The sequence below is a fragment of the Herpailurus yagouaroundi genome, unplaced genomic scaffold (assembly GCF_014898765.1).
Source record: "Herpailurus yagouaroundi ecotype Mexico unplaced genomic scaffold, PumYag 77, whole genome shotgun sequence".
Classification (NCBI taxonomy): Eukaryota; Metazoa; Chordata; class Mammalia; order Carnivora; family Felidae; genus Herpailurus; species Herpailurus yagouaroundi.
In genome coordinates this window covers 19,603,457-19,673,958 of record NW_024412388.1, presented here as the reverse complement: position 1 = coordinate 19,673,958, position 70,502 = coordinate 19,603,457, and the positions used below count along the sequence as shown (strand labels likewise).

The 70,502-nt window shown below is 46.3% G+C and overlaps 2 protein-coding genes and 1 long non-coding RNA gene across 9 annotated transcripts in view; 2 read left to right on the top strand and 1 right to left on the bottom strand.

The window, feature by feature from the left end:
* Positions 1–17,402: 17,402 nt before the first annotated feature.
* PDIK1L (PDLIM1 interacting kinase 1 like) lies at positions 17,403–30,368 on the bottom strand. 4 transcript variants are annotated; one of them, XM_040465655.1, is made up of 3 exons: positions 30,218–30,368; positions 27,227–27,528; positions 17,403–21,533 (listed from the first exon to the last, which is right to left on the bottom strand). In XM_040465655.1, the coding sequence occupies exons 2-3, from the start codon at positions 27,509–27,511 to the stop codon at positions 20,793–20,795; spliced, it is 1,026 nt and encodes a 341-aa protein (XP_040321589.1). In that variant the 5' UTR covers positions 27,512–27,528; positions 30,218–30,368; the 3' UTR covers positions 17,403–20,792. The 4 variants fall into 4 exon arrangements, with proteins under 4 accessions (XP_040321589.1, XP_040321573.1, XP_040321580.1 ...); XM_040465639.1 differs by lacking the exon at positions 30,218–30,368 and adding an exon at positions 29,720–29,851; XM_040465646.1 differs by lacking the exon at positions 30,218–30,368 and adding an exon at positions 28,746–28,952.
* Positions 29,425–43,314, top strand: LOC121023679 (uncharacterized). 3 transcript variants are annotated; one of them, XR_005787480.1, is made up of 5 exons: positions 29,425–29,627; positions 35,290–35,340; positions 39,911–40,080; positions 41,641–41,734; positions 43,083–43,314. It is a non-coding gene; the product is annotated as an uncharacterized LOC121023679 (long non-coding RNA). The 3 variants fall into 3 exon arrangements; XR_005787478.1 differs by having other exon boundaries at positions 41,641–43,314; XR_005787479.1 differs by lacking the exon at positions 39,911–40,080 and having other exon boundaries at positions 41,641–43,314.
* A 17,504-nt stretch (positions 43,315–60,818) lies between these two features.
* TRIM63 (tripartite motif containing 63) overlaps positions 60,819–70,502 on the top strand; it is a 12,375-nt gene continuing 2,691 nt past the window's right edge. Inside the window, exons 1-7 of one of the 2 annotated variants that reach the window (XM_040465620.1) lie at positions 60,856–61,202; positions 62,061–62,233; positions 65,019–65,187; positions 66,190–66,285; positions 67,333–67,566; positions 68,316–68,338; positions 68,691–68,815. In XM_040465620.1, the coding sequence (XP_040321554.1) occupies positions 61,044–61,202; positions 62,061–62,233; positions 65,019–65,187; positions 66,190–66,285; positions 67,333–67,566; positions 68,316–68,338; positions 68,691–68,815 (979 nt within the window). In that variant the 5' untranslated portion in view covers positions 60,856–61,043. Of the gene's footprint in view, positions 61,203–62,060; positions 62,234–65,018; positions 65,188–66,189; positions 66,286–67,332; positions 67,567–68,315; positions 68,339–68,690; positions 68,816–70,502 lie in introns of both variants that reach the window. The other variant, XM_040465627.1, reaches the window with a different exon arrangement.

The window sequence follows — 70,502 nt, the reverse complement described above, 5'->3', positions numbered from 1 at the left end:
AGGCTGGGCAGGGCCCAGCTGGGATGCTGTCAATGGCAGGAAACCTGGCCCGTGAAGGAGGGGGAGGATGGGGCTGGTGTGTCTGACAACCCCCATCCCTTTGGTCTTAAAGGAGCATCCGGGTTGGGAAGGGCAGGTGGGGTGGGGTGGGGAGTGGGCTTCTCAGCTCTTTTCTAGGACAGATGCTGGACTGCAGAATGAGAGATTCAGAGTGGAACACAGGGGCTGCCCTGGGGCAGCCCCTGGTCTGAAGAGGGTGACTAGAAGGGACTCTGCTTGTAGGAGCACTCCATCAGATGGGGGAGGCAGCCCCAGCCCTGGGAGCGCCCAGTCAGAGGGGGGAGACACAGCTCTGGAGTCCGAGGTGGGGGATGGTCAAGTAGCCTTGCTCTCACCAGCGCACAGTCTGAGGGGTGACAGTACCCTGTCCCAGGATGCCAATGGAAACAGACCCTCTACTGTGCTGGTGGAGCAGGCTCATGGAGGAGAGGTCAAACTGGATTGGCCTTCTGGGTAAGAGAGCCCTGCAAGTCAGTGAGAGAGTGAGGGGTGGGGAGATCATGAGGTGGAGCTCCAGCTGCCTGCCCCCGCCCCGTCTCTGGGTCACACTTGCCATGAACGGATCATCTGTCTTTCTGGCAATGGATCCCTAGGGACATCCTTAAAGTGGCTCCTTCCGGTGCTAGAGGCAGGACCCTGGGCCTGTGGGAGGCCAAATCTGAGAGATACTTCCTTCCTATTTCCAAGCTCATTCCCGGATCACCTTGATGATCAGTTGGAAATGGGCTGAGTCAGAACTGGCTCCTTCCGGAGAAGAGGGGCGGGGTGGGGAGGCTGGGGGAACAGCTCTGGTCAGTGTCGGGAATAATGAGAAGGCTCTGGGAGGCCTTCAGATCCAGCCTCAGGCCCCCGCCCCACACTGTCACCTCCCTTAGCAGCCAGCTACAGGCCCCTCACCACAGCCACACACACCTCAGCCCCTGCCTTTGATTCTAACCCTGGTGTAACCGCTCACTGGCTGTGTGGCCTGGAGCAAGAACTCAACCTCTCTGAGTTTCCTTCTGTGTAAAATCGGAATGAGAAGACCCAGGTCTTGAGTGGCACAAAGAAGTGGCAGCTGAGAAAGCCCCTGGTGCCTCAAGGTGCTCATAAATGTTAGATGGATCTGCCTCTTAGCCCCTGCCCTGCAATGACACCTCCGGCCTAAATTGTTTCTAACCCCACAGTCTCAGCTGCTGTCAACAAATCATTCTGAACTCTGCTCTGCGCTGTGGGGTCAGCAGCAGGGTCAGACCGGTTTCTGCCCTCAGGGAGCTCAGCCTGCTTAGGGGTGGATTGGGGGGCTGGGGCATGACAGACTGATCACAACTTCAGCCAGAGCAGCGCTTCTTTCTGTGACGGAGATGAACAAAGCAGGGGAGAGGGGAGGACGTGTGTTCTGCCAGAGAAGAGGGGGGGGGTACGTTTTTCAAAGAGGGGGTATCTGGGCCTGGAAGGGATTTCTGGCAGGGGTGGGATGTCTGGTGGGGTCTGGAGGAGGGGGGTGTTGGGGGAGGGATGGTGAAAGCTACAGGCCCCAAAACAGCAGGAGCCAGGGTGTCAGGGAGGGGACTGCAGGGGGTGTGGAGAAGGGAGGGGAGGAGAGGGAGAGAGAGGGAGGAGGGGGAGAGAGGGACAGAGGGAGGGAGAGGCTCAGGAGGGCTGAGAGACAAGATGAGGTGCCTAGAAGGGAGGAGATGCGTGAGGTGGTGGGGGGTCCTGAGAAAAGGCGGCTCAGAGGCGAGGGCTCGGGGAGGGGTCAGGAGCTGCCAGCAGGAGGGGCCCAAGGCGCCGGTGAGGCCCCAGCACCACAGGAGGGGCCCCCTGCGCCATGTGCGCCCCCACGGAGATCAGAGCAGCTATCCTGTAATTCGGGACCTTCCGTTTAGGAAAGAATCTCAGCCACAACAATAGCCTGGCTCCCGCTCTGCCTCCGAGGGGTGCGGCCTCTGGGCAGAGCCGTTGCCCAGCACCCACCGGGGGAGGGAAGGGCAGCGGGGTCGCGGAGAGGAAGGTGTCATGACACGCTGTTGGTGGAGCCCCTCCGCGTTGCCAGTGAACACAGTAAGAGAGAGGCTGTCCGCTCGCACAGCGCTTCCAGCCCAGGGTTAGAATAAGGAAACCAACTCCATTTACTGTCCGCTGTGCGCGAGGCGCCGCGCTCCTTGCGACACCTGCTTCTTCCCAAACCCTAGGGGGTGCGGGGAGGGAGCGGGCAGAGGCGGAGAAGTGACTCAGCCAGGGTCACACGGCTTGGAGGCGGCAGAGCCGGGCCTGCAGAGCGGACTCGCACCCACAGGGCAGCACCCGCGGCCCGGGCTCTTGGGCAGATCTGCTCTCCCTCGAGGTGGAGCCCGGAGTCTTCCGGACGCACGCACTCACGGGCACGAGGGCAGCCCCGGGTGGCAGCGCTTCCCCACCTGCTGGCACCTCCTCCGCCCCCACGCCTTTCTCTGGTCACCCTCACTTTCCTCCGCTGGCCTCAGCGAGGGCGCCTCTTGATCCAGTGCAAGGAACCCAAACCATCCAGTCTCCGCTTAGCCGAGTAGGGAACACACACATGGGAGAGCAGTCGGGGGCAGGGTTCGCGTGGAACGCGGCGGCAAGAAATGTATCCTCCTGCAAACATCGACAAATATGCATTCATAATGACAAGTTGAAAAATATGTCTTGGTGTTTCTTTTTAACACAGAGAAAGCCACGAAAATATCAAACATGACTGAATTTAATTATTATTGCACACGTATGGGTATTTTGGTCAAGGGCCAACAATACTGGATGAGTAAGAAAATAAACATGTGAGTAATTCACAAATTTTTCTAGCCTTATTCCGTAAAATCTATTTTTCTTGTCTTGATTTAAGCAAAGTTACTAAATATGTTACTATAGTGAAAAGCTTCAGGGGTGCCTGGCTGGTTCAGTCATTAGAGCATGTCACTCTTAATTTCAGGGTCATGAGTTCTAGACCCAGGTTGGGTGTAGAGATTGATTAAAAAAAAAAAGTTTCATATCACTCGCGTTCTACTGGCAGTAATGCCCTGCTAGCCTCTCTGCAGTTGTTTTCTTGTTAGTTTTTTTTTTTTAATTTTTTTTCAACGTTTATTTATTTTTGGGACAGAGAGAGACAGAGCATGAACGGGGGAGGGGCAGAGAGAGAGGGAGACACAGAATCAGAAACAGGCTCCAGGCTCTGAGCCATCAGCCCAGAGCCTGACGCGGGGCTCGAACTCACAGACCGCGAGATCCTGACCTGACTGAAGTCGGACGCTCAACCGACTATGCCACCCAGGCACCTCTCTTGTTAGTTTTTTTTAACATTACTATTTGGTGAAAGTTTGATCTGTTGATATAGTAGGAAATAGAATTGAACATAAAAATTTTAGTGTTTTTAATGTTTATTTATTTAAAAACATTTTTAATGTTTATTTCTTTTTGAGAGAGACAGAGGGTGGGGGGGTGAGGAGCAGAGAGAGAGAGAGAGAGAGACAGAGCGAGACTGCGCATGAGAGAGAGAGAGAGAGAGAGAGAGAGAGAGAATGAGCGGGGGAGGGACAGAGACAGAGAGAGGGAGACACAGAATCCAAAGCAGGCTCTAGGCTCTGAGCTGTCAGCACAGAGCACAACGCAGGGCTCGAACTCAGGAACTGTGAAATCATGACCTGAGCCAAAGTCAGACACTTAACCCACTGAGCCACCCAGGCACCCCTCAAGCATTTATTTATTTTTTTTCAACTTTATTTATTTTTTTTAATTTTTCTTTTTAACGCTTATTTATTTTTGAGACAGAGAGAGACAGAGCATGAACGGGGGAGGGTCAGAGAGAGAGGGAGACACAGAATCTGAAACAGGCTCCAGGCTCTGAGAGGTCAGCATAGAGCCCGACGTGGGGCTCAAACTCACGGACCGCGAGATCATGACCTGAGCCGAAGTCAGACGCTTAACCGACTGAGCCACCCAGGCGCCCCTCAACTTTATTTATTTTAAGCAATCTCTACATCCAATGTGGGGCTTGAACCCAGGTGCCCCCAACATAAAAATCTTAAAGCAACAATTAAATTTAGAGATGAACTATTGCATTTATTTTTAAGAATGTTTATTTATTTTTGAGAGTGAGAAAGCAGGGGAGGGGCAGAGAGAGAAGGAGAGAGAGAGAATCCCTAGCAGGCTCTGCACTGTTAGCACAGAGCCTGATGGGGGACTCCAACCCACGAACCATGAGATCATGACCTGAGCTGAAGTCAGATGCTTAACCCACTGAGCCACCCAGGTGCCCCAAGGTGATTTTGATATCGGGACCCCTTTGAAGAGCAGGGATCCCTCTAGTCAGTTCTAAGGGTGGCACAGAGCTGTGGGTGTGTGTCACATTGAACACACCCAATGGTGGGGACCTACCCTTCTGTATGTGAGGAGGGTAATTCCCGGAAAAGGTGGAGGTTGAGAGCTGGGCAGATACCCAAAAAAGTGAGTATTACAACCATCATCCCTAATATCATCACAGCATCGTAACTAACACGTTAATATTGTCACGGGTTTATAATCGTCACCTTCTTCACAGTCATTGCCAGCTTCTCCATCGTTTCCAGCACCATGAACCTCTGTGGTTTTGGCCACTCAGCAATTACCCTCACCCTACCCTGACCTTGGCCACCTGTGCTCTCAGAATGGAGAAACTTGACTCAGGGTGGGTTGCTTGACCTAGGCTTGGGTCAAAAAGCCTATCACATTTCTCTGGCCCCAGTTCTTCATTTAAAGATGGGCATGTAACTCAATTACAGCCAAGGGGAATTTTGCCGAGACTGTTGAGACAAATCTCTCTCCTCTTTGCTGTGCAAGAACCTGGGAAGACAGAGCCCAGAGAGTCCAGCCTGCCCGAAGACTGTGTCAGCAGAGAGGAAGCAGTATTGAGAGTCAGAGACAGTGAAAATGGACCTTGATGAGTGGGGCCTTTGTATCTAATCATGTCTGAAGCAAACCTCTACGTGGTCTTCACAGTTGGGGAAGCCAATACCTTTCCCTTTGGCTTAACCCTGCTGGGTTGATTTTTCAGTCACCTACGTCCAAAATAAACTGGAAGGAAACATCATTCTCTCCAAAACCAGGGTCATCATGAGAGTGCCTGCAGCATTGAACATGAGAAGCCTTTGTTAGCTTACCATTCTAACCCATCTCCGCACTAATTTCTCAGGAATGTTGAACAAATGCTTCCAGGTTTGTTGTGAAGCAGACTCAAGAGAACAGAAGTTGTCATTAAGGAGTCAGGAGACCAAAGTTCTGGTCCTGACTTTGACATGAACTCACTCTTGGTCTGGAGCAAGTCGCTCTCTCTTGAGCGTCAGATTCAGATCTATTAAGAGGAGGAAAGTGGATTATATCAGTGGCTCCCCAGTGCTATTCCTTGGTGGATTCCAGTCGGCTACATAAAATTTACCTGGGGAGCTTGCTAACAAGACAGATGCCAGACCTCTGTCCTTGGAGAACCTAATTTAATAGATCTGGTGGGGAGTCAAGACGGAAAGACTAGGGGTGCCTGGGTGGCTCAGTCAGTTAAGCGTCTGACTTTGGCTCCGGTCATGATCTCACAGTTCATGGGTTCAAGCCCCGCATTCGGGCTCTTTGCTGTCAGCATGGAGCCTGCTTTGGATCCTCTGTCCACTCTCTCTCTGCCCCTCCCCTGCTCACGCTGTCTTTCAAAAATAAACATTAAAAAAAAAAAAAGAAGGAAAGACTATAACAGTGGCTCAGACTGATTTTATTGATATGAAGTACCTTCCTAGAGATTCTAGATGTAACGTGTTATCTCTTGCAACTGAAAGTAGCTCTAATATTGCTTGTTCAGTTGACTGAAACATGAGGTGTACTTAGGGAGGTTGAGATGTCGGCATATCTGTGGTGAATGTGTCTCATGTCTAAGAAGATAGGAATGTTGCAGAAGATTTATCATGTGAAATTGTATAAGTTCCCTAATCCCACTGAGTACATCCCCCTACCCACCCCCCCCACAAGAGGGCTCAGAGGGTAGTTCTTCACCTCCGTGTTGAGATAAGCATAAGTGAGAACACCAGGATCCTTGGAAAATTTTATGGTGGATGTGCCCTGCAGTTGGGGTATATTAGGAGAGGAATCAGTGAGATGGGTTCCCCCTGATTTCATTAGGGGTGATGGGGTCCTGGAGGAGGAGAGGCCAAGTGGCAGGGCTGAATTGCCAGACTCAAGGTGGATGTTTTCACTGCAGGATAAAGTGATCACCAGCATGTTTTGACTTGCCGGGATCTTTGATCAGAGTGTCCTAGCAGTGAAATAGACGAGCAGCTTATTCAATTGATACCACTGATTTATATAACAGAAACACCTCCAAGTCTTATGGCCAGAAGCCAAAGGTGAATTGTCACCGTGGAGCATCTCAGCCTTGTGTCCTATGTCCAGATCCAAGCCAGTTCACAGAGCTGATGTCCTGATTGAACAGGAGGCCAGGTCCCTTAAGGGAGGACCCTGTAGCACTGCCATAGTGTATAGTGTGTGTCTTTCTCCAAGGAAGGGGGAAGGGAAAACTCAGACCTTTCAGGAATTACTAGACATTGACTTTGAATTGATGCTAACATCTGGGAACCCAGGATTGAACATGTCTAAAACTAACCTCCTGATCTATCTCTTATCACCCCAGATCGATTTCAGCATCCTTCCAATTGCTCAGGCCAAAACCTTGGAGCCCTCTTGGACACATGTCTTTCCATCACATTCCACATTTAATCCATCAGCAACATCTGTTGGCTCTATCTTCACAACACATCTGGATTTATGTCACCTCTGTCCCACTGCACTCCTACCACCCCGGTCCAAACAGTTGTCTTCTCTTGCCTGGATCGCTGCAGTGGCCTGTAAGGCTCCCGTCTAACCTCATCCCACTCAGCAGCTAGATGAGTCCTTTGCAAGTGGAAGTTAATTACCTTATAGCTTCTCTGCTCAAGTTCCTGAAAAGGACTCCTCCCTGAGTGAAAGCCAACGCCCTCAAAGGCTCACAAGGGTTTACATAAGCCCACCTTATCTCTGGCTGTCCTCCCTCTCAGCCACTTTGCCCCAGATACTTTGACCCCACGACCTTGTCTACCTTAGGGCTTTGAGCCACTACCTGGAATGCGTTCTCTTTAGATCTCCGCTTTGCTGACTCCTTCAGCTTGTTTTAAGCCTTTGTTCAGCTCTCACCCCAGTGAGATCTCCCCTGACCATTTTATTTAATAATTCTCCAGCATCTTTCTGCAAGAATTGCAAAAACATTTAATCCGCCCCTTTTTCTTTGAATCTACTTATTTTTTTTAACTTAGCACATTCTAACATACTAAATAATTTACTTATTTACGTTCATAAATATCTCCCCCACCTAGAGTGTAAGTTCAGTGAGGGAAGGGACCTTAGTTTTATTCACTGATATATCCTGAGTACCTCGAATCAGGCCTTGCACTCAGTGGGTGCTCAAAATACTTGTTTCATGGATGGATTTTGAAGAAACCCTGGAGAGACTGTGAAGGGGGCTCGAGAGGGTCCCTTGAGAGGGTAGGTCTTGGGACCGAGTGATGCAAAATTCAGGTCCCAGAAGGCCTTCTAAAACCATACAATTTCCCCTCCTGGCCAGTGAGACTCGAGGGAAAGTCTGCTGCAGGAGCCTAGGGAAGTTTTCCCGCTCTCAAGGAGACCCAGGGAGAAATGGTCTCTATCCTCCTCTAGGTGAGCTGTCTAGATGTGATTCTTATAACTATTTTGGTTGTCTGGGACCCTGAGGAGAGCAAGTCTAAGGAAAAAGCAAACAGTGGGTGTGTGTGGATAATCTGGGTCCTTTCCTCATAATGTGCCCTCAAGGAATGGCTTACTGTCCCCATCTGTGGGCTGTGCAGTCAGCCAACTGTCAGTGCTTGTCACCGCCTTCAGGGTCTGCCTCTGCTGCTGAGAGCCCCTTTACTCAAGGACAAGCCCTTCCTAGGGTGGCCCCCCAACTTGTGATTGAGGAAGGTGAGGGTATAAAGATCTGGCCTTTTGGCCCCAAGTGGCACATCAATGACACTGATGGGCAATTTTATTCCAAAGCATCAACCAACTCAAAGACTTTTACGTGACACTGTGTCCCCATAGGAAGAAAACAGGAACCAAGGGGTGAAAGCAGGAGCGATCCCATTTGCTATTATTCTAATAACCCAGTGAAGACCTTTTACGTCCCAGCCCTGCCACTCTGGGCTCTGCTGGGTGAGAGGTCCTCGCTCTCAAAAGGATTTGCACTGAATTATAAGCTCCGTCTGCCTCCTGGGTGTTCTGAGCTTCTTGTATCTAGGAACCAATGGTTAAGAAAAGGGGTCACTGTCGTGGCAGAGGTGTTTGACCCTGTTTATGAATAGGAATAAAGCTGCTGTTCCATAATTGGGATAGTTGATTCCAGGTGACCTACCTGGGTGCTTCTTGGTGGTCCCTGGCCCAGTTGTGACTATAAATGACCACGTAACGCAACCCTGGCCTGAGAAGGCCCTGGCGACCAGGGGCTCAGGCTCCTTGAGGGTGAGGGTCTGGATCATGCCACCAGGTGAGCCACTGAGGCCAGCAGAAGTGGCACCTGGGTGGGGGGGGGGGCAGTGTGGGCGGATCTAGAACGGATAGAAGAGGAGGGACATCAGGAGTCTCCATTGTGGCCCTGAGACCATCTGCAGCAGTGGGGGATCTAGTTCGTCCCACTAAAATTCCTCTTCCGAGTTTCTCCTCCTGGGACTCCCTGGCCAGTGGACTCCTGAAGGAGCTGCCTTTCGATTGTTTATGGGGAAGTGGATTCAAGCAGCTCCACGATGGTCTGTGGTAGACCCCAACTTTCTTTCTTTTTGTATTTTAAGTTTATTTTGAGAGAGACAGAGACAGCGTGAGCGGGGGAGGGCAGAGAGACAGGGTGAGAGAGAGAATCTGAAGCAGGCTCTGCACCGTCAGCACGGAGCCCGATGCTGGGCTCGAACTCATGAAACCGTGAGATGCCGACCTGAGCCGAAACCAAGAGTCAAAGCTTAACCCACTGGGCCACCCAGGCGCCCTGACAGTAACTTTCAAGAAAGGGCTTGCTGCCCATCTGTGGCAAGTGCAGTCGGCCTGAAGCTGTCGCCTCCTTTAGGGTGGGCTTCGCCTGCTGAGAGCCCCCTCACACAAGGTCATACCCTTCCCAGGGCAAACTGTGTGTGGTGACCGGAGGAGATGGGGTGTGAAGGTCTGGCCATTCCAGCCCGATGCAGGACACCGACTGGCGACGCTCACGCCAGAGCTCTGTGCCAGGACCTCAGAGCGAGGTCTCGCCAGCCTGCATCGCAGTTCAACTTCTTCCCCTGCCTGAGCCTGGTTCCTGCCCCTTCTTTCATAGGGGTTGTTGCCGAATAAACATCTTCTGCCTGAGCTCTGTCTCGAGGTCTGCTTTCAGAGAACTCAGCAATGTATTATTCTTGGAACACACCCAGCCTCCAGGAACAATTTGCTGTCTCCAGCCCCCTCCACAGACCACCTGAAGGGGGCTTCTGAGCAGCTCCCCCAACATGTCTTTCTACTCTATTTGAAATTTAGCTCTACTCTGTTTGAAATAATTAAGCACCCACTAGTTTCAGAGCCTTGATAATTTTTTAAGTGCCTTCCAGGGAGACTGGGAGTAAATATTTTCTCCATAAAGGGCCTAGACCCTGAGTGGTCGGTTCCCCCTCGGCCTCCTGAGGTTTCAGCCACAGGTAGAGTGGCCATCCTTGCCCGCCCTAGTGATCTGAAAGAGATGGCTTGTCAGGAGCCTAGGCCAAGTCCCTTCCATGACATCTGTGGTTTGTCACTTAAAAAAAAAAATTGTTTTTTAATGTGTATTTATTTCCTGAGAGACAGAAAGAGTGTGAGCAGGAGAGGGGCAGAGAGAGAGGGAGACACAGAATCTGAAGCAGACTCCAGGCTCTGAGCTGTCCGCACAGAGCCCGACGCGGGGCTCGAACTCACGGACCATGAGATCATGACCTGAGCCGAAGTCAGACGCCTGACTGACTGAGCCACCCAGGTGCCCCTGCGGTTGGTCACTTCTTAGAGACTGCCCCCAACAATACTCTGAGATTAGGTGAGCTTGGCACTGTGAGACACAGGCCACAGTGATAATTTTGTTTCCAAATTATCCCACTCTACCCTCCAATGTTTACAGGAAGCAGGTCGGTTGAGTCAAGGAGATGTAGAGGCTCAGACTGGGGAGAGGTTTCCCAGGGACACGCACAGGGCACCTTGCCTTTGAGCAAGGTATCCCAGGCTCATCCACCAGAGGGCAGGCTTCACCCTTCAAGGAGCCTTTCTGATTCGCCTTCACCTTGGGACTCTCTTTTCCAACCTCCAATCGCCCCAGGGTCCACACGGCTGCCAGGCATCTCTCTGCACATCCTGGACCTCCTTAGTGCTGCTGTTTCCCCTGGTGACCACTCTGATAGTTGTTCACCTGGACGCTTGGTGTTTTGTAATGCCAGTTAACCGGTAAGAGCAGTAATTCCTTCATTTCTATTTTTTTTTTCCTGTAGTTTATGAAATATCTTCACATACATTATCTCATTTGGTTTGCAAGGCAACTTGGAAAAATATTATATGGTCACTTAAAAAATGTTTATTTGGTTTGAGAGAGCGAGTGAGCGGGGGAGGGACAGAGAGAGAAGGAGAGAGAGAATCCCAAGCTGGGTCTATGCTGTCAGCCCAGAACCAAGGCAGGGCTCAACTGCACGTGAGATCATGACCTAAGCTGAGCTGAAATCAAGAGCTGGATGCTTAAGCGACTGAGCCACCCAGGGGCTCCTGTATATGGCCACTTTTTGGAAGAGGTAACTGAGGTTCACAGAGGTGAAGTGGCTACACTTTGTAAAGTCACGTAGTGAGTTTCTGGTGCTACTATAATTGACATCTGTTAAGCATTTGCTATGTCCCAAGAATGGTATACAAGCTGGCTTGTAATTTACTTCATGCTGCAGTAATGGGGACCGTGGAGTATTGACAGCAGGGATAGACAAATAGATGACTGGAACTTACAGAACTTATTAATTAAATGGTTAAAATCTCCTATGTTCTTACTGGGTATTTGTTTCCTTGATCTATCAGTTTCTAAGAGGGCTTAGATCTGCCTTTTGTAAACAGAACATCATTGGATTTTGCTCTTTTATTTGGTCTGACATCCTTTATCTCTAAATTCATTCATTGAGATTAATGTATCTTTATTTACTTTTCTCATCTTCTAATGGGCATTGTATTTTTGTACTCCCCCCCCTCTTTTTTTTTTTAATTTTTTTTTTTCAACGTTTATTTATTTTTGGGACAGAGAGAGACAGAGCATGAACGGGGAAGGGGCAGAGAGAGAGGGAGACACAGCATCGGAAACAGGCTCCAGGCTCTGAGCCATCAGCCCAGAGCCCGACGCGGGGCTCAAACTCACGGACCGCGAGATCGTGACCTGGCTGAAGTCGGACGCTTAACCGACTGCGCCACCCAGGCGCCCCCCCCTTTTTTTTTTAAAACGTCTTTGGGATCGACCCCCAACTGCCTGCCTCTGTTCATTTGGAAATTATAGGTTCTATGCCTTTGAATATTTTTTCAATTGTTACGTTGGCCATTCTAACCTAATAATTTGCTGAGTTCTCGGTTTCAATTAGCATATTTTTCATTTTCAGAAATTGTATTTGGTTCTTTTTCAGGTTTACTAGTTCCCACATAATATCAAGTTTCTCTTTTAGTTTATGAATATATCAAGGTTATTTTATGTTGTGTGTCTGATGATCCCAATATCTTTGAAGGTCTGTTTCTACCGTCTCTCAGTTCTATGTGTTCTCCCTCGTGGTGCCTTGTTACCTTGTGTGTTTGGTTATTTTTCACTGTGAGCAGCTTGCATTTCCCTAGAAGTTTGTAGGAATTATTTGAAGCCTGTGTTGACATTGACAATATGCATTTATTTCTGTCAATAATGTGCTGGTACTAACCCCCCACACCACTTTAAATTCTTTGTTTAAGGATTTTAGGATTACATAAGTAATGTGATTTGACTTCGGATTTCAGAAAGGGGCTGGCTTGCAGATTGTGAATTTTTTTTTTTTTTTTTTTTTGAGAGAGAGAGAGAGAGAGAGAGAGAGGGAGTGCTTGTGTACAGGAGGGGCAGAGAAAGAGAGAACCTTAAGCAAGTTCCATGCCCAGTGCAGAGCCCAACACAGGACTTGATCCCATGACTGTGAGTTCATAACCTGAGCTGAAATCAAGTCGGATGCTTAACCAACTGAGCCACCCAGGCGCCCTGAAAATTATGAATTAAAAAAAATTCTTTAAACGTTTATTTATTTTTGAGAGACAGAGAAAGAGCATGAGTGGGGGAGGAGCAGAGAGAGGGAGACCCAGAATCCGAAGCAGGCTCTAGGCTCTGAGCTGTCGGCACAGAGCCTTACAAGGGGCTCAAACTCTCAAGCCCTGAGATTGTGACCTGGGCCAAAGTCTGATGCTTAACCGACTGAGCTACCCAGGCGCTCTGAGCCTGTGCATGAGAGCAAATGCTAGAACAAAAAGACACAATAGTTTTTTTTTTTTTTTTTTTTTTAGCTCTGATCACAAATTTGTATTCCTCTGCTTGTCTTTGAGGACCTTTCATAATCTGATCACATTGTATTCACCCACTCTCTTTTTCCTGACATACGTGCCCCGAAATAGTCCTTCTGGGCATCTTCGTGATCTCTTTAGTTTGTGACTTGCCGCAGCGCAGTGAAGAAGCAGTGACCACCGTTGTGGGCCCTCAGAGCCTAGGCTCAGATCCTGAGAGAACTGTAGACCTCCGGCAGGTTACCCACCCTCTCCTGGGCTTCTGTTTCTTTACCTGTAAACTGTCAAAGAACAGTAGGCAGTTTGCAGGGTTGGGGGATTCTATGAGTCAATGCAGGTAGAACAGGTGAAGTAGGGCCTGGCACATAAAATTGCAGGTGTTGGGGCATCTGGGTGGCTTGGTCAGTTGAGTGTCTGACTTCAGCTCGGATCATGATCTCATGGTTCATGAGTTCGAGCCCCACGTTGGGCCCTGTGCTGACAGCTCAGAGCCTAGAGCCTGCTTCCGATTCTGTGTCTCTCTTTCTCTCTGCCCCCTCCCCCACTTGCACTCTGTCTCTCTCTCTCTCAAAAGTGAATAGACTTTAAAAAACATTTTTTTAAACTGCAGGTGTGTTTTAGCTGTTACTACTAATCTCCCCTATGTAGTGGGTTGTTATTAGTTCCCTATAGCTCATCTGTAAACTGGGAGAGGATTCTTGTGAATAAAATAGTTTTATTATCACTTTTAAATTTTTTATTTATTTTTAAAAATGTTATTTGATTATTTATTTTGAGAGAGAGAGAGACACGGAGAACACAAGCAGGGGAAGGGGCAGAGACAGAGGGAGAGACAATCCCAAGCAGGCTCCACGCTGTCAGCGAGAGCCTGACGTGGGGCTCGATCCCACAGACTGAGAGATCCTGACCTGAGCCAAAATCAAGAGTTGGGTGCCCAACTAACTGAGCCACTCAGGCGCCCCTAGTTTTTTAAACCAAATATTGTCACTTTGGTTTTTGTGTGTGTGTGTGTGTGTGTGTGTAATTTCAAGTTTTTATTTAAATTCCAGTTAGTTAACGTACGTAAATAAAATAGTTTTAAAAAGTACCTAACGGGGTTGCCTGGGTGGCTCCGTCGGTTGGATGCCCGACTCTTGATTTTGGCTCAGGTCATAATCTCGCAGTTGGTGGGCTCTAGACCCCGGGGCAGGCTCTGAGCTGACAGCTTGGAGTCTGCTTGGGATTCTCTGCCTCCCTCTCTCTGTGCCCCTCCCCCACTTCACGCTCTCTCCCTCTGTCTCTCTCAGGATAAATAAATAAGCTTAAAAAAAAAAAGTACCTAACACAGTGCCTGGCACATAGTAGGGCCAATTTTCTGGAATGGCAGTTTTCCTGCTGCCATTTTAAGAGGACGATAGCGCCCTCTCTACCGAGGTCTAGGGCTTCGTTTGTCCCAGTGGAGAGACAAGTGCTTTGCGTTTCAAGTCTCAAGGGCAACGAAATGGCTCAAAATGTTGAAAGACAGAGGAACGAGCAACCCTACCCACCTCAGCAAAGGTAGTAACTAGCTCCTGAGACCGAGGGGATGGACCGGTGGCTGATTCTGTGAGAATTGAGCTCCAACTGACCCATGGTAGCAAGATTTCTGACTGGATGGAATGTGACTCCGGCTCCGGTGTTTCAATAGGGCTGGACTGTGGGGATTTGGTCCATAAGCATCTTAGTGGACAGCGTGAGGATCAGAGGCCTTTCTCCAAGTCTTAGGGATAATTCTGGAGAAGTTCCCTCTAATCTTGGCTGTTTGAGAAGGATGAAGAAATATGATGCTTCCTATCTCTTGGTGTCTTCGAGGAAATTTATAGTGATACATTGTATGTTTTATTTTCTCAGTGGAGGGCAGGGATGTGCGTGACCTTCCTCTGTAAATCTCACAACCCTTTCATTAGTACTTTTCCATGTTGAATTGAATCATTAAATTTTAGAACTGGAAGGGCTCGTAGAAATTATCCCAAGTGAGTACTGACAGTAATGAATTATTCTGAAGGCCAATGATACCATCCTATTTGATTCTTTTTGTCCTATGTGTCTAAAAGAAATCCTGAAGTCAGGAAGTTTCTTCTCTAAGGACTGGGCTTAGGCTGAAAGGTGGGCCCAGGTAAACATGTAATTTATCTTCAAAGAACATTTTCTTCTCCACAGCCCATTGTAGCCCACGGGCACTGATGTTCTTTTGGGAAAGACTAGGAGAACCACTGCTTTTGATGTGATTACAGCAGAGGGGTTGAGGGTCCACCAGATTGCACCAGCTTCCGGAAGTCCTGCCTGCTAGACTGGAAAAGGCACGGCCCAAGACAGGTCTCAGGAGCAGGCCCATTAGTTAGCCAGCTGGAGAAGGACCAGAGCCTCTCCAGAGTAGTGTTCTGACATGTAGACCCAGACAAGAATGGTTGTCAACCAGTCAACCTCCAGCCTGCCCTGGGCTCATCTGTGACTTAGCTTTCCAATCTCTTCGGTGTCCATTCTTTTCCTTTCAATATCCACTCCATTTTCCCTGCACCCAAAGTTCTCATGCAATAGTTCCTTATGTGCCCCTTTGTTAAGGGGCGCCCTGGGTGGCTCAAGTCAGTTAAGTGTCCGACTCTTGATTTCGGCTCAGGTCATGATCTCATGGTTCATGAGTTCGAGCCCCAAGTTGGGCTCTGTGCTGACAGCATGGAGCCTGCTTGGGATTTCTCTCTCCCCCTGTCTCTCTCTGCCCCTCTCTGGCTGTCTCTCTCCCCTCTTCTCTCTCAAAAATACACAAACATAAAAAGAAGAATTTGCTATGTTATGAACTGTTCTTATGAAAAAATGCTTATTCACATAAAATTTTGCTTACAATTCTAGTGGGTCCACTGACAATCCTGGATTCCTTTGTTGGATTCCTGCTTCAGAATACCCACTCTTGAGAAACGTACCTGATAGTGATTTAATAAATTACCTCTTCTGTTTCTCAGAAACACAGCTGCTGTTCTACTATGAGGTAGACAGTCTGAGAGTGAGGATAGGGACTTGAGTTTGGAATGGGGTGTGGAAACGGGTCTGTGCTGTTGGTTAGAGGAGGTAAGCGAATCTAAAAAACACTAGGACTTATTCTGCCTATCCCACAGTCTGAGCAGTATTGTTTCAATTGCACTATTTTAACCTGTTTTCACATTAGAATTACTAATACTTAAAAAATATTAACGTGCATGCCCTACTCACTGAAATTCTCATTGTATTAATATGAAATGGATCCTAGGCATCAGTGTTTTAAAAATTTTAATGGCTTTATTGAAGTATAATTGATGTAAAATAAAATGCATAAATTTAAGTATATAGTTTGGTGAATTCTATGTATGAAACCCATGAACGTACCCATCATCCCCAAAGTTTCCCCTGAAATTACAGGCAAACATTTTCCTGAGGAAAGTAACGCCTTCATCACGTTATCCCAAAGGGGAGAAGAATCAAAGCCACAGCTGAAGACTGGCTTATCGGGAACCCATTCATTCATTCAACATATTGTCAAAATCAGAACCCAGTTAACAATAATGGTGACGATTTGAGAAGTTAATGTACCAGATACTATGCGAGGCACTTTATGTGTATTATCTCTGACCCATACAAAAATTCTGAAATGTAAATACATCATGTCAGTTTTACAGATAAGGGAACTAAGGCTCAGAATGAAGTGACTTGCCCAATGCCACATATTATGTAGGTATTTGCAAAAGCGAGTGTTCGGTAGGAGATCTGCTACAGTGAACCTGTGCTTCAGCCTCTAGGCCATGATGCCTTTAGTAATACCAAGTTACCTAATTCTGCTCAGAACAAGTTAAGCTTGAAATACCAGGGCTGAACAGGAACCGAAAGAGTGAAGTCAAAGACATCTTTTTTTTTTTTTTTTTTTTTACAATTCTCTTCTAACCAATGAGAAATCATTACAAAAGAGAAAGTACCGCCTTTAAAAGACGCCAGACAGCACTGTGCCCTCAAGAGGTGTGGTAGGTTTTCTCAAGTTGTTATCTAACCACAAACCAACTGTCTATCATTACACTGCATTTTAGAGGACATCTATGATTGGTTGGCTAAGAGAGCAACATTTAAATTTAAAGACCAAAACAACCAGGGGTCATTTTCAGTGGGAAAGATAAAGCTTTGTTATTAGAGAAAACTCCAGCTGGAGTCTGAGATTAGGCATTAAAACCCTTACCATTACCTCACTAACTGGTGTACTACTATTAATTTCTTCATCAAGAAACCAGCCCCTATTTTAAGTAAAACCCACTGCAAAGATATGTTAAAAACCACGTGAAGGCTCTTTGTAAACTGCAAGGGATTACAAACAAGCTAGTAAATACAAATATTTATAGCTTAAGATTTAATTAAAAAATTAGTCTCAAAACAGAAAGCAAAATTTGCCTGTGTACAAAGGTTATGCCAGGAGAAGGTGGCAGAATCAGAAGCAGCCACAAGTCCTGATGCCTAAGTTCCTACTTGCCGCTGGATCACATGTAGCGTTAATGTTTTCTGCCTCCAGTTTTTCCCTCTGCTGGTCTATTGGGCCACTAAGTGCACTGTATCCTCAGTACTTTGTTTATTCTGGAGAAGACATACACAATAAAACCTATAAAAGAAAAAAGGCGGGCCAGATGACTTTACAGAAAGGAAACCATGGTTTCAAGTTATGGATTGAAAAATGACTTCCTCTTGGTACATTTACTGTACTTCATTCTGAGTCTGGGATGCATCCTCAGCTTAAGGAGATAGAAAGATTAATGGAAAAAAAAAACATTTATTTCAGGCAATATAAGTTCTTCTGACAAATACAGCAAGAGAGTAAGCATTAAAATTTTAGAGAACTTGAAATGCTGAAATTCCTATAATCCAATCATCTTTTCCTCAGTAATAGCTTCTATTACAGAAAGTTTCACTTAATAGATAAGGCTGAAAATGACATTGTTTCAAATTTTATACCCTCTATTTTATGTTCATGAGGTAAAGCACTACAGAACTATACAGAGCCACCAAATCAGCAATATAGAATTTCAGGTTTTTTTTTTTTTGTTGTTGAAACTCACTTTATTTAAAAAAAAACAGTCATGAACAATAAATTACAATCATTTCCCCCTTTTATAAATTCTTCATAAAATATATTTGACAATTTTAAAAGAAAATTTCAAAAGTTGCTTTCATTTTTGAAGTGCTGATGACTTATTTTTTGACCATTTTGTCATGCTGGTGAATTATTTTGTAGCTGCTACAATAGTTTGATTGATAAACATTTTACAATTAAAAACAACAACAACAACAACAAAGAGGAAAAAACAGACCAGCAGAAAGAACTATTCAGTGTGCTATTTATCTGACACTTAACACTTACTTCATCATAATGACAAAGTATCCCTTAGCACCAAAAATCTACAGGAACCCCATCTTTCTAAGTGACATCTAGTGCAAAATAACATTCTAGGAACTAACTGTACAACCCCATATTTTAACTGGCCACAGCTGCCTATGAGCTTATTTGAAATATTTGGTCTTTTTTCAATTAAGACAAATTTCATAAAACACTATAAACCATGGCAAGAGACTCTGAGGAATAATAATTGTTTATTGAGTACCTATTATGGGCAAGGCACTGTGCACAAATTCTCGCTTTCGTTTTTCCTCTAGCAAATATCCAGGAATTTCCAAGTATCGCTAACCTTTTATTTCTTACTCCTGGCTGGAAAAGGCTTGTAGGGTTATATACCATTTTTAAACTGTCATTTTATCAACTGACCTTTAGTGCTGAGCTCACAGTAGGTACTTAATAAATACCTCCTGACCAAAAGAACAAATAGAGACAAAGAATTTACTATCATTTTGCTTGGTATCATAGGCTATTTTAGAATACAAGGACTGAGAAAATTCCAGAAGAAACCTCCTGATCACCTCATACCTTTGCTGCCAATGAAAGAAAGATTTCCACTTCACAGGTGAAATCTTTCAAAATAGGTAATTGTTAGCTATTTTAAATGAAGCAAGACCAAAACTATGTACTTAGGGAACCATGACTCTAAGCACATAGATATTTGAAGAGCAAATGAAGCACCGGCATGCTATCACCTGAATCATCATGAATCTCTGCTGAAGCGCCACCTTACTGGTGTGACACTAGAATACTTTTCACTTCCAATAACTCAATCCCCTTGGCCAGATCTGTGTTACAGTAATTTGGTGATCCAGAGGGTCAATGGTCACGAGGTTCCAGTGTATTTCCACCTCTAATTTCCAAAAAGCTTCTTGTATTTATTGGCTTGAAAGTGATGTTAAAAGTATATGATTTTTTTATTTTAAAAGGTTTATTAAAAAAAATAATAAAAGGCTTTAGTTCAATAAAGCCTTTCAGTCCAAATTTCAAACTTCCAGATCAAGTAACACATAGTTCAGAAATTTTACATACTCTAATTTTTTGTGCTTTTTCACCTTCTCTAGTCCCCAAATACACTTTAAGGAAAAAATTATGTTAGCAAAATTCCAAAAGTTGTAGAAGTTCAAAAAAACTGAGGAGACCCATTGGGTGCCAACTATGCTTCAATTAAAAAAAAAAACTCAAGAAAAAAAAAAGCGAGGAGACTATGCAAACTATTAACAATTTCAGTATTCTAATACTTTTTTTTTTTTTTACTTTTGACCAAAGATTCTAGTGCTTTATAAAGACTAACCTAGATACAATGGTCTTAAAGTCTATCTAACCTTAAAGGCTAATATTCTGTTTTAGGAAAACTTTCCTTAGATTTTAATTATCTGCATGTATATAGGAAAACAAACTGGAGACAACCATACAGGGTTAAAAATCAAACTAACTTCAAGAAGAGTAACAGTCTATTGGTTTTTTACATAGACCATACCAAGTGTGATTGTATAAAATCAATAATGTTTCTACTTGAAAGATGTAATTGATGCCACAGTATTTTATCCATTTGTCACACTGTATAGGTATCATCTCCCACTTTAGAAAAAGGTGATCAACATTTAACACAACCATATCACTATCGTTACTGTGTCAAATTAGACAAGAGAAAATAGCATTAGTGCTAAAATGAAAGGAATTCCAGTGATTACACAAGAGACCATATCAGGGCAGGCGATGTGAGGGTAGATTTCTTTTGATTTCTTCAACTTTATGCTGAGGCTTAGACAAAGTCTTGAAATCAAAAATTAATATATCAAGTAGGGCAGTTCATATATAGCAAAGTTTTCAGAAACAGAGGAATCCTGTGTTCAGATTTATATCAGATTGCAGATGCTCAAGTGCAGACATGTTCCAGTGCAGTGGTTTAATTGGTTAATTGAATGCTTGGTTACTTAAAGAAGGTGATTGAATCAAGGTCCTTGCCAACCTGCTACCACATGATTGCATGGCTAATTCAACTCCTGCAGCTATAGGGCACTGGAGAGCTCAAACATACTTCAGCAGCTTTGGATCACTTAATTTTATGTTTCGTTAGATAATTTTAGACCCTCCAAAATGATGCCTTAAAAAAAAGCTGTATAATATTCCAAAAATAAAAAATATGGTATGATTTCATTAGAGGGAAGGACAGGGTAGGAAGATGAGGGAAGGTTCTTTTATTTTTCATCACTGATTTCACCAGCAAATCTCAAAAACCCAAACCTACATCAAATAATTTAAACAGAAGTGGCATTTTCTTCATATGGAATGCAAAATGCACACATTCACATACTTACATATACATAAATATATACATATATGTTTCCTTTACAAAGCTTCAAAGGTTGCATTACCAGCATGCAAACCTCTTCTTCCATGGAAATTCCTAATACTGACAAGGAATGTCTAAAATACTTAGAGACTTATTTCCAGAAAACTGGACTTTCTTCTCCTCTTGGCTCTTAGAGAATCTTCCTGCCAAACTTCCAATGATCATTTTAAAAATTGTACACCCACATTGGTAATACACACTTAAAACATACTAACAAAATGGCCAGCTTGGACTTAAGAAAAATGAAAAAAAAAAAACACCCCACAATAAAATCTAAACCCTTAGAAGGTGGAGTTTAGCTTTTTATATTCTTTTTCAGCCACATTATGTTGTTGCATCACTGTGAAAACATAAGCAGCATACCATCCGAGATATTTGCAAACAATGTATGTGTCACGTTTCCCAGCTGCTATCTTTAAATGCAATTTGTACTAATCTGAGTTCTAGTTCAAAAGCATCTGGGCGATCCTGAGGGTTTGCAGCCAGCATTTCCTTAATCAGTTGTTTCATTCGCCCATTCATAGACTTTTTCTTCACAGGAATGAGAAGTTCCATTTTGGGATTTTCCAGAAGCGCCTCTCCAACGGGCACAATCTCAGTTCCTTGTTTTACATAACTCCCTAAGAGTTCCTTCTTTGTCTCTGTGTCTATGAATGTGATCCTTTCCAGCATTGCCCAGATGATAATCCCCAGAGCAAAGATGTCAGCTTTTGCTGTGTAATGTCCCTCCCACACTTCAGGTGCCATGTAGAAATCTGTTCCACACGCTGTGGAAAGGAAACACTTGTTTACACTGACAGGTTCTTCTGGGTTCTGCCCAGAGGCTGAACAAACTTTACTGAGACCAAAATCGGCCACTTTCAGTGTGGGTTCCAAGTCACTGGTATCCAACCTGCTTTGAGAAATCAGGATGTTATCAGGCTTAAGATCTCGGTGGATGATCTGGTTTTTATGCAAAAAAGCCAGAGCACTGCTCAGCTGAAGCATAAAGCTGGTGTTAGTTTTACGATTGGGTTTCCTGGACAACAGATACTCATTCATATCTCCGCCGTCGCAAAAATCCATCACAAACCACAAGTAATAGGCGCTTCTGGGATCAAAGGCAATTTCTCCTTTTAATGAAGTCTCTACAAGCTATAAGAGGGAAAAAATAAATGGATTACAATCATCTGCACAGTTTATAAAATTCAGCTATAGGGGCACCTGGGTGGCTCAGTCGGTTAAGGGTCCAACTTCAACTCAGGTCATGATCTCACAGTTTGTGGGTTCGGGCCCTGCGTCGGGCTCTTTGCTGACAACTCAGAGCCTGGAGCCTGCTTTGGATTCTGTGTCCCCTCTCCCTCTGTTCTCCCTGCTCACGCTCTCTCTCAAAAATAAATAAAAAACATTAAAAAAATTAAAATTCAGCTATAGAAAATAAGTGACTGGTTAAGTGAGACTCCCAATTTTAAGTGGAAATTCCATGAATGTTTTATTTGGTCAGTGCTTTTATATGTGCATTTTATTTTAAACTTCAGTACTTCAAACTGTCATTTTGCTCCTAATGAATACCACCAAATCTCTAAGTCAAGACATAAAAATTTATTTAAAAATAAAATGGCTTGGGGTGCCTGGGTGGCTCAGTCGGTTAAGCATCTGACTTCGGCTCAGGTCATGATCTCATGGTGGGTGAGTTGGAGCTCTGCATCAGACCCTGTTCTGACAGCTCAGAGCCTGGAGCCTGCTTCCAGATTCTGTGTCTCCCTCTCTCTCTGCCCCTTCCCTGCTCATGCTCTCTCTCAAAAAAATAAACATTAAAAAAAATTTTTTTAAAAAATTAAATAGCTTTAGGGGTGCCTAGCTGGCTTAGTTGGTAGAACATAGGACTCCTTATCTCAGGGTCATGAGTTCAAGCCCCACATTGGGTATAGAACTTACAATCAATCAATCACTCAATCAATAGCTTTATTTTGAAAAGTGTCCAACTGGCTATACATTTTGTGTGTGTGTTAATGGAGCTGAACTCTACCCACCTAGCTAATAGCTTCATGAAAAAGTCAAAGTTTTTGGGGTGCCTGGGTGGCTCAGTTGGTTGAGCAACCGACTTTGGCTCTGGCCACGATCTCATGGTTCATGAGTTTGAGCCCCGTGTCGGGCTCTGTGCTGACAGCTCAGAGCCTGGAGCCTGCATCGGATTCTGTGTCTCCCTCTCTCTCTGCCCCTACCCCACTCATGCTCTGTCTCAGAAATAAATAAACATTAAAAAAAAAAAGTCAAAGTTTCAGCAGCCAGATCTGGGAGACTGCCAGCTGGGATATAAACATCCATTAGGAATTTCTATTCAATTAAATGGCCTGAAATAACTTTCTTGTTCACTGGACATACACTATCAAATAATCTGTGATATTAAGAGAAAAATGATCAAGGAACACTAGTTGTTACAGAAATAAAGCCTTCCTGTAGCCACTGATAAAAATAAAGACTGACATTATTGCTTCATAAACTTCTACAGGCAGAACGCAAATACATTGGCAATCACTGGTGGCTTCTAAAACCAATTTATAAAAAAACATTTACATTTTGAAATAAAAATTCAAATCTGAGTTTGTAGATTTCTTTTATACAAGCTGAAAACCTAGAACAAATTGCTATTTCATTTGTTATGATTATCTAACTATAACTCTATTACCTTAAATTCAAGAATATTAATTACTTCACTGAATATGAATTGTCATTCTAAAATATAGATACAGTGCTTTGAAAGCATTTGTCCCATAGTGTCCTTTTCAAACCCACTGAATAGAAGCTCAGTAGGGAAGATGAAGAGTTGTTAAAGAATGAATGAACTGGGGGGGCACCTGGGTGGCTCAGTCGGATGAGCCTCCGACTTTGGCTCAGGTCATGATCTCATGGCCTGTGAGTTCGAGCCCCGCGTTGGGCTCTGTGCTGACAGCTCAGAGCCTGGAGCCTGCTTCAGATTCTGTCTCCCTCTCTCTCTGCCCCTAACCCACTTGCATTCGGTCTCTCTCTCAAAAATAAGTAAATATTAAAAAAAAATTTAAAAGAATGAATGAACTGCTAATTTTACGTTTAAGTCCACTAGTACATCCTCTTGTCATTTTGGAGGGCACAAGCAAAGAGCACCTTTTCATGCCATCTCCCCCAATGGCAAACAGCTGTAATTGCAACTGTCTGCAGATGTCTTTGGCATGCATTTTCTTTGTTGTATGTGTTTGCCAGTGAGCCAGAACAGTCTAGAAAGGTACAAATCACACAATTATTTACCAAGTGCACTATTACTAAATATGCTGAGATTAAAGACCAGCGTCATCACTCCTTCATTTCCTCTCTTCTGTCTTTACTCTCAAAATCAAACTTCCTAAATAGCTTTGAGCAATGCAGAGTCCTAAACCATTCAAAGAATGGTTTAGAATAAGGCCAGATAAGTAATGGTCAAAGTCCATTCAAAGAATGGTTTAGAATAAGGCCAGATAAGTAAATATTTTAGGCTTGATAAGCCACATAAGGTCTCTGTTTCATATTCTTTTTCATTTTTTTTCTTTTTCTTAAAAACTCTTTAAAAATGTAAAAACTGGGGGCACCTGGGTGGCTCAGTCAGTTGTGTCTGACTTTGGCTCAGGTCATGATCTCATGGTTTGTGAGTTCAAGCCTTGCACCAGGCTCTCTGGGCTCTCTGCTGACAGCGAGGAGCTTCTTTGTCCCCCTCTCACTCTGCCCCTCCTCCCACACTCTTTCTTTCAAAAATAAATAAACATTTAAAAAAAAAAAAAAAAAACGCTAAAAATTAGGTGTGCCTGGTGGCTCCGTCAATTAAGTGCCTGACTTGATTTCAGCTCAGATCTTGATCTCACAGTTCGTGGGACTGAGACCCACGTGAGGCTCTGCGCTGGCAGGGCGGAGCCTGCTTGGGATTCTGTCTCCCTAGCTCTCTGCACCTCCCCCGCTCACATTCTTTCTATCTCTCAAAATGAATAAACAAACTTAAAAAAAAAAAGTAAAAACTATTTTTAGCATCTGGGCCATATAAAAACTAGCTGAGGGCTATAGTTTGAGGGTCACTGGTTGAGAGCTCTAGAAGTACAGTGCCCAATCTGCTTATTTCCACGTGTAGAGGATGTCATCAGCCATAGGTTCTCTTGGCTCAAGTCCTTCAATAGCTTCCCTGATCTCTTAGGATACAATCTAAGCTCTTTAACATGGCCTATGGGATCCTCTAACCCTGCTGATATTTCCAGTCTCATCTAAAACAACTCTCCCAGTACAGTATAGCCTTATTATCTTCTTTCACTTCTTAGAATGTTTTGTACTTTTTGCTTTAAGATATTTGTACGTACAGTTCTTTTTGGCTGTGAAGTTTTCTCACTCACTCACCTGGCTAACTCCTCTTTATCTTTCATGTTTCCACTGTTTCAGTTGAAACAGTTCCTGTGTGTGTGTATGTATGCATATATATTTGAGAGACAGTGGGGGAGGGGCAGAGAGAGAAGGAGAGAGAGAGAATCCCAAGCAGGCTCCACACTGTCAATGTAAAGCCTGACGTGTGACTCGAACTCACAAACCATGAGATAAGACCTGAGCTGAAGTCGGAGGCTTAACCAACTGAACCACCCAGGTATCCCTCAGTTGAAAGTTCATAATTCCTGAACCCCAGAATTATGTCAGGTTCTCTATCATATGCTCCTATATCATCCTGTACCTCTCATTCACGACACTTATTATAAATTATACAGACTGGCCACTAAGTTCCTATGGTGAGACTACATCCTCTGTTAATTATTTGTTTTACATTTTCTTCTAGGTAAGGTTTTTAGCTATTAGGAACTGGTTTAATCTTTTAGAACAAGGAAAATACTTAGAAAAACACAGAGAAAAACAAAAATCCGTGTAAAGAATGGAGAAAGCCAGGGGTAGGGACTCTGTGGTCACATTATAGATTTAATTGTTTTTATCAGATGTAAATTTAGAGAAGGTATTTGCTAAATGTGTTGATCAATGTCTGGTGAACTAAATAAATCCATAGAAAAGACAATTTTAACAATGACCTACTATTGAGTACTTCCTATGTGCCAAATATTATACCTGCATCATCTCTAATTTTGACAACTCCCATGGAAGGTAAAAATTATTATTTCTATTTTATGTCTGAAGATACAGATGCTAGGAAGACACGAGCTATTTAGCCAAGGTCATACAGCTAGCAAAAGTGCTACAAGTCGAACACAGGTCTACCAAGCTTTCAAAGATGTAAGAGTACAAATAAAAAGGTGCTTTAGATTAAAAAAAAAAAAAAAAATCACTGAATCAAGTCTGGAAGTACTTTACATCTTAAAGCCTTGAAAGACCACCTAATGCCTAGTTACTATGAAGGTTGCTTGATCTGGATCAAGGATACCATCAGCAATAAGTCATTTATTTAAACGTCTTTGTATCTGTAGTCCAAGAGAGATTATATATCTTGGTCTCCAAAATTCAACGCAAAGTTCAGCAAGGTCCTATTCACTTTTAAGAGGGAATGTGGTGAGACTGTTTCTAATATTTCCTATCAGTGCAACGGACATAATAAGCACTTTTAGAAATGTAAATAATAAATCAAATAGAGGCTAAATAGTTGGGCTGTATAGTCACTGCCTTAAGAGGTTTCATGGCAGAGCATGCTAAACTACGATATAAATTAGGTTCTCAAGATTGATATTTGTTTACCATATGATGAAACCTGCAGGTTTCTAATTACACAGATTAATGTGTTTGTCTTCCTTGTTGTTCCTAGTCCAAAAGCTTTTGTTATTTTAAAATCATACTTCTGTACCCTGATGGTAAATTCTGAATTTAGACATACTCATAGAAAGTTATTTCTTTTTCCAAGAATGACTAGACTTAAGAAATTTTCGTCTGGCCTTTAACTACCTATGTTTTAAATACCTTTTCTATGCAGCAAGTATAGGCCTCCTAGAGATTTTGATCTATGTCAGAAGCCAACCTAATAAAATCTAGCAAATCTTTTCTGTTTTCCTATGTTAATGCTTTCTCCAGGTCTACAAAAAAAGTAATTTGGAGGCAAGAGTAATTTGGAAGTTAAGGGAACACAAGTTTTAGCAGTCAGATAGTCTCCTATATTCAGCTTCCAATTCTGTCACTTGCTAGATAGGCGACTTTAATAAATTCATTATTTATTCTAAGCCTCAGTTTCTTCATTTGTAATGATGATAATAATAATACCACCTTCACAAGACTGTTCTGAGCAACTGCCTTTAAAGCACTTAGCACAGAGCACAGAACTGAGTAGGAACCCAAACGTTAGCGATTAGCACTATTAATAACATTCAAGTGCTATGCCACATACCTCATGAAAATTAACTGGAGTTGCATGGTTAAGAAACCACGTAACCCTCTAAAACAGCAGAGGCTTTTGTTCAAACTACTGATTTATAAAGAAATGCCCAATTATCTATATGGGTACTGCTATTGATTGTGGAGTTTTCATTTCTTCTGTCTTCAGTTCCCCAAAAGATTGATTTCAAATAAATGAATTTATTAGACTCTGATCTCAATCACTTCTCTAGTTCCTACATTGCCCCATTCCCATGCAGATTGGCAAGTATCATGGCATAACAGGTGGCTTATGTTATTTTTAGGTATTTGCATCATAGGTTTAAATAAAACCTTGTTTTAAAGCAAACACCTACTCAGTTCTTGGCAGACCCCTATCTACTCCTAACTATATAAACACCTGCATTTAAAAGTACAAGTTTATCTGACGCTTTTATTTCTCTTTTTGCTGACCAATGCTATGTTCAAGTCACTTCTATTTCCCATTCAACCACACATACCTGTAAATAAAGGGAAGAATTAGAGCCATGGGACATTTTTTGCACCATCCCATCTTTTTGTAAGATGCATTCCTCCAAGTGAATCACATTTGGATGTTGGCTCTTGATACTGCTTAGGGCCCAGAACTCACGCAGGGCTAATTCAACATTTTCAGGTGCATGGCATCGAATCTTCTTCACTGCCACCCGTGCAGAGGTCTTTCTGATGACTGCTTCATACACAACACCGTAACTGCCTCGGCCTACCTCCCGTATTAGATCGTACTTTGGCTGGCTACTCACCATCTTCAAGGTCAAAGTTTCTGGAAAAATCAACAAAGTTTGCTCTGTTGAAATTAAGTATACTTACTGGCTTATATACCTTCTTATGTATGATTTAGTTATCTGTTTCACTGTTTGTACTGCTTGAAGGGTAACTGTTATAACTTAGGCAAATCTAAATATTTTAATAATAATAATAATAATAATAATAATAATAATAAATCAGCTAACACTTAGGTAGTACTTACCATGTATCAGGAACTATTCCAAGCACTTTATAATATTAAATTCATTTAATCCTCACAACAATATTTTGAAGCAGACACTATTATGGTCATTTTATAGATGAGAAAACTAAAGCACAGTTTAAGCAACATGTCTAAGGTCAAACAGCTACCAACTGGTGGACCTGGGATTTGAAACCAGGTCATCTGGCTCTGACCCTCATAACTGTAACCACTACGTTATACTGCCTCTTACACAAACTGCTTCAAAATATTACTGTTAAAAACAAACCAAAAAATTTGTTTTTTCTTGATCAGTAAGTAAAAATGATAAGCAGTACTCCAGCTTCTCCTTAAAGCTGACACACACACACAAGTTCACAAAAATGTCAAAACAAAAACAAAAAACCCCCACAGTTAGAAATACAAACACCTGGCTTGGGCTTAAGGACTGAAAGTGAACCACGTTACATATAGAACTGAAAATGTGTAGTTGTTCGTTTTTTTTTTTTTTTTTTTTTTTTTTTTTTTAGTAAACTGTCAAACTGTTTATGTCCTTAATTTAATTTTATGTTATTTCCTCATTTCTTGCAAAATAAATGAAAAGAAAGTTTGTGGAGAAAAATGGTCTTTTAAAAATAAAGCGCCTGGGTGGCTGAATAGGTTGAGCAACAGATTCTTGACTTTGGCTCAGGTCATGATCCCAGAATCCTGGGATTGAGCCCTGCATCTGGCTCTGCGCTGAACATGCAGCCTACTAAAGATTCTCTTTCTCTTTCTCTCTCTCTCTCCCCCTCCCTCCCTCCCTCTGCCCCTTTCCCACCCAAGCTCGCGCTCTCTCAAAATAAATAAACTTAAAATAAAATAAAACAAGCTACTTAGAATATGGCTACCTTTCTGTTGTTGAGTTTGACAACAGCTATTTAGATCTAGACCATTTTTGCCACCAAAACCTTCTCCTCCATATGAAGGGGCTCTCTGGCAGAGATCTTTCAACTTGAAAAATCATTTAAAGGCAGAAGCAAAGGCCCTACCCAGAAATGCTCGCGAGTTGTATCAAGAAAGTCGAAAGCATGCCACCTCATTCTCCACAAAATGTTGAGATTCTCATGAGCTTCGGGAACAAATCTCATTTGCAGCTGGCCACGATGCGCAAGAGATCGTGCAATCTTCATAGCGGACAGTTTGGGGGGTACAAGAAGCTACTGACTCTTGACCCTGAAAAACTGGGTCCAGCTACTCTAAGTCCATAGGGAAGATTTAATAAAGAAAATGAAAGCTTCTGAGATTACTTCTTCGTCCCACTTCCTCTAACTGGAACCCCCCCCCCCCCCGTTCAAATTCCTATTGCATTTCCTAGTGTCTGATTTCCTGCCACGGAATCCGTGCCCCAGGTCCACAGCAGCCTTTCTTTCCCGCTCTCCGTGGATCGCCCATTACTATCCGTGTCAAAGTGGCTCGTGGCCTGCAGGCTGGCCCGTACCCCCACACGAAAGGGCACCCCAATAAGCGGGAGGGAGGGCGTGTATGAAATCCCTGGATGCGAACCTGAGCGGCCGGCCGGCCCTGCTAGCCCAGCGCCGGGCCGCCGGCCGGCCCGGCCCCACACCTGCCGGGCCCGGGAAGGGCCAGCCCTGGGCAGAGGTGTTGCCCGACGCGGCGGCTCAGCGCCCCGCTCATTGGCCGAGGATCAGGCCCTCCCCCTCCTCGGCGGCGTCCTGACCAAACCCGGAGGGGATCCTCCCGAGGCCCTTCACCCCGAGGAGCCAGTCCTGCAGCTGCCCTGACTCCTGGGGCTGGCGGCTGAGGCCCAGAGCCTGGGCAGGAGGCCAGGGGCAGAAAGGGAGGCCGCAGCCGGGGCCGGTGGCCTGAGGAGTGCGGGCCGGAGGCCTTCCCTAGGAGGACTCCGCTGACAGGTCTGTGACAGGCCTCCCGGGGAGGGAGGCGCATGCAGGGCTCTCGGCTCTGCAGCAGGGCCTCTCTGCCAGGCCTTAAGGGCCAGATTTACCTCAGGGTAGCCGCCGCCGCTTCTCCCTCTCACGGGCTCTGCAGGCCGCCATTATCGGGCAGCTCGCGCCTCAGCCGCGGCGGCCTCCAGTCAGAGACCGGCGCGCGCCCCCGTGGTGCGCGCGGACACACCCCCTTACGCCGTGCGGCCCCGCCCCCCTCCGGCTTTCCGTAGCGCGAGCCGGGACGCCGAGCGCCATCCTTATTGGGCGCGCGCCCCGCGCTCCGCGGTCCTCCTCCCTCTCCCGAGGCTTTCAGGAGCCGGGAGTCGCCGAAGGTGTGCGCGCCCCGGAACGCACCACTAGTGCCCCTCCCCGCAGGGGTGGCCGGGTCCGGGAACGCGGAGGCCGCTGCACGCCGGGACTCGGTATCCGTAAAGCCGCAGCGGGCGCGCACGGCCCGCGGCCCCTGGGATGGTCTGCGGCAGCAGGTCCGGGCCTGGGGGTGCGCGCGCCCGGCGCGGCCTCCCCGCTCCCTCCCCGCCCCCCTTCCCACCTACCGAGCTGCGGGCAGGTGTGCGGGGGTCGCTGGGGCGGAACGCCTGGTGCATCTTCTTCGGCTCGGGCCTGGGGTGCCTGCGGGACGCGGAGCTCTTCGGCGGGCCCGCGGGGAGGCGCGGCCCGAGCTGGGAGGCCTGGCGTCCGCCCCGCCGGGAGGGAGGCTGCACCTTTTGTCAGAGTCACTGAGCCATGTTTGCGGACGGTGCAGTTGCCCAGGCGGCGGCGGCGCGGGACTGGGTGCGATCATCTGGGAGGACGCCGTCCCCTGCCCCGCCGGCGCGGTGGTATCTCCCTTAAAGAACCCGGCGCCTCATTGTCCCCGGGCCCCGGCCGCCGGGAGTCGGGGGCGCCCTGCCCGGCGCCGAGAGGAAGGGGAGGCGGTGCCGGCCCCTGGCGCCCTGCCCGGCGGCTGCCCCCGCGTGGAGTCCGGATCCAACCCGCGAGCGGCGACGGGCGGCGGTCCGAGGCAGCCGGGGCCGGGATGGACCGCGAAGACGACTGTACTCTCGCGGCCAGACTGACAGCGGTCCGTCAGATCCCGGCCCTCAGTCGCCTGACAGCCAGCCCGGGACTGTCAGCGACTCAGAGGCTCGGACCAATCCATTATTCAGTTAGTTACACAGATCAGTAAGCATCCGCCAGAAACGTCCGTTCCTTGTTTGCCAATTTATTCTGCATCTACTATTTGTCGATAAAGTGGCTGTTCCTCCTCCCAGTGGTGCATTGGCACGATGTGCAAAGCATCCCTGTCACCAATCTCAAGGATCAACCACTTACCCATTTTATTTTCTGTCCTCTATTTATGGACCTTCTCCCGAGAGTCTGGGACTGGGTTAGGTCTTTAAATTAGCTTTACTAATCCTGACCAAACCTCACAAGGGCAGGCTTACTAATCCTGTTTTTACAGGTGAGGAAACAGACCTCTGCCTTATTTGACCAAATGGTGTGTTTTTGTGGGGTGTGTGTGCTTTGAATACCCACTCTCCTGGTGTAACTGCCTCCCCGCGGCCCCCCTCCCCCCCCCCCCCCGCCTCAACCCTGCCCCAAACCCAACAATACCCGGCTCTATAATCGGTTCAGACTTTTGTTGTAAGTACCATCTACCATTCTTTAGCTGTCTGCTGCGAATACTGACGCTAACCAAGGCTGTTTCTGCTCTTGAAAGTAGAGGGAAACTATGGAAGGCCTTATTACCTGTGTGGGTAACTGATCAGAATCAGGAGAGGGGTATCTCTTCTGGTCAGAAGAGCCTTTTTCCTTTTGTTGTGTCAGTAAATACAGGAATCCCTCATCTGACGCTGACTGCAGAACTGAGACTTGAAATCCATCCCCAGAACCCCCAAAGATAGGCAGTGAGGTGAAATCAACGTGTTACAGAGGCTGAAGCTTAAATAATTTGGGGTATCTCTTCAGGAAAAACATTACAGAATGGCTCCATGAATACATTGCTGAGACCTTGGAAAGTGTCTCTATAGGGGACTCAAGCTTAAGCTTCATTAGCTTCAGGGTAGATCTGCCTGGCTTATTAAGTTACAGCATTATTTGTTTGCCCATAGGACTTTCACTAGACTGAGAGTTCCTGGGGACAGGAATCTTCTCTATGATTCGTCTCTGATGCCTCCCCTATCTGATATGGGACCAAAACACACCTGAGGATAGTACTACGTTGCTTGTGAGGAGACAAAACAATGTAACTCATTAAGAAAATCTGGCAACACAAAGCCACTCTATGTATATATTTACTATTTCACCCAGCAATCCTAAGCCAAATCCTAAACTTCTTAGAATCAGTCCTAGTGATACATTGGCAAAAATACAAAAAGCTGTATGCACAAGGCTATTATTCATTATGGCATTTTTTTTTTTTTTTATAGCAAAACACTGGAAACTGCTCACATGTCAATAAAGAACTGGCTGAATAAATTACACTACATGCACAGGATAAAGTGCTAGGCAGCTATAAAAAGATATATGAAAGACTTCTTACATATACCAATAAACATACTAACCTGGAGTGATGTCGATATATATTGCTAGTGAAATAAAATGCACAATAGTGTTTAGATGCTCTCTTCTGCATAAGTAATGGAGTGATATAAATTTACATTAATTGCTTATATTTACAAGTTAGACAAGGGAAGAATAAACCCCAGTCTTCTAAAAATGGTTTCCTTTGTGAGATGGAGAGGGCAGGGAAGGAAATGAGACTTCTGTGAATGTACTTTATGACACAGTGACTGTTTGGGAAACTTGTAAATGTTTTGCATATTTATAAAACAAAGTTAAGTAAAGAGAATAAAACACTCCACAAAAATAAAAAAAAACAGATGGGAGCAAATGAGCCATTACATGTCAGATTGGTGGCAAAACTACACGGAGAAAATCATTTCAAGGGGCTTTATACGTATTTTGACTGTACTTCTCTAACGGGATATAGTCGAAGGACAACTAGAACTGCATACAAATATTAAATTTCACTTACTAGTCTGGTTGTTGTTAGTAGTAGTATTGACACTGCTAGTTTGAAACTATGATAGATATTTAAAGATAAAGCAAATAAGCATGTTAATGTCATTAGGCATCAAGAATTTCAACATATGAGAAAAAGTTAAAACTATTAAACAAGCCTAGGATAATTTTAGATCTGAGTTAGATAGCAGAATGAATAAAGTACATATTGTCCTCTTAAAAAATGTTTTCTAGCTCTCTGCTGAAAAGGCCTAGAAACAATCACGAACCCAGTAGTAACAAACACCCCTAATGCACAGATTTGATCTCCACATACCATTTTCCAGTTTCAAAAAAATTAAAAAGTAAGCAAAGAGAATCAAGGCTCCTTAGATAAATGGCTGGTTCCAGATCTGGATCATCTCATGCCTGGAAGCCAGGAAGCCATCAAAGACTATTGGGGTCACGTAAGGATGACTGAGGAACCGATATGAAGGGGTCCCACTGGCCAGAGATGGAACAATTTCGGCATTAAAAGAACAATAATGACTTCAGTAGGTTATAACACATAAAATATATAAAAACCCATTAGTTAATAATAATGATACTTAAGGAAAACAGCATGTTTGTTACCCATGGAGTTTTATAGGGAGTCAACTAATTACTGTGAACATTGATAAAGGGAAATAATCAAACATTTTTTTTCTGGTCATTCCTCCGGTTATATTGGATGTAGGCAAATAGTAGGTAAAAGTTATTTTTTTGGTAGAAGAATTCCGACTAATAAATGCAAAAGAAACGATAGGATTAGAAAATCGTGATTTTGCAAACCTTAGTGAAGTAATGAGTCTAGGTGAGGATCATGAAATGATGCTAAAACAATTGGATAAAGGGTGTTGGGGAATTTTGTAATGGAAAGCTTAGGCTGACAGTGCCTGAACCCAGTGATCAAACTTAACATCACCAGGATTCAGCACTCTCCAAGAAATATTGTTGCCTTAAAAAGCAAAAAAGAAGCTAAGTCTAATCAATCCAAGATCTAATTACCGGTTTACCAGAAATAAGGGAGATAGGCAAATCAGCCATAATCAGCCAAACTCAAAATGTGGGACATTCTACTACACAAGTGACCTGGTTTTTGCAACAAATTCATGGTGTGAAATTTCAAAAGGAAGACAGAACGTTAAAGGATAAAAATCAAGACACTTGCCAAATGCAATAACCTCATTTGGATCCTGATTCAAGCGAGCTACCGTCAAAAGACATGTTTGGTACAATCAGGGAAATTTGAACATGGACTGATAGATTAAATTAAGGAATTATTGTCCTTTTTCGTCAGATGCAATAATGGCATAGTGCCTGTGAAAATAAAAGCCTTTTTCAATTAGAATAGCACATGGATGTGTTACAGATAAAGTGTAATGAGGTCTGGGCTATGCTTTACAACCCCACAAGCAGTATAGCAAACAAAAAGAGGGAGGAAGATTGGTAAAGTGTTGATAGTTGTTGAAACCTGGTGCTGGGTACATGGGGTCCACTATTCTACTTTGGTATATGTCTGAATTTTTCCATTATAACAAGTTAGACAACTATGCTCAAAAAATTAAATGACAGTTTTAGACAGGTGGGAACTTGGATGTAGCAATCCTGCCCCCTTGTGGCAGGTTCTATTAGTACAGCTGGTGCCCCAGCCTTTAAGGCAGGTCTGAATTCCCAGACGGGCCTAGAGCCACGTTGTAAAATCTCACAAGAACGCTGGGAAATGAGTAGTATTAGTACACCATTTCTTTTTAAAAAAATTTTTTTTCAACGTTTATTTATTTTTGGGACAGAGAGAGACAGAGTATGAATGGGGGAGGGGCAGAGAGAGAGGGAGACACAGAATCGGAAACAGGCTCCAGGCTCCGAGCCATCAGCCCAGAGCCCGACGCGGGGCTCGAACTCACGGACCGCGAGATCGTGACCTGGCTGAAGTCGGACGCTCAACCGACTGCGCCACCCAGGCGCCCCTAGTACACCATTTCTAAGCTGAGAAAAGGGAGACTTAGAGGAACTCAGTAACTTAAGTTCCTAGGAAGTCATTGGTGGACCCAAGACTCCAGGTCCAAGTCCTATAAATTGCTGTGTTTCCAGACTTTACTTTTCCTATCTGAACAAAGGGGTCCCATGCAAAGAGGCAGGTGGAGATGCCCCTAATTACGATAGGTCCATAGGAAGCAAATCACTGGGGAGCAATTTTGCCTGTAAAATACAGATAAATATAAATAGGTACTATAAATGTAAATAAAATAGGTAATATTCATATTCCTCCCTGTGCCAGCACTGTGCAAACAGGACACTTTTACAACCGAGGAAGCAGTGGTTCTAAGAAGACAGAGTCACACAGCTAGGAAATATCTGAATTGGGACTTGAACCCTGTTCTGACTACAATGCCGATGTGTTTTTCAATTAATTTTTTGAGATATAGTTTGCATACAGTGGAACGCTCACATCTTAAGAGTATAACGATTGTGTTTTGAAGTTCAACTATTTTAACTATAGTATCCTGCTTGTCTCACTTTTAGCATGGATAGAAATATTAATTTTTTCATGGATAGTTTGTTTTTTTTTTTTTCTACGTAGGAATGGGAGCCATGAAAGAGAAGAAAATGGTCAAGAAAGGAAGCTTGCATGGTAAGGTCAAAGTTCACAGTTCTGCCTAGAGCTGACCAGCCCTCTGATAACTTTTTTTTTTTTTTCCCTTATAGGAGAGGGTGGCTCCTGTTTTTATCTCCTGTCTTCTTTTAGAAGAATCTCCTCATGCCCTCTCAGCCGGTTAAACATACAATTAAGATCATACAATGGATCTCAAATGGGTCAGGTTGCCTTTCAGGGCCATTTGGCAGAATGTCTGGAGACATTTTGGTTATCACACTGGGAGGGTAGGTGCTGCTGACATCCAGTAGGTAGAGACCGAGGATGCTGCTACAATGCACAAGAGAGTCACCCACTGCAAAGAATGATCCTGCTTAAAATGTCAATAGTGTGGAAATCAAAGTAACAGCAGTAGACCAACTATGCAAGTGCAGCTTCAGGGCAAGTCTCAGTCTCCTTTCCCACCAGGCTGCTGGCCCTAAATTCCTCCTCTGCAGAAATTCTGGAGGCATGACTGATGCTTTATCAGAGACATGGCACCCTCTGAACTCATCTCACCCTAGGCTAGTCACAAGGTGTTATCAACATACTACTAAATTATTAAGGACGACTAACCAGGCCTACTAGTGACTGTTTGGGGAACAGCTCCTATCTCGCCATAGCAGGGAGAATCCCCATCCATGTTCTCTCCCCTCTCCTTCCCAGCCACATCTCTGCAGGGGGAGGCTGATGGAGAAACTCCTTTAAGGAGAGTGCCAGCTCTGGCACTAACATGCTTTGTGACCTTGAACAAGTCTCCCTGTTCCGTGCCTCAGTTTCTTCATTATACATAATGAGGGGACCAGCTCATCTCTACAGATCTTTCCAGCTCTGACATCTGATTCTTTAGTTCTACACCTCCACCAAGCAGATTGAAATGCTTATTTCTGATCCAGCCCCCAAACAAGTGATTTAGGATACCAAGAAGGTCGTGGGCCAGGCACAACTTCAGCTGTTTTGTCTTTGGATGGGTCCTAGTTGTCTCCTCAGTGAGGACTGAGAACAGCTGGAGTAGCTAGTAGTTAAGACCAACCTCCCCATCCCCTGTCCTTGGTGCCAAGAGCTGCTGCTAGGCGGTGTCCCCATCTGATAGCCAATATGGTTGAGGAGGGCCACAAGACAAGGTCCCAAGAGCATCTCAAACTGAGGATTCATTCAGCTCCTCAGCAGATACTAAGATGTTGGAGCTTTGGCTGCCCCTGGCCTTTCTGGAAGTTGTGTGTTACAAGGGCAGAAACCCAATCAAACTGACTTAAAAGGAATAGTTGGCAGGTGTGCCTGAGAGGAACTGAGATGGGAATACCCGTTGTAGGAAAGGTTTGATCCAGCAGCTCACATATCACCAAAGACTCAGCTTTCTGTATGCTGCCTCCCACTTTGCCGACTACATCTTAAGGCCGGCTTCTCTGGTGGGCCCAGGTGGTAGGCAGCAGTCTCAGGGGTTCAGCCTCAGGAGTTTGCCCCTGCAGGAAAGAGAAAGTCAGCCACTCCATTCCTCAACAACAGTCCTGAGATTGAGTCTTTGGATCTGATTGGCTCACTAAGGATTGTGGGCCTTCCTTGATCAAGCTCTGTGTCCTGGAGAATAGGGCTTATTTACTGGTGGGGGCAGTTAGCAAATATCACTTCACAAACTCCTCCCAAAGAGTTAATCTGTGTCTGGCACATGGTGGGCACTTTATTCATCCATAAGTCAACAGCTGTTTAGTGAGCAACTACTATGTGCAAGAAATTATGCTAGATGCTGGTGAAAAGGCAGTGAACAAGAGGACAAGGTCCCTGCCCTCATAGCCTAGCCGGGGTGACAGACGCCTAAACAACCGAAGACAGTACAATGTCATTTAGTGCCACAGGAGGTTACATGAGCCCAGAGGAGAGACCCGAAATTGTTCTTACGTGAAAGGGATACAAGATCAGGGAAAGCCTTAAACAAGAAGTGACATTTAAATTGAGATTCAAGGGGCGCCTGGGTGGCGCAGCCGGTGAAGCGTCCGACTTCAGCCAGGTCACGATCTCGCGGTCCGTGAGTTCGAGCCCCGCGTCAGGCTCTGGGCTGATGGCTCAGAGCCTGGAGCCTGTTTCCGATTCTGTGTCTCCCTCTCTCTCTCTGCCCCTCCCCCGTTCATGCTCTGTCTCTCTCTGTCCCAAAAATAAATAAACATTGAAAAAAATTTTTTTAAATAAATTGAGATTCAAGGGGGCACCTGGGTGGCTCAGTCGGTTAAGCATCCGACTTCAGCTCAAGTTATGATCTCATGGTTGGTGAGTTTAAGCCTCTCGTTCGTTGGGCTCTGTGCTGACAGCTCAGAACCTGGAGCCTGCTTCAGATTCTCTGTTTCCCTTTCTTTCTGCTCCTCCCCTGCTCACACTCTGTCTCTCTCAAAAATTAAACATTTAAAAAAATTTTAAAAAGAGTCTTTTGTGTTTTGTCCTGCTCTGTTTTTATATTACTTTTGCTTTCCTTTCCTTATGTTCATCTGTTTTGTATCTTAAATTTCTCATATGAGTGAAGTCATATATTTGTCTTTCTCTGACTAATTTCGCTTAGCCTGATACCCTCCAGTTCCATCCACGTAGTTGCAAGTGGCAAGATTTCATTCTTTTTGGTTGCCGAATAATACTCCATTGTATATATATACCACATCTTCTTTATCCATTCATCCATCGATGGACGTTTGGGCTCTTTCCATACTTTGGCTATTGTTGATAGTGCTGCTATAAACATGGGGGTGTATGTGCCCCTTCGAAACAGCACAACTGTCTCCCTTGGATAAATGCCTAGTAGTGCAATTGCTGGGTCATAGGGTAGTTCTATTTTTAATTTTTTGAGGAACTTCCATACTGTTTTCCAAAGTGGCTGCACCAGTTTGCATTCCCACCAACAACGCAAAGGAGATCCTCTTTCTCTCCCTCCTCGCCAACATCTGCTGTTGCCTGAATTGTTAATGTTAGCTGTTCTGACAGGTGTGAGGTGGTATCTCATTGTGGCTTTGATTTATGTTTCCCTGATGATGAGTGAGGTTGAACATTTTTTCATGTGTCGATTGGCCATCTGGATGTCTTTGGAGAAGTGTCTATTCATGTCTTTTGTCGATTTCTTCACTGGATTATTTGTTTTTTGGGGTGTTGAGTTTGCTAAGTTCTTTATAGATTTTGGATACTAACCCTTTATCTGAGATGTCATTTGCAAATATCTTCTCCCATTCCATTGGTTGCCTTTTGGTTTTGTTGATTGCTTCCTTCACTGTGCAGAAGAAGCTTTTTATTTTGATGAAGTCCCGATAGTTCATTTTTGCTTTTGTTTCCCTTGCCTCTGGAGACGTGTGGAGTAAGAAGTTGCTGTGGCTGAGGTCAAAGAGGTTTTTGCCTGCTTTCTCCTCGAGGATTTTGATGGCTTCCTGTCTTACGTTTAGGTCTTTCATCTATTTTGAGTTTGTTTTTGTGTCTGGTGTAAGAAAGTGGTCCAGGTTCGTTCTTCTGCATGTCGCTGTCCAGTTTTCTCAACACCACTTGCTGAAGAGACTGTCTTTATTCCACTGATATTCTTTCCTGCTTTGTCGAAGATTAGTTGGCCATACGTTTGTGGGTTCCTGTTCCTGTTTCTTAATAGGGCCCAACCCCAGTTGAAGGGGGCAGAGGTGTGCTGATCAGCCTTAAACGTCCAACATGAGGCAGGAGCCAGATCCTGCAGGGTCCGGTAGACCCTGTTATGGATCTTGAGATAAAAGTGAGTCATCGAAGTTGTTTTTTTAAATTGTGGTAAAATATATATAACATAAAGTTGACTTTTTTTTTTTTAACCTTAAGTCAGTCTCCACATCCAGCATGGGGCTTGAACTGACGACCCTGAGATCAAGAGTCACATGCTCCACTGAATGAGCCAGCCAGGTGCCCCAAAGTTGATCATTTTTAAGGGTACAGTTCAGTGTTAAGTACATTCACAGTGTGGCACAGCCATCACCATCCATCTCCAGAACTCCTTCGTCTTCCGAAACTGAACCTCTGTCCCCGTTAAGCACTAACTCCCCATCCCCTCTCCTTCTCAGCCTCTGGCAACTGCCATCCTACTTTCTGTCTCTATGAACTTGCCTGTTCCAGGTAACTCATAAAAGCACTGTATGATATTTAAGCGTATTTGTCCTTTTGTGTCTGCCTTCTTTCACTTAGCATAATGCCTTCAATTCATGCATCAAGCGTAGCATTTCTTCGTGTTAAGGCTGAATAATCTTCCATTGTATGTACACACCACGTTTTGCTTACCCATTCATCCTTCCATCACCGACGGGGTTTAGGTAGAGATTTTAAACATGATCAGATTTGCAGTTTAAAAGATCACTTAGCTGCCAGGTGGAGGTTGGACCAAGGGTGGCGGGAGGAACGGCGGGAAGTTGGCTGCAAAGGTCTAGGCCAGAGGCGATGGGTGGTGGCGTAGATGAGGCTGTGACCAGGAAAGAGGGGACAATTAGACTGAAGGGCAGGTGGGAGATTGTACAGGATCTGGGGTTTGGAAATTTGGCATGAGAAGGAGGAATTGTCAAAGAGTGTGGGGCTGACCTCAGTTTTCCTTAAGGACCCAGATCTGAGGGAGTCCGCTGAGCTGAGGATAAGATGTCCTCTCCTCACATGTCAGAGCTTCCTTCTCACCAGCCCTACCTTCTGGGGAACACAGACTGAGCCACCGAGAAACTTTCTCATAAGCTGGCTTTCCCTGTGGCCTTCTAACAGAGAGAGGGCACGCCGGTATGCACATTCTTGTTTCCCTGACTGTTCAATGTATCTTGGTAAATTCCTAGATTGATATCTGCTTTAGTGATTGAATCTGCCTCTGCCGCTTGGTTTTTGTTAATCCATCAGTGAAAGATGAATTCCCTTTCAGTGTGCTTCGAGAAGTCATGGTTCTGATGTGGTAAAGCTCAGCCCCAAACTCAGGACCAAGAGAGATCCTGCCTAGTGAGCCTTTCTCATGCCCGTCAGACCTCTGTCGCACTGTATTATATGCCAGGAATTCTTAAAATTCTAGGCGATTCTAGCCAAGAAGGCAGGTGCCTGAGCTGCACTCTGGTTATGCTGTGTGGTTGTAGCTTGCTCCTCCCACTGCTGGTGGGACCCTACAACATTCTAGGGAAGCAACCTGTCAATGTTTACTAAGTACCCTTTCAAAAATCAATCCCATTTCTGAGAGTCTAGGCTAAGGAGGTAATTGAAAATGCGACAGTCCCTGTAGCATTATTGATAACAGTGAGAAACTGAAAGCAAAAAATGTGTCCAACAATATATCGATAGGATGGGATATTCTGCAGCCATTAGAAAGTAGGCATTCCCAAAGGAGTAGGTCCTCTTCTTAAACAGGTGAGACTAATCTTTGTGGAAGTGGGGTGGTTATTGATGGGGAAGGTGAAGGAGTCTTCTGGGGTGATGGAAATGTTCTGGATCTTAACCTGGGTGATGGTGACGTGGATGAGTACATATGTAAAAATTCCTTGAACTCTGCATTTCCTGTGTGTGTTCTCTGTTTGTGTGATGAGACCTCGATGGAAAAGAATGAGTTCTGAAGGCAATGCCCGCTAGAATGTAAGCTCCTAGAGGGGATGGCTTTGTCTGTTCCCGCTGGTGGCCGTGTGCCCAGAGCCCAGAGCCGCGCTCAGCACGGACCAGGCCCTCAGTTCAATCCTATTGGACGATTATAGAAAACGTTTGGGATAACACGTGAAATGAAAAACAAGTCCCAAGGCTGCGCGGCTTTTCAGTACGCTGTGACTGTCGAGTTGTAAAAATGATGGACAGGAGAATAATCGGAAGGAAATGGAGTAAATGTGGTTGTGTTGAATGGTGCAGTATGGGAGAGGAGTTTTTAAAGTTTCCTTGATGAACGTCTCCTTTCCCTTCTGTTATTCTGCACGGAACATCGCTTGGAAATAGCCGATGATGGAGTGTAACACTGATTGAGCGCTTATTCTGTGCCAGGCTTTTTTTTTTTTTTTAATTTTTTTTTTAACGTTTTATTTATTTTTGAGAGGGGGAGAGACAGAGCATGAACAGGGGAGGGTCAGAGAGAGGGAGACACAGAATCTGAAACAGGCTCCAGGCTCTGAGCTGTCAGCACAGAGCCCGACGCGGGGCTCGAGCTCATGGACCTCGAGATCATGACCTGAGCCGAAGTCGGCCGCTTAACCGACTGAACCACCCAGGCGCCCCTGTGCCAGGCTTTTTAAGCTTGCAGAAATGTACCCTTTACTTTTATTAACTAGGTTGATTTTCACAACAACCCTATGGACGTGGGCGTTTCTCCCTGTTTTACAGACAGGGGAACAGAGGCACGGAGTAGTTCAAGAACCTTACCGAAGCTACACAGCCCTAAGTGGCAGACCTGGAAGGGAGGCCCAGCAGTCTGGCGGTAAGTGGTTAAGCGACCACTGTGCCACGCCGCCCCTCGAAAGCTAATGCCAAGCGCCTAGATTTGAGGCCTTTGTGACTACGAGCCCAGGGACAAATGGGCCTCTTTGCTTTCCTGTCCCTGTGATTGACTGTCTCTCCCAAATAGTCAAACACCTCAAAGGAGTGAAGAGATGTGTGAGGGAGGGAGAAGCAGAACCGCAAGAGAAGAGGTGAGCAGAGGGGTAATCACAGGCCTGGTTTCCCTGTCACCCGCCTCCCCACACCAGAAGCCCGGGGAGAGCACCTCCTCTCCCAGGCTGGCTCTGGCCCTGCCCCTCGGACGCATAGGCCCCGTCCTGCCTGGAAGCTCATCCCCTCCCATCCCCAGTACGAGTCAGCTCTGCTCCTGGAGGTTAAGGGGACTGGGCCACCGTGTTTACCGGGACTCCAGCAGGACACACGTCTTTGGCTCCGTCAACCACAGGAGCGCTTGCTGCTGTTGGCAGACAGTTTTGAGTCCCTGCCCGGCTGCTCCCTGCTGTGAGGCCTGGGGCAACTTACTTGACCTCTCACCAGCCTCAATTTCTCTGTATATTAAGTGGAGGTACTAAAAGTACAGGTAGGGATTGAACGCAACAGTGTGGGTGATGCATTTGGCACTGTGGCCCTCAAAGCAGGGTAACTGGTATGTCATTATCATCATCATCATCATCATCATCATCATCATCATCATCCTGCCACCCTCATCCTCTTCAGGGTCATGGGAGGCTTGGAGAGATGGGCTGAAAGGCATTCAGAGTCTTGGCTGCCAGGATGCCTTTCTAATCAGCACCAACGTCAGACTCCAGCTATTAATACCCAGCCAGCCCCACCAGTCCGTAGATTTAGCGTTCCAAAGAGGAGGTACAGAGGTGGAGAGGGCGGGTCTGGGGAACAGGTGGCTGAGGACTGGAGAAGGAGCCCTTTCTCTGTGGGAACAACCCTTCCCAGCCTCGCAGGCCGACTTGGCCTGTCCCCCAGACACCCTCCACCTGTGGTCTAGGGTCTGGGAAGGTGTGAAATTCCTGCCTGAAGCCGAGCTGCAGGCAGTCAGACTCTCAGTCCCCTAAGGGCACAGCACTGTCTTTCCAGGAATCCAATGTCCCGAGTGAGCAGGGCCCCCCACTTGGGCCTCCAGAAAAGACAAACCAGCTCATGGCAGTGTGGAACGTGAGGGCAGAGAGAGCCCCCGGAGCTCCCAATCTCTCCTCCTGACTTAGAGCACAGCCTCCCATACACAGCTGGGTGACGGGGCAGATGGATGCGCCCCAGCCTCAGTTTCCTCCCGTTCCCTGGGAATAATCATTTTCAACCCTTTCGCACCATAGAAACATTTTCACTCGGCTGTGGAAAGAACACATGGAATGATTCACGTGGAGCACGGGGCTCAGTGCGCAGTAAGTGTGCGGTGAAGAGAGGCTGTTGGGAGCCCAGTTTCTTCATCTTATACATGACTTCTTGTTCCTTCCTGCATGAGCGGCGGCAGACCTCAAGGAGCAAAGATCTTCCAGGAATTTCCCAGTCCCCCACCGGAGCTAAGAATTCTATCCATGAATGTTTCTTTGTTTTCTTATACTGATTTAAAAAAAAATTTTTTTTAATGTCTTATTTATTCTTGAGGGAGAGAGAGACAGAGTATGAGTGGGGACGGGGCACAGAGAGAGGGAGACACAGAATCCGAAGCAGGCTCCAGGCTCTGAGCCGTCAGCCCAGAGCCCGACGCGGGACTCGAACTCATGAACCATGAGATCATGACCTGAGCCGAAGTCGGACGCTCAACTGACTGAGCCACCCAGGCACCCCTCTTATACTGATTTTTGAAAAGCGAATAACCTATTTTTAATTTTTTAATGTTTATTTATTTTGAGAGAGAGAGAGAGAGAGAGAGAGTGTGAGCAGGGTAGAGGCAGAGAGAGGGAGAGAGAATCCCGAACAGGTGCCACACTGTCAGCAGAGCCCGATGCGGGGCTTGGTCCCACTAACGGTGAGATCATGACCTGAGCCGAAATCGAGAGCCAGATGCTTAAATGACTGAGCCACCCAGGCACCCCTAATAACCTATTTAAAAACAATTATTTATTTATTAAAATTGTTTTCAATATTTATTATTTAATTTCAAGTGAGAGAGAGAGAGAGAGACAGAGAGAGAGAGAGACAGAATGCGAACGGGGGAGGGTTATAGAGAGGGAGGGAGACACAGCATCTGAAGCAGGCTCCAGACTCCGAGCTGTCAGCACAGAACCTGAAGACGCAGGGCTGGAACTCATGAACCGTGAGATCATGACCTGAGCCGAAGTCAGATGCTTAAGTGACTGAGCCACCCAGGCACCCCAATAACCTATTTTTTAGAGCAGTTTTACATTCACAGCAAAATTGAGCAGAAGGTGCAGACAGTCCCCATATATCCCCTGTCTCCCCCATCAATATCCACCACCATCAACATGATGCACCAGTGTGGCACATTTTTACAATCAATGAACCCGCTTTGACATGTCATTATTACCCAAAGTCCTTAGCTCACATTACAGTTCGCTCTTAGCATGTAAGAGTTTCTATAAATGTATATGACATGTATCTACCATTATAGTATTATACAGAATATTTTTACTGCCCTAAAAATTCCATATACTTCACTTATTCATCTCTCCCTTTCCCCAAACCCCTGGAAACCACTGAACTTTTTACTGTCTCCATATTGCCTTCTTCAGGATGTCATAAGGTTGGAATCACATAATATATAGACTTTTCAGATTGGTTTCTTTCACTTAGTAATATAATATGCCTTTAAATTTCTTCCATGTCTTTATGAGTGGCTTGATAGCTCTCTCTCTCTCTCTCTCTCTCTCTCTCTCTCTCTCACTCTCTCTCTCTCTTTGTGCTGAATAATATTCCACTGTATGGTTGTACCATAGTTTATTTATCCATTCACTTGCTGGAGGACATTTGGTTGCTTTCAAGTTTTGGCAATTATGAGTAAAGCCTCTATAAATATTTACATGCAGGTTTTTGTGTGAGCATAAGTTTTCAACTCATTTGGGCACATACTGAGGAACCTGATTCCTGTATCTTCTGGTAAGAGTATGTTGAGTCTTATAAGAAATTGCCAAACTGGGTTCCAAAGTGGCTGTGCCATTTTACCTCCCCCCAGAATGAATGAGAGTTCCTGTTTCTCCACATCCTTGCCAGCATTTGGTGATGTCAGTGTTTTGAATTTGGGTCATTCTAATGGATGTGTCATGGTATCTCATTTTTGTTTTAATTTTCAATCCCCTAATGACATATGATGTTGAGCATCTTTTCATATGCTTATTTGCCATCCGTATATCTTCTTTGGTGAGCTCTTCAGATCTTCTGTCCGTGTTTTAATTGAGTTGTTCATTTTCTTATTGTTGACTTTTAAGCGTTCTTTGCAGACGTTGGGTCACGGTTCTTTATCAAACATGTCTTTTGCAAATATTTCCTCCCATCCATGGCTTGTTTTCTCATTCTCTGGATTGATTTTTATTACTGATTCCGTTTTTTTTTCCTTGCGATTGAAAAAAAAGTATTCTTATAAGTATGTGTTACATGAATAGCATGTAGCTTGGTTTTGCCAGTGCCTTCCTTCATCTATGAGGGACCCCACTTTTGTCAGATGTACCAGGCAGTCTGCATGTTCAGTATTGTGGCCCAGAGAGGGAGCGTAACTTGCTTGAGATCGCACAGCATGTTTGCTAAGATGATATATCCCTCTCATGTGCTTAGCCTTCCCAGTAACCAGAGAACTGTCTTCTTTGGTCTGTGTGAGACTCCTGGAATGCTGCTTCTTTTTTCTTAACTTTAAACGAATTAGGTAGACCGTCAGGTGACAATAGCAGGTATTTTTCATAAAGGAAAAAAGAAATTAAAAAGGCCTCATCATCATGCCACCTCAATAAATCTTTTTCACTTTTCTGACAGTTTTGTCCGTCCGTCTAGCAAAGGCTGGGACGAGGTGTGCACAAAAACTGTCATAGTGATCATCGTGGTTTCTTCTTTTTTATGTTACCTTTTCCCAGGTTTTAGTTTGCAAAATGATATTTGAGAATGGCTGCTTAATATATTTTTAAATTTTTTTTATATTTATTTTTGAGAGAGAGAGACGGAGCATGAGCAGGGGAGGGGCAGAGAGGGAGACACAGAATCCAAAGCAGGCTCCAGGCTCTAAGCAGTTAGCACAGAGCCTGATGCAGGGCTCGAACCCACGGACCGCAAGATCATGACCTGAGCTGAAGTCGGATGCTTAACCGACTGAGCCACCAGGGCTTATATCTTATTTGAAGCAGCCCCCCTGACTGTAAGTCTCACTCCATCCCACTGTCCTGTTTTCTTCTCTTGATAGTATTTATTACTCTCAGAAATTATCTTTATTTATTTTCATGTCTGTCTTCTCCTAACAGAGAATGTAAGCTCTGTGAGGCCAGGGGACTTTTCGATCTCACTTGCTCTGTGTCTCCAGTGATTACAACAGTGCCTGGCACATAGCCTATCAATAAATATTTAATTGACTCAAGAATTCAGAAGACCACAGTTTTCTGAGTTGCTCATTGACTACCCAATTTTTTTTTTTTTTTTTTTTTTAACTGACTAGTCGACTTGTTAGTTTATTTCAGGGGAATCAAGTGGTTGGAGAGGAGGGTTTTGGATTCCTCTCTCCCCTTTGTCATTTATTAACTTTGTGACGTTGGCCGGTATATTTAGCTTCTCCGAATCTAGTTTCCTTATTTGTAATGAGGGTAATATCAGTGCCTGTCTTGTAGCCACTACAAGGTAGTTACCGTGGGGATTTAATAAAAATAATACGTGGCAAGTGCTTAGCACAATGCGCATGAAATACAGCACGAGTGACATTAGCCGTTCATCACTGGCACCCTAAGTACTCCCCAGGTGTTGTCTCATGTGATCCTCAAAACTGCCCAGATTACAGGACCATATTTGTATGTGTCACTGAGTTGCACATTTATTTGTATACCTTTCTGTATTTGGATTGTAGTCGATAGAAAGTTTGCCTAACAACAACAAAAAGCCAATGAGGTAGGAGCCGTCATCATCCCCATTTTACAGATTGGGAAACTGAGGGTCAAAGAGGTAAGTCATTGGCTCAAGATCACAAGAGAGCTGAAGCTCTGCGACCCGTGCTCTTAACAACAGCTCTTCATGCCCCCACGTGCTGCCTGGCCTGTTCAAACACTCAGTAAACAAACAGTAGCTTTTATTGTGGTTAACATTCAACATTTTTGTTGTTGAAAAATTTTCTTCTATTTTCTTTAATTTTTTTTTAAGTTAATTTATTTATTTGTTTTGAGAGAGAGAGCAGGGGAGGAGGAGAGAGAGAGGGAGAGAGAATCTCAAGCAAACCCCATGCTCAGTGTGGAGCCCGACGTGGGGCCCAACCACGACCCGAGCTGATATCAAGAGTCGGATGCTCAACCTACTGAGCCACCCGGGCACCCCTACATTTTTTTCTTCTATTTTAAATAATGCTTCAGAGTACATCTTTGGGCATTTTTGGCTTTTCTCTGCTTGTGAATGATTTCCCTTAGATAAAACCCCAAGGATAGAATTAACGGCGGGAAATGCCTAGAGAGCTGAAGTGACTTTGCTCAAGGTCACATATAAGTAGTGGTGCTTGGAGTAGGGCCATCATGCACAGTTGTACAGGTTGTTCACTTCACAAGGGCGATTGATCCAGGGGTAAGTGGGCTTCCCAGAGGGGGTCCAGTCCAGGTCCAGCTGAGCCTTTGGCAATGTTTGAAGGGGCAGAGGTAAAAGGGCATTCCAAGTAGGGGCACATAGGAGAAGGGAATGAGGAGAGCGTGATGGGGAAACCAGTTTCAAAGGAGCAGAGAATCAGAAAAAGGGGGTTATGAGGAGATAGGTAGGGCTGGGTCATTCATTCATTCCCTAAATATTTGCTAGGCTCCTACTGTATGTTGGGAGCTGTGGATACAGCAGTGAACAAGCCCATCCAATCCTGGTACTCATGGAACAGGTACTTTATTGGCTGGGGGTGGGGACGACAATTGACAAGGAAATTGAGTAAAACAATTATAGATTTTGAAAAATAGTGGACAAAGTAGGTGCTGAGTCCAGGAACAATGCGATGGGGACCTATTTAAATAGAGTGCTAAGGAAGGCCTCTTTGGAGAGGTAACATCTTAGTTGAGAAGGGGAAGACTATTCCAGGCAGGGCACCCAGCACATGCAAAGGCCCTGAGGTGGGTGCTACAGAGAGGACATTCAAAGCCAGACACGAGAGGGTCTGGAGGAGTTGTAAGTTCAGAAGTCCTTTCAGACAGTCTCGAGCAAAGGACTCTTGTCTCCATCCCAGTCTGATCTTTCTTCTAGGTTCAGTTTCATTTTGTCTACTGGTTGACCCCACAAAGCAGTCACCTCAAAGTTACACATCTTCCCCAACCAGCTTTCTATCTCCAGTTGTCCTTCTAGTTCTCTACACTCTCCCAGACTGTTGCCAAGCTCCTTGATTCTTCCTTCCTCATTCCCTCACTTCTATCCCTGCTTTGGCCACCTTCCTAGACCAGGGAAGCAGCCAGGTAGTCTCATGCAGGGGGCCACACACACAACAAGCACTTTGGAGGCATGCAGACATGGGTTCAAATCTCAGCTCTGCCATTCAGTATATCTCATTGGGGCTTGGTTTACAGGGAGTTAGTCATATGGTGGCTAGGGAGTCAAATGAGATGATGATGTAAGTGACAGCAGCTGGCACACAGTAGGTATTTGATAAATGACAGTGCCTTGCCCTTTCCCTACCAATCTTGGGAACCATCTTGTTTTCTTCATACCTTGACTCTTCATATTTGGGAAGCAGAGAGATGGTAAAGGTCGGGGTAACCACCAACTCCCTAAATATCTCTTTGGGGAATCAAATCCCCAAGTATCCCCTTTTCCAAGAATTTTAAACAGATAGCTTAATTTGTAAGTACAATACCTACTATTAAGTGAAGGTTTACTACGTGCTGGTTACCGTGCTAAGTGCCTTACATACACTCTTTTCTTGTCCTCATGACAGTCCTGTGAAGGTATTTCCATTGCTATCCCCATTTTATAGCTCAGGAAGCAGATTCAGAAAAGTAAAGCGACTGGTCTAAAGTCACAAAGTTCAGGGATGAAATTGGGACTTGAGCCCACATTTTTCTGGCACCATAAAAACCTGTGTGCCCAACCACCAGGCAATCCTGCCTCATAGCCCATCCGGCTAAAGCAGGGAGAACCAACATGTTTCATTTCTTGAGTGCAGAAGGCCCAGAGGTGAGAGATTTCCTGAATCCCATAATGGACCGGACACTAAGCTGCAGACCCACAACTGCCCCAGCAGAGCAAAATCGGTGGTCTAAGACCTCAGGGTGGCCTAGACCTTCATCCCTAGTGCTGGAGGACCTCCCCACGGCAACAGAGCCATAAACACAAGCAGCTCTTTCAACAGGACGCCGAGCCTGAGTCATGGAGTATTTATAGACGGGCCTCTACTCTTCCCTCAGCTCTGCCAGGATTTATCAGGTTCACTTGGGGCTCGGAGGGTGACAACTTGTTTATCATCCAAGGTGCCCAAGCGGGCTGTTGGGACATTCTCCGAGAACGAGGTCTGGTGGCCTGCCCGTGTTTAGACCTGACCTGACCCCCATACATCAGACTGAGGCAACATCAGCTGTTCCACCTTCTCCCAAATACCCCCACACCCAGCCCTCCCACAACCACACCCACACCCACACCCAGTGAACTTACGGTCTCAGGGTAAAATGGGACGGAAATGTTACTTCTTTTGGGAAGACATCTTGGATTACTCTGGAAAGGTTAAAAATTTTCCCTAGCCCCACTGCTCTTGGGAAGTGAAGCCTCACATTGGTCAGATAATTGAATTTGTCATAATAATGTTAACTAAGGACCTTCTCTGTACCCGATACCATGCTAAGAGTTTTAACATTACTTTGAAAAAGCCTCAGAATAACGTTACAGGTTGGATATTAATTTAACATCACCTTTATAGATGAGGCAACTGAGGCTCAGAGAGGTCAAGTAACTTGCCCAAGACCGCCAATCAGTGGGGCGAGCCTCAAAAATCTAGGTCTTCCTTGGTTCCAGAGCCAAAGCTGTGGGTGAACTTGGGCCAGTTACTTCCCCTCTGAGCCTCTGTTTCTTTATCTGTAAAATGGAGTACTAATACCTACCTCTCATAGTCGTAAGGACTGAATAAAACTGGTATGTCGTAGGCTCCCAACCACTGATTGTGGACCCTAGCCCCGAGCCTCAACAATCAGTAATTTGGCTTGTCCTAAGCCACTTAGGACGATTAAGCAGGTCACACTGGACTCAAACTTCAGGGACTTGAATCCAGGACCCAGACTCTTCCAGTCACCACTGCCCCACCCTTTGTTCCTTCCCAAGAGTAGGGGCAGAGGAATGAGGGAGTAGAAGGGGCGTGGGGAGGTTAGGGGGTGGCTGTGCTCAGAGGCACAGAGGAGAGACCATGCTCTCACTCTTGGGATCTGTTTTGGATGGTGCCGGGCTCCAGGCTGCTGGCAGCCAGAGCTGGAGGTCTCAGTGCTGAGTTAACAGAGCAGCCCCTGGGGCCATATTTAGTGGTTGAGTGCTGACCCCAGTTGGGTGGCTTGGCTGCAGGCACTAGGCAGAACCTGCACTTATAACCCCTAATAGGTGGCCCCTGCAAAAAAACGGTGGGCTGGCTTTCTGAGTCTGAGTCTGAAGGCAACCCGCTCCTCTCTGCTGTCTTGGGCCCCTCCCTCCCCAGCCCAGTGCAGGGCACCCAACTCAAGGTTCAGACAGATTTGGGTTCAAGGCCTGGCTCTTCCACTTACGACCTGTATGACCTTAGGCAAGGTACTTAACCTTGGCGTCCTGATCTAGAAATGGAGATCATCACACATGCTTCATAGGGCAGTGATGATTAAATCAGGTCCCCTTCTTTCTTCCCCTCCCCCACTACCACTAGGGCCCATGACCTCTAAATGCACTCCCTAAGGCCTTGACCTGGGTGTTCCAGGGGTCCTAGGCTGCTCACCTCTCACAGTGCTTCCAGAAACCCTACTCCTAAGTCCCCTCTGGCCTGTTGGCCAGGGCCCAGCTCTGACAGAGGTGACGGCCCAGCTTCCTCAGTTGCAGCTCAGGTTTCCTGCTGGGCCTCAGTGAGAAGTCCCAGCTCTTTGAGACTTAATCCATAGGAACAGTGACTTTTTAAAAAGTGGGATTTCTTTCCAGCCATTTTCTATGCCTGTACAACATTTCTGATTTCTACGCTTCTTTACATAAACATAGATATAATCTTAACAGAAAAGAATCAGATTACATACAAACGACATCTGTCTTTCTGCTTGTGGCTAACAATATATTGCCGACGTCTTTTGATACTGGTATTCAATATAGAAAGCTCAAGGTCATTTTTTAAAATTAGAGAAATACTTATGTATATATGTACTTTATGCATGGGCAGTCGGAATTCTTATTGGGGTATGCTTTGTTTTATTTTTAAGTAAACTTTTCCTTGAAGTATAACATACATTCAGAAAAGTGCACAATTCACAAAGATACAGTTCAAAGCACCCTCACAAAGGGAGTGTACCTGAATAGCTCAAACTGAGATCAAGAGCCAGATCATGACCAGTGCTCCAGAGTCTGGCTTGTGACCCCTTCCGGCTCCTGCACCAAGGGCAGCACTCTCTTGATTTCTAACAGCTCAGATTAGTTAGGGCTTTTTTGAACTTTATAAAGACAGAATCATGTACGTACTCTTTTGTTCAACATTCTTTGAGATTCATCTATGTTGTTTCCCGTGGCGATATTTGTTCATTCTCACTGCTGTATAGCATTCACTGTGTGACCACACAACAATTTATTTGTTCGTTCCATTGATGGACATTGGAGTCGTTTCCAAAGTTTGCCACTACAAGCAATACTGCAAAAAACATCCTTGTATTTAAATGGATCTATGGATCTGATTATCTATTTAACTGTCTCTAGTTGGCTAAATATATCTTTCTGTCATTATCTTTCTAGGATTTTGATAAGATAGATGCCTCAGAATAGAACTGCTGAGTCACATGTATAGATACTTTACAGTTTGATTTTGTAAAATCGTACCCCTGCCCCAAGGTCAAGGGTAGTGGCAGTGTCTATTGCCCTACACTTTCACCAAAGTTGTATATTATTAATTTTTAATAGTTTTGCCAATCTGGTAGGGGGAAAATTAGATTTTATTGTGGTTTTAATGAGATTTTGAAAATTAGTAAGGAGAAGCCTCTTGCTTGTTTTTGTTTTGGGCGAGGGGGCATTGTCATTTATTCTCTTGTGCATTGCCTTTTTGTATCATTTGCTTATTTTTAAAACTTTAACGTATTATGGGTATTGACACTTGGTCTTTACGTGTGTTTCTACTGTTCCCAACGGTCACTTGTCTTTTAGCTTTGTTTATGGAGCAACTGCCAGTTTAAATATAGTTTGTTTTCCTCCTGCTTACTGTTTATGATCTGGATCGTCCTGAGGGTGTGTGTGGCAAACCCCAGGTTCAAGCTGGTGGGGAGAGAGCAGCAGGCCAGGTGGGGTGGGCAGGTGGCCCCCAAGACCATCTCTCTGGAGTACAAGTACCTAAACATTCGGGTCAGCACTGAGCCCCTGGGAACCTTGAGTTTGCTGCAAGCCTTCCAAATGCCATCTGGACCCTACTGTCAGGGGAGTCTCTCTGCACAGCCCAGGGCCAGTGTTAACTGGGCCGTAGAGGGAGGGCAAGTTTGAGAGCAAGGGTAAGCAGCCCGCCTCTCTGAGTTCAAGTCCTGTCTTCTCCTGCTCAGGCTGCCATAACAAAATACCACAGGCTGGGTGGCTTAAACACCAGAAATTTATTTCTCACGGCTCTGGAGGCTGGGAAATCTAGACGAAGGCACAGGCAAGGTGGGCTCCATTCTGAGGCCTCTTCTCTTGGCTTGTAGATGGCTGCCATCTTGCTGTATGTTCACATGACCTTCCCTCAGTGCATGTGTGTGAGAAGAGAGAGAGAGCGAGAGCAGGCTCTTTTGTGTCTCTAAGGCCACTAGTCCTTACCTCCCAAAGGCCCCATCACCAAATATGATCACACTGGTGTTTAGTACTTTGATATATGATTTTGGAGAGACACAAACAATGCCCCAAGCCATTTCCTAGAGGTGTAACCTTAGGCAAGTTACCTAAACTCTGTGGGACCCAATTTCCTTATCTATAAAATGGGCATGATAGTAGTGCCAACCTCATGAATTAATAAAGAAATTAATAGCTATAAAACACTTAGAACAGACGGTGATAGCTGCTCAAGATAGCTGTCAAAGTTTCTTGCCTCCTGGTATTCATGCCCATCTGTGGTCCCCTCCCACAGTATATCATGGTTGGTGTGTGTGACCAATAGAGTATAGTGGAAATAATATTGTGTCGTGTCTGAGGCTAGGTCATTAGAGAACCTTCGCTCTGTTGGATCACTCCATCTGGGGGAAACTAGCCACCATGCTCTGAGGATACTCAAGCAACCCTGTGGAGAGGTACACGTGCTAAGGAACTGAGGCTGCCCACCAACTTGCCGACCATGTGGGTCGGCCATCTTGGAAGTGGATCCTCCAGCTCCAGTCAAGTCTTAAGACATAAGCTGCACTGCAGCCCCAGCCAACATCTTGACTGCAACCTCCTTAGAGGCACTGAGCTGGAACCACTCTGCTTAGCTGCTCCTGAATTCCTGACCCACAGAAAACTATATGAGATAATCAATGTTTACTATTGTTTTAAGCTGCTAAGTTTTGGGAAAACTTGTTGTGTAGCCATAAAGAATACACAGACCATGGGGTTATTCATAGTAACTGTTCAGTAAATGCCAGCCGGTGTTATTCCCTTGACTGTGAAAATCTTAGCCACGGTGTTTTTCAAGTGTCTGTCACGTGCCAAGTATGTGCCATATGCTGGGCATATGAACTCCTATCTCTGTGCCATCAATTTTCAGCAAGGCCTAGAGTGTTGGGGGCAGACAGTCACCCCAAATCCTAGACTCTTGGGGTTGAAAGACCCAGAGCTATTGTTACTCAACCCAACTCTCATTTTCAAGATGAGCAAACTGAGACACAGAGGTCGTGTAACCCACCGTAGGTATCGGAGCTGATATAGAAGAGCCTGAACCAGAACCCAGATCCACTGGTGCCTGGGCAGCCCCTTTTTTGTTGCTCTGCCTTCTAATAAGGGACGATTGCATCTTACAGTTTATAAAGCCCTTTCAGTATTTTATTTGGGGATCATCAATGCAGAGCTCCCTCCAGACCCTATTGGTATCCATATCCCTAGGGCAGTCTATTTCTCTAAAGGCCACCCACTCCCCAGAGCCCTTATAGCTGCCCACAATGGCTGTCTGGACCTGGAAACAACAGGAAGAGGCCTGTGGGGCTCCCGGCCCTGAGTGATGAGAACCTGAAAACACTCTGCTCTTCTCCCACGGCACGTGGGCTTTACCCTGGCACCTGGTTCGTTGCATCACAACCCCAGATCCCACTGATCTGCCTCTGCCAACTGTTTGGTCTTTAGCTTCTGGATAAAGGACCTGTCAGTTTGATCCTGTGATTTGGGATGACTCTTTGTTGAGGATGACACTGAAGCATGTGACAGAGAGCTCAAGCTGTAAGAAAAACAGTCTTCGTCCCCCACCCCCACCCCCCACCCCCGACTTCTGAGGGTGTTCAGGCACCACAGAGGCTCCAGGGGAAATCCAGAGGAAGAGGCAGGGCAGATCCACCCTCTGGGACAGTCATAGGGGCCAGGGCAAGAACAGTACATGCATGGAAGGGATCCATGGTGTACCAAGGAAACGTTTAAGCAAGCCCAAGCTATGCGGAAATGAAAGGCGAAACGGAGGATTGCTTCCTCTCCAGCATCGCCACCCCCAGGCCTGTGTCAACCAGTCACCCACCCCTGGAAGTCTTCCTCTGAGAACCAGGCCACTGAGGACATGCGGACCCTCGGGGATCATTTCTTAATGGTTGCTCCATTTGGCAAACAAGAAACTGAAGGAGGGTGTGGCTGGCTCGGCATCACATTGCTGGTCTCTGGTAGTTTTCTCCTCCAACCAAGAGGTCTCAAAATCTCAGGTTTCCAGAAAGTTTTCTCTCTAGTGATAGTCAAAAATAGCACAGACGTTGGGGTTAAATCGTCCTTTCAGCTCTGCCTACACTAACTGCGGGACTTAGGGAAACTCCATAATCAATCTGTGCCTCAGTTTCCTCATCTGTAAAATGGGGATAAGTATGACCTACTCATGGTTGTTGTGAGGACTGAATGAAATAGTACCATGAAGCTTTTAGTAGATGCCCAGACTCTTGCAAGCAGTATATCAATCAAAAATAGTGTAATAATTGGGAACGCAAGCTGGTGCAGCCACTCTGGAAAACAGTATGGAGGTTCCTCAAAAAACTGAAAAGAGAACTACCCTATGACCCAGCAATTGCACTACTAGGCATTTATCCAAGGGATACAGGTGCGCTGTTTTGAAGGGACACATGTACCCCCATGTTTATAGAAGCACTATCAACAATAGCCTAAGTATGGAAAGAGCCCAAATGTCCATCAATGGATGAATGGATAAAGAAGATGTGATATATATATATATATATATATATATATATATATATATATCTATATATATATACACAATGGAGTATTACTTGGCAATCAAAAAGAATGAAATCTTGCCATTTGCGACTACGTGGATGGAACTGGAGGGCTTTATGCTAAGTGAAATTAGTCAGTCAGAGAAAGACAAAAACCATAGGACTTCACTCATCTGAGGACTTTAAGAGACAAAACAGATGAACATAAGGGAAGGAAAACAAAAATAATATAAAAACAGGGAGGGGGACCAAATACAAGAGACTCATAAATATGGAGAACAAACTGAGGGTTACTGGAGGGGTTGTGGGAGGGGGGCTGGGCTAAATGGGGAAGGGGCATTAAGGAATCTGCTCCTGAGATCATTGTTGCACTGTATGCTAACTAAGTTGGATGTAAATTTAAAAAAGTTAAAAATAAAATTTAAAAAATAGTGTAATAATTATTATTACTTCCCATCACCTCTTTTTATTGTCAGGTCCAGACCATTGCCCCTGCTGCTTTGCCTAACCCCTACCCAGCTGGGACCCCCTTGGGTACTAAGCTCCTCCCACTAGTAACAGACTTTGGGGGCAGTCCCAGATGAAGTCTGTCTCTTAGCTGGGTGATGTTCTGCAAGTTACTTAACTTCTCTGAACTTCAGTTTCTGATATGTCAAAATGAGGATCATAATACCCTGAATCATTCTCTGACAAATCAATGGCACAGAAGAATGGCGGAGAAGGCAATTGCTGTAGATTAAAAGCCATTGATGAGATGAAAACAGTGAATTATCATGTGGAAGACCTTATTTGGATCTCATTTGTAAAACTAACTGTAAAAAGACATTTGAGACAATCAGCATCCTTGGAAGATGGTTTGGAAACTAGACAATATTAAGAAATTCTTGTTATTTTTGTTAGATGTGATGATGGCATTGTGATTATGTACCAAGAAAATCCTTATCGGTTAGAAATGCTTACTGAAGTATTTATGGATAAAATTGCTTGATGTCTAAGGTCTGCTTTAAAATATCAGACAAAAGACGTGTGTGGGGTATTAGATGAAGTAAGATTGGGGAACTGTTGGTAACAGTTGAAACTGAGTTTGGTTATATGAGTTCATTATACTATTCTCTCTACTCCTGTGTGTTTAAAATTTTCATTAATAAACAGTAAAAATAAAAAATAAAAGCATAAACAGAGGCACCTGGGTGGCTTAGTTGGTTGGGTGTCCAACTCTTCATCTCAGCTCAGGTCTTGATCTCTGGGTTGTGAGTTCAGGCCCCATGTTGGGCTTCATGTTGGGTGTGAAAAAAACCAATCAATCAATCAATCAATCAATCAAACAATAAAAAGTAAAAATAAATAAGCAAGGAGACATGAAGGGAGGGAAGCAGTAAAATGTAGTCGTCAAAAGCTCTGGGCTCAGATGCACCATTGATATTCTGTGTTTGTCTTTTCATCTGTCAGGCCATAGCTTTCTAGTATGTTCCAGTAACTGGTAATGGTACTGGTTTATAACTTCCTGGTTCTGATCCTGGCTCTGCCACTCACTAGCTGGGGTACTTTGCCAAGTGACTTAACCTCTCTGAGTCTCTTTGCTCAGCTGCTTTTGGGAAAATCATGATCAGTGCCTCACTGAGTTATTTTGAGGACTGAACAAGGGAGCGTGGATGGGAAGGGCTTAGCACAATGCCTGGCATGCAGTAAGCACTCAATAAATGCTTTGGTGTGAGGAGCACAGGTTTAGGAGTCAGGCTAACTTGGATGTGAACCCAGCTCTGCTGTGCCACTTGTGGCTGTGTGACTTTGGCCAAGCCAATTAATTCTCTGAATCTTGTTTCCTCCTGGGAAAACGAGGATCATAATACCTCCCTTGCAGATCTGTTGTGAGGATTAAATGGCAAGATGTGTTTTGATGCCCAGCATGGCCCACGTGGGAATTCCCCTTCCTCACCCCTTGACCTTCAGCAGTGCTGGCCTGGCCAAGGCCCAGGCTGGAGTCGATCCCACTGTCCATTTGCGTGGTTTTTGCACCTGGACTGCCAACTGTGGCTGGGGAAAGTCAACAGAACCATGTGAATGGCTCCTCGCAAATAGCAAAGCCGGGTTATGAAACACCAGCGAGGCTCTTCTGCCCTTGCACAGCCCTTCTATCCCTCTCTGGGGGACTTCCTCTTGTGCTTCGCACTGGCTGGGCCACCCACTCATGCTACCCTTCCCCCTGCTTCCCCCTCAGAAGTTGATCTCAACTCCCTCTTGACTGAGGTCATCAATATGAGCACCTTTCTCTCCACTTCCCAGTACTGGATTCTCAGTTCCATCCTCTCCTCTTTCCTATCCTCCCAACTAAAGACAAAGAGTGTACTTCTCTTCCAAGGCTGTAGCATTTGCTCAGTCACCCTCCTCCCAATCTTCCAGTACTTTCTTTCCAATGTGTCGGTCAAAACAAACAAAAAATGCTCAAATACCTTAATCTTTCCCAAGTCTAACAGTGATCCTGTTGTTCCCTTACTTACCTCACTCATTCAGTGGGTGGCTCAGTTGGTTAAGTATCTGACTTCAGCTCAGGTCATGATCTCATGGTTGGTGAGTTTGAGCCCTGAATCTGGCTCTGGGCTGACAGCTTGGAGCCTGGAGCCTGCTTCAGATTCTGTGTCTCCCTCTCTCTCTGCCACTTCCTAACTCACACTCTGTCTCTTTCTCTCTCTCTCAAAAACAGATAAACATTAAAAAAAAAAAATTTAACTCATTCATTCACTAGTCCACTCATTTAAGAAATATTTGTTGAGTACCTACTGTGTCTCTGGAATCCACAGAGACAGTCTTTATCCTCAAAGTCTTCAAGGTCCAGAGGGAGAATCATACTCACAGGCATATAATGGTAAGATAACAAGTGGGGTGCAAAGATCGACCATGCTTGATGCAGAGATTGACGAGGTGTGCAGTGGGGGGCAGGGGAGCCCAAGGATAGCTCTCAGCTTTCTGGTCTGCACAAATAGGTGAACGGTGGTGGTGTTCACAGAGACATGAGACTAGGAAAACACAAGGAGGTGCTAGGTGCTCTGCTTGGGGGTCTGATGAGTTTGAGGTGTTATTGGAACATCACAGCAGAGATCTCCAACAAACCTTCAGCTTAAGGGAGAGAGAGATCTGAACTGGAATTAGAGATCTGAGGATCATTGGCACATCGAGATGGAGTCTTGAATGTATATAGAGTGATCTCTGCTGCAAGTAACAAGAGTAATTACACTATGATGCCCTTTGTTATCTCACATCCTAAATAGTCGGGTGGGGGACAGCTCCAGGGGCAGGTAAACTGGTAGCACAGTGATGTCATCAATGACCAGGGCGTTATCTATAGTACTTTTTTGCTGTTTTCAGGGAGTGGATGTCTTCCTGAGATTTCCCCGCCATCTTGGTTGCAGGATAGCTGCCCTACCCGCTTACAGCCCCATTCAAGGCAAGAATGAAGCTTTCCTTTGGAATTTCACTTTTCATCGGGGGGGGGGGGGGGCGGGGAGGATCCTTCATCTTTAGCCCACTTCCGTGAGTCCTTGGGTCTCCGAGGCCATAACTGTGTCACTTAGGCAAAGGAGAATGGGGTTATGTTGACAGGTTTAAGGCTTAGTCTCCCGGGGCCTTGGAGAAGTCCACCTCCCCGGAGAACGGTGCTGATATCTGAACAAGGCTGTGTGAGCAAGGAAGAAGAGATGGCCTCTTTTCAACCCTCCCCCTTCTTCCAACCCATAGCTGACTTGGCAGTGTTGACCTGCAGTTCAGTAGAGTCAAGCACATCTGCATATCCTAGAGCCATTTCTTCCAATCTGTGTTACTTCATGTCAGTTATTTTATTGTTTGTCCTGGAGTTTCCTTATCTGCGGAATGGGAATAGGACAGTTCTTACGCTGTTGGCTGTTGGGGTGCTGAAATGAAACAATGCATGCGAAGTGCTTAACACAGTGCCTGGCACTTGGCAAGTGCTCAGCAAAGGCTAGCCATTAATATTTTGGGGGGGTCGACCACCCTCTCCTTAAAATTCTCCGGCCTCATGGGGTGCCTGGCTGGCTCAGTAGGTGGAGAGCGTGACTCTTGATCTCGGAGTTGTGAGTTTGAGCCTCACGTTGGCTGTAGAGACTACTTAAAAAAAGATTCTTTAAAAAAAAAAAAAAAAAGCTAGGTGCTCTGCTTGGGGGGTATAATGAGTCTGAGGTGCTGTTGGAACATCACAGCAGAGATCTCCGACAAATCTCGTCCTCCTGTCCTCTGGGCCTCTCCTTCTTCTGTGACTGGTTACTCCTCTTCTTCTCACTCCCATTTTCTTCCCTTCCCAAAGTTGGTTGGCTCCTCTGCCCTCACCACTCCCTGGACCTTGTCTCAAGGTCCCAAGGCTCTTCTCCAGGCTGAGGTGATCCACCCTACCCTCCTACCGCCCTTTTTTTTTCATGAGACCCTGGACACTGCTGTATGTTCTACAGCCTTTGAGGCTTATCCTGAGGCCTGCTGTCACTGCTCTCACTCTCGTCCCGGCCCCTGACACTGGCTGGCCCCATATCCCTTTGCATGAGATTCTCCCTTAAAAATAGTCATTGGAACTGCTCTAATGACTTCCATCTGCCACCACAGAAGATGTCCAGAAAAACATAGAGAAAAATTTAAATTTGTGCAGAGAGGAGAGGGGAGCATCTGGATAACCTCTACGTGTCCAGGTAGGGTTTTGTGGCCCCACGTGATGGCTATTTCTGCTTGTCTCCCTCCCTAGGCTGTGAGCTTCTCAGGACAGGAAAAGCATTACTCACCCATCTCTCACCCTGGTGTCTGCTGTGTAGTTAGTACTCAGAAAAATGTCTGATGAATGAAAAGGATTCGTGGCTTTGCCACTGACTTTCGAAGTGACTTTGAATAAGGCCCTTTCTTTCCCTAGACCTCAGTGTCAAAATCTATAAAACAAGGGTTCTGCACTATGTCTCAAGGAAGCCCTTTCATCATTAAAGTGAACTTAGTGGTCAGTGGACGCAGGAGGGATGGGCTAGCTGGGGTGGGGTCTGAAGGTCTCTAGCAACATGCTGTGCTCAGGGATGGGGTCAGAGAGAGGGACTGCCCAGACTCCTGTTCTTGAGTACTTGGGAGCTAGTCAGTACTCTAGAGGAGGGGATTTAGGGCAGTGAGGGATCACTGGCTATTAACCCCGCAAATCCCAGTAGCCCACTCCTTGGGTCCCATAGCTGGCTTACCAGGCTGGTATGGGAGGAAGACTAGTTTCTGCAGGAAATTCTGGTACCCACTCCTCCCCCCACGCCTGCCCATGAACAGGCTGTTCTTGTTTACGACCCTCCTCCCAGGAGAACAGTGATTGCTCATCCCTACATGTGATTTGAGAGGGCCGGTCTTTCAGGCCTGGAGGAAACTCAAGCCCCAGCCAGCCACTTGGCATCGGAATGTTCAGCTGGTCCCCTCCTGGGGCTCATGTGACCAGGACCCAGCTATAAATATCAGAGGGGCCACAGACCAAGACAGAATTCGGGCGCCAGGAGAAGAAGGCAAAGAGGCTCTGGCTGGGTACTTTGTGACAAAGGCAAGACCCCAGGTCTACTTAGAGTGAGGCAGGTGAAGGAGGCAGCCAGGTGAACCCCCAAACCTCCTGACAATATGGATTATAAGTCAAGCCTGATCCAGGATGGGAACCCCATGGAGAACCTGGAGAAGCAGCTGATCTGTCCCATCTGCCTGGAGATGTTTACCAAGCCGGTGGTCATCTTGCCGTGTCAGCACAACCTCTGCCGGAAGTGTGCCAATGACATCTTCCAGGTCAGTGCTTGGGCACAGCCCTGTCCAGGGGCCCCAGGTGGCCGCTCAGTGTTCCTGTGGTGAAAGCCGTTCTCTCTTAGTCTAGGACTTCTAAACCAGGGCTGGTTTTCTCCCGTCTAGAGCGAAGCCCCTGCAGAGGCCTCTGGGCTGGGGGCGGGGGGCTCCGAGGCGGCTCTGGCTGCCCCATTCCTTCTCCATGACGCGTGTTTCCCCTCCCCACCCTGCCCGCAGCCCCCACCGCTGCCCTGAGCCCGCAGTTGACTCTCCAATCAGGAGTCAAATGCCTCAAGCGATAAGTGGGAGAGGCAGGAGAGAGAAACCAGACCCCTGAGGCTGGAGCCAGCTCCCTGGTGGCAGGGGGCCCAGAGCTTTAGGAGGAGGGTGGCCAGGCCAGGAGGCACTGGGCAATAGAGGCACCTTCCCTTTCAAGTCTATTGCCGGTAATAAGGGGCTGGAAGGGATCCATCTTCTTAACAAAGGAATGGGAGGGGCGTCCTGGCTGGGAAGCAGCCCTTTACAAAATGTTCTCTTACTCTTCTATCTTTCAAGTAGAGGCCTACATAGTTGGCTGTAGAGATAATGCCCACTGCATGAATGGGTAAACGGAGGCTTAAGAGTGAGAAGGTTGCTTGCCCAAAGTCATTCAGAGGATAGCCGTGGCTTGAACCTAGGTCTGCTGACTCCCAAACTCGCTGACTGCTGTGTTACTTCTCGAGTGTTCCCTGTGTAAGTGGGCTGGCTCTCATCTCAGGATGGGGAGCTCCAGGTCGAATGGTTTGACAAGAATGGTTGAGGGAAGCAGGAAGAAGGACGATGGGAGATCGTCCCAGGCCTCACCCCTGCCCTTGCCGCCCGCAGGCCGCAAATCCCTTCTGGACCAGTCGGGTCGGGTCTGTGTCCATGTCTGGGGGCCGTTTCCGCTGCCCCTCCTGCCGCCACGAGGTGATCATGGATCGTCATGGAGTGTATGGCCTGCAGAGGAATCTGCTGGTGGAGAACATCATTGATATCTACAAGCAGGAGTGTTCCAGGTCAGTGTGCTTTGCTGCTGGGGGCCCGTCCTTCCTCCCCAGATGGCCAGTGCCCAGCTCTCCCAGGCTCCTTCCCATCGGCCCAGGATCCAGTGCCCTGGGCTGGAAGAGACACACTAGTCAGTCCAGAGAGCCATGTCCGGCTTCCTCAGGCAGAACAGAGGCTCATTCCCATCTCCAACACTGGCTCTCGGTGTCACTCAGTGAATGGGAAGGGGCCCAGACATCAGGCTGCCCTCCTGGGAGAGACTGAGACAGGAACCAGGGGAAGGCCGAGTTGTGAGAGGGAGAGGAAGACCCTGGGGCCAGCTAGTGGCTGTGACAGGCAGAGAAAAGGGCCCAGAGAGAACGCGGCCAGTTTCTCCATAGTGAAGGCAACAGCTACCATCCCAGGCCCCGGGGACGCTTCCTCCTGCTGCTGCACAATAATCCCGTGGATCAGGCATGATTTTTATCATCCCCATTCCACGGATGAGGAAGCTGAGGCTCAAAGAGGCGAAGTCAATTACCTAAGCTTTCCCAGCTAGGGAGTGGAATGGGCTGGGAACCGGCCCTGCAGATCTGGCCCCAGGTCTCCCTGTTTGTAAAACAGCAGCTCTGTCTCAGGCAGAGAGAGACAGAGACAGAGAGACAGAGACAGAGAGACAGAGAGAGACGGCCACCAGGGAGATCTTTACAAATCCAGACACCTGACAAGACTCCCAGGCTGCTGCCCTCGCATTCTTTGGTCCTAAACCGTCACCAGGTGCCTGCCTGCTGGCAGTGTCCTGCCTAAGGAGAGGTGACAGACCAATGTCAGTGAGAAAAAGCCCTGACTCTGTCACTAATCTACTGTGGGAATCTCCGGTGAGTCTTTGAGCCTTCATTTCCCCTGTCTGCAGAAGGGGACAGTGAGGTTTGTTCCTGTGGCTGTCAAATAGGGCTTTGATGGGAAATGTTAAAAATATCAAATATTTATTGAGCACCTCCCGTGTCCAGGCACGGTACTAAGCATCTTCCATGCACGATCCCTATTTAATTCTCACAGTAATCCATACGGCATTCTTAGCCGCATTTTCCAATGAGGAAATGGAAGCTCAGAGAGGGTCAGAGGTTTGTCTAAGGCTCCTCAGCAAGTGTGAAGCGGAGAGAGAGCCTGTCTGACTCCATGGTGAACACTCCTGACTGCTGTTGCCTCTCGTGTTGCTGGAGTTCAGCACTGCAAAAGTGCATATACATTACTGATCGTTATCATAATAACGAAAGCAATATTGCATCTAAGCAGTAGCCTCCCCGCCCCCCAGTGTCGACCTATGAAGAGCATGTTATGTTTGAACGCTTCAAGGCCTTTCCACATCGTTGAATGGCAATGATAGCCGCCCTTTTTGGGGGGTCTGCTCTGTGCCAGGCTCTACACGCTCATTGCAGACAACTGCCATGATCCCAGTGGCTCTGGGATAAAACCAAGCCTCAGAGAGGTGAAATCACTTGCCCAAGGTCACAAAATGAGTGAATGGAGGAACAGTCTGGATTTGAACCCAGATGCTGATGCCTGGGGTTGGAAGAATGGGCATCTGGGATGGCAGTGGGCACGGGCACCAGACCCTCAGGGTCTTCCCTCACCTCTGCCGCTACAGCCATTCCAGAGCTCGATTCCCTGGGTGGGTGGGTAGAGAGTGACCCCTGCCGGCATTGGGTGGGGAGGGCGCTGGGTTAAAAGTCTGGAGAGGGGTTGATTTAAGAACCAGCGGAGACAATAATGTCTGGGGGTGTGATCAGTTGTCCAAAGCTGTTCAGGGGTGAGGCCCTGGCAGGGACGGGGGACAGTCGCCATTTGACATTTATGAGATGCTTGCTGTGGTAGGGGCTGGGAAAGCAGAGGTGGTGTAGACATGGTGTTGGCTCTAAATGAGTGTAGTCTAGCTGGGGAAATAGGAGCTAGACCCAAAAAAACTGAACCTCAGGGAGGAAGTAACCGATACCCCAAGAGAAGCACAAATAAGATGCCAGAGTCCCTAAGTAAAGAAAACGACTGAGGGAGAAAGAATGCGTGTTTGGGAAGGAGAAAACTGGACGCTGGAGAGACTTTCTGGATTGTAAGCCAAGGCTCAGGCTGGGCTGTTGGTCATCCCTGGGCTGCCCTTTTTCTGATTGTGTGACTTGGGGCGCACACATTTCTTCCTTCTCTGAGCCCGATGACACCCTCACGGCATACTTACTGATAGACTCTCTCCACCTGTTGAATTACCACCTCCTCCAAGACACGTACCGTACCCTGCAAATTCCGGGGTGAAGAGAGTAGACAGGTTTCCCTGCTGTGGTGGAGGTTACAGTCTGGTGGATTAAATATAGAATTCAGTGAGGCCATGAGTATAAATTGCTTTGCTCAGGTCAGGCCTGTAGTAACCATGAGCTACGGGGACTATAATTAGATCAATGCACTCTTGCCTCCCCTGCCCTGACTTGATGGGCGACCTTGGGCAAGTCAATTCACCTTTCTGGGGTTCAGTTTCCTCTTCTCAAAAATGTCCCCGGTTCTGACTCTGGGATTCTACAACCTTTCCCATGTCCTGCACTGGCAGGGTCCTATGGCAACTCCATCACCCAGAGTTTGGGGCCAAGGATCTGAGGACAGCCTCGGTGTCCCTGGCTTTCCTGGTTCTGGGTCCCCAGAAAATGAAAAGGGTTGGGAACAGCCAATCACTGAGAGCTCAGGCCATAGATCTGGGGGTGGCCCCCTGGAGCTGGGGAGGAGGCAGGGACTCGGAACGCTCACCGTGTGACTTGCGACTCTTCTCCACTGCAGTCGGCCCCTACAGAAGGGCAACCACCCCATGTGCAAGGAGCACGAAGATGAGAAAATCAACATCTACTGTCTCACGTGCGAGATGCCCACGTGCTCCATGTGCAAGGTGTTTGGGGCTCACAAGGCCTGTGAGGTGGCCCCGCTGCAGAGCGTCTTCCAGGGACAAAAGGTACTGGCTGGTGCCACTTCTACCCCCAGCCTGGGTCTGCCAGGCGTGGCCAGATGATTCAGGATGTGGATGTGGTCCCTGTAGATCTGCTGAGCCGGCCTTTCAGGAATAGTCCCTCGGGAGGGACTTCCCAGGCCACAGGGACAGCAGCTCCTGCCTTCCTGGGAGAGGTGGCTGAGCTCATGGGTTATACTTAGAGCCACTTGAGAGCATCTGGGTGTGGCCACAGGGGAGAGACCGGACCCCTGGGCCAGGCCACCAGGGTCCTCTCAGGCCACGACCTTTGCATCCCAGTGTGCTTTGGGCCCAGATACCTCTTCCTGTGCTGGTGACCTCTCCTAAGCAGGGGGTGGCCGGGAGCCCTCTCCCTTGGCCTCCAGGCCTGTGGGAGCCCTATCATCCTGTCCATGCAGTAAGCTGTGGCCCCTCTTTCCGGACACTTCTTCCCTGCCTCCCACCCTTCTCTTGATCTCTCCCTTCTAGAACTCTCCAACTCTGTTTCTTTCCTGCATCCCATCTTTCCTAGAAGCAAGCCCTTCCTCTGCCAGAATGTTGCTGTGCTTTTTCCTCATTTCCCCTTCCTGGGCCTCATCTGTAAAATAAGGGATGCAGTATTTCTCCGATGCTCTCTGCTCTGGCCCTGAGCTGCACCTCAGCAAGAGGCTCTTTCTAGCAGAGAGGGGAGTGAGGGTGCCACCCCCAAGAAGACAGGCCCTGAGACTATTTTTTTTTTTCTTTTTAACGTTTATTTATTTTTTGGGGACAGAGAGAGACAGAGCATGAACGGGGGAGGGGCAGAGAGAGAGGGAGATACAGAACCGGAAGCAGGCTCCAGGCTCTGAGCCATCAGCCCAGAGCCCGACGCGGGGCTCGAACTCACAGACCGCGAGATCGTGACCCGGCTGAAGTCGGACGCTTAACCGACTGCGCCACCCAGGCGCCCCGCCCTGAGACTATTTTTGTCTCTCCTCCCCTGATCCCCCATCCCCTCCCCCCATCTAGACGGAGCTGAGTAACTGTATCTCCATGCTGGTGGCGGGGAACGACCGAGTACAGACCATCATCACTCAGCTGGAGGACTCCTGTCGAGTAACCAAGGTGAGGGGAAGAAGAACTTCAGACTCTGGGGGTCTGAAGCCTCCTGGTGCAGCCTGGTCTCTGGGGTGAAGGCTCCCCTGTGGGTTGTGGCTAATGGTTGGGGCCTGGAGGCAGGGATGGTGGAGGAGGGACCGACTAATCCATTCATCCACTCATTTACCAAATGCTTCTGGAACATGGCTGTGTGTCAGGCCCTGCCAAAGGCACTGGGGACGGGGTGGTGAACAAGACAGACCTGGTTCCTGACTTCAGGAGCATCCCAACAATAATTCCCAGTATTTATTCAGCACTTGTAGTTTTCAGAGCCTTGTCTTTGATATGCTGTAGACTAAAGCTTCTCAGACTTGAAAGTGCATTCAAATCCACCCTGGAATCCTATTAAAGTTCAAGTTCTGGTTCAGTAGGTCTGGAAGGAGGCACGAGATTCTGCATTTCTTTGTGCCCCAGTTGCTGGTCCATGGACCAGCTGTAGAGGCAGAAGGAAACGTTTCTATCCCTGTAAAAGCATCTGTGACTTTCCACTCCACTTGATGTGGGGTCTGGAGATGAGAAGGGGGGGAAATGGATCATCATACTCCTAGTGGAGGAAGAGTTGTGTGAAGGATGACCTCCAAGGAAGGAGGGAGACATCGTTACTACTCACGAGGTGCTCCCAGTCTGATAGAGGATGCTAGAGCCCCCATTCTTATGAGATACTATGATTATACCCATTTTACAGGTAAGGAAACTGAGATGTAATAACATCTATGAGAGCAGGGAGCCTCAGTGAGGAGGCCACTAGAGGAAGAACTGTTTCTCTGCCCCTGCAGATGTAGAGCTTCCCAAATCCAGTCTTGGTTGTAAAATGGGGAGGAGGGGGGTGGGAGGAGAGTGGCTTGGGAGCACACAGGAAGCCCAGAATCCATCATCCCACTTGACCCTGGAGTCTGTTTTTGAGGAAGGGGCTAGCTTTCTCCGTGACACCAGCCTCCAAACGTCCCAGGAGGGAAGTGCTGGGGATAGAGAGGAGGACCCCACAGGATGTGACTCTGAGATTTCTGTCCCCAGGACAACAGTCACCAGGTGAAGGAAGAGCTGAGCCAGAAGTTTGACGTACTGTACGCCATCTTGGACGAGAAGAAGAGCGAGTTACTGCAGCGGATCACGCGGGAGCAGGAGGAGAAGCTCAGCTTCATCGAGGCCCTCATCCAGCAGTACCGGGAGCAACTGGACAAATCCACTAAGCTGGTGGAGACAGCCATCCAGTCCCTGGACGAGCCTGGTGGGGCCATCTTTCTCTTGGTGAGCAGGACTAGGAGGGTGTGGGCAAGTCGCTTCAACCCACCAGTTCTGTCTAAGGTGTGAGCCACGCTCCATCACTGGTCACCCACGTGCCCCTGGGCAAACCACTTAAAAGCTCTAAGCCTCAGTGTCCTCGTCTGTAAAACGGGCCTGCAACAATTCCTACCTTCCTTCCTCTTAGCTGATTTTATAAGGATCAAATAGGAGGGTATTTGTGAAATGGCTTTGTAAGCTACAAAATGTGGTATTCATGTGGAGGCCATTTGTTGAGCACCAACTGTAGGCCAGCCACAGAGAGGACTGAGACACAGCCCTGCCCTAAGAAAAGCTTGTTGGGGGAGACACGAAAGGATCAGCTTATAAGGCACAAAGCCCGGTCCACAGTATGTGCTTAGGAAATACAGGAAATTTTTCTGTAGAAAACAAGACATTGGGTATAAAAAGGTGACTAGGGTATGATTCTCATCTTGGGGGTTTGGGAGTTTAAGAGTGTTTCGAATGATACCCCTAAAATCCAAGCTTCCAGCCACGACAGTGGATGGGTCCTAGGGTGATGACCGACACCTGTGCGGACCATGAACAGAGGGAAAAGGTACAAGCTCTGTTCAACTCAGGGCAGGGAGCAGGTCACAAGGGGGCTAGGGACTGGCACCAAGTGCCCATCTGTGGCACCGTGACTGGTTTTGCTGACTTCTTGGGGCTACTTCTTCTGCAGTCCTAACCTTTGCTCTCTCTCTTTCCTCCCACAGAGTGCTAAGCAACTCATCAAAAGGTCAGTGTCTCTCTAGAGCTCTGATCCTAGCTCCCACCTAGCTCCTAGCTCCCACCAGGGCCTCTCACTTCTGTCCAGTGGGTCTCCCCCTTTGCATTAGGTCTACTGGGAGGGTCTACCTCAGGCTAGCTTTCCTGGGCTTTGCATCCCCTGTCTTCTTGGACCACCCATTCTGCTTGTGACTGGCGAGGAAACACTCCACCCTCCAGGGGGAGGCTTTAGGTGCCAGGCCTGGGTGTGGGCACAAGGATGTGCACAGGTGAGGGTTGGAGCTGAGACACCCTCTTCTTTCACGGAGGCCCAGCAACCTTACCCTGTGCCGCCGCCCCGTTTCTCTCTTCCTCCCTCACAGCATTGTGGAAGCTTCCAAGGGTTGCCAGCTGGGGAAGACAGAACAGGGCTTTGAAAACATGGACTACTTTACCTTGGACTTAGAGCACATAGCAGACACCCTGAGGGCCATCGACTTTGGGACAGGTAAAGGAGGTGGCTGTGTCATGCATGTACTTTCCCGCTGGACCCCTGGAAACTTGCTTTCCTTCTACTGAGCCCCGTGTGCAGGCAGATACACTAGCAAACTCTCAAACTCATAGAGCCAACTTCTGGATGAGCCCAGAGCCTAGCACAGTGCCTGGTCCATAATTGGTGCTCGATAAATTATGTCTGGATCCACTGCACGGAGGCATGGGGCAGTAGAAAGAGCATGGCACCTGCAGTCTGGCAGATTAAGTTCAAATCCTGGTTCTGCCACTTGTTATCTGTGTGACCTTTGGTGAGCTCCCCCACCTCTCTGAGCTGCATTTTCTTTCTTAGTTTCTTTTTTCTTTTCTTAGTTTGTTTCTTTCTTTCTTTTTAAATTTTTATTATTTTAAGTAATCTCTACACCTAACGTGGGGCTCAAACTCATGACCCCGACATCAAGAGTTGCATGCTCCTCTCATTGAGTCAGCCAGGTGCCCCTGAGCTGCATTTTCTAACTTCAAAATTAGGTTGAACGTGGGCCTATGAGGGGCACCTGGGTGGCTCAGTTGGAGGAGCATGGGACTCTTGATCTCAAGGTTGTGACTTTAAGCCCCATGCTGGGCATGGAGCCTACTTTAAAAAAAAAAAAAAAAAAAAAGCCACGGACCTACTAATAATGACCACATCATGGTGCTGTTGCAACAAATAACCCAGAGCAGCTTGTCAGGTACTAGACATGTCCTAGTGATTGCCTAAAGCTGGTCTTCGCTTCAGCTTCTTAATGCTACATCTCTGATACTCACACACCTTAATTTACCTGTATTATATCCTCATTTCTGTTTGTAATTACTCTGTCATAGAGTATCTATAATAATTGTAGCAGCATCATCGTAACAATAATAAGGGAGAAATAATAAGGGAAAATGAGGAAACCGGATAAAGAGCAAAGATTTAATAATTTGCTCAAGGTCACACAGCTGCAAGGTAGCTATTTAGCAACAGAGAAAGAGAGTGGATCCAATTTTGCTGAATGTCGTATTGATTTGAGAGGTGATGCCCCGCTGACCGAGAAAGACAGAGCTGGCACCTCTCCCACAAGCTTGTAGAATCTGGTGTTGAATCTGTGCTCAGAACCCCAAAATACCACGTTCACGGGTAAGGACGAAATGCGTCCCAAAGCTGAGATGCCAAGGGACTTGGTCATGTCCATGACTGTGGATCATCTGCTCCACTCTTACCCTCCTTAAGCTAAGACAGTCACGAGTGGATCGCACTGTGTGAACAGCACGACGCTGTGGGACCCACGCTGCCTTCCACGATCGCCCTGAGGCTCAGGTCTTTCATACTGAGGGTATATAAATGGGGGAGTGCATTTATCGAGCACTTTCTATGTCCCAGGCACTAAGCCTGTGACCTAAATTCTGTCATTGAACTTCATGAGGTAGTTTCTGTTGTCATCTCCATTTGTGGTTAAGGAAATAAAGCCAAGGGAGGGTCGGTGATTTGCTGGAGTCCACACGGCTAGTAAGTAGCCCTGTGGACTCCACCAAGGGCCATCTGGCTCCCAAGACCCTGGTGAGGATTCTCTGAGACAATGCATCTAGGCTTGACATGGCACTTGGCACATAATATGCGCCCAGCACAGGCTGCTAAGAGTAGTTACATTGTGATAATTAAACAGTAAAAACAACAGAAACCCCTG

Coding starts and splice junctions, on each gene's coding strand:
- PDIK1L (XM_040465655.1), bottom strand. CDS start 27,511: ATGGTGAGTAGCCAGCCAAAGTACGATCTAATACGGGAGGTAGGCCGA. Junction 21,534..27,226: donor ATTCTTCCCTTTATTTACAG/GTATGTGTGGTT, acceptor TCCCTCTTATAG/CTTGTAGAGACTTCATTAAA.